This window comes from Mytilus edulis, chromosome 2, assembly GCF_963676685.1.
Source record: "Mytilus edulis chromosome 2, xbMytEdul2.2, whole genome shotgun sequence".
NCBI classification, from domain to species: Eukaryota; Metazoa; Mollusca; class Bivalvia; order Mytilida; family Mytilidae; genus Mytilus; species Mytilus edulis.
The window spans coordinates 16,763,648-16,835,736 of NC_092345.1; the positions used below are offsets into that span (position 1 = coordinate 16,763,648).

General features: G+C 33.3%; 2 protein-coding genes and 1 long non-coding RNA gene across 3 annotated transcripts in view; all 3 read left to right on the forward strand.

Moving 5' to 3' along the window:
• Positions 1-726: 726 nt before the first annotated feature.
• On the forward strand, positions 727-10,926 carry LOC139511579 (uncharacterized). The gene is made up of 3 exons (XR_011662048.1): positions 727-911; positions 2,247-2,354; positions 10,842-10,926. It is a non-coding gene; the product is annotated as an uncharacterized lncRNA (long non-coding RNA).
• Positions 10,927-31,052: 20,126 nt separating this feature from the next.
• On the forward strand, positions 31,053-45,330 carry LOC139510746 (uncharacterized). Its single transcript, XM_071297271.1, has 3 exons — positions 31,053-31,331; positions 31,663-31,833; positions 45,059-45,330. The coding sequence occupies exons 1-3, from the start codon at positions 31,070-31,072 to the stop codon at positions 45,328-45,330; spliced, it is 705 nt and encodes a 234-aa protein (XP_071153372.1). The 5' UTR covers positions 31,053-31,069.
• A 20,280-nt stretch (positions 45,331-65,610) lies between these two features.
• LOC139511580 (aspartate--tRNA ligase, cytoplasmic-like) overlaps positions 65,611-72,089 on the forward strand; it is a 24,249-nt gene continuing 17,770 nt past the window's right edge. The window contains exon 1 of the mRNA XM_071298424.1: positions 65,611-65,765. Coding sequence (XP_071154525.1) covers positions 65,740-65,765 — 26 coding nt within the window. The 5' untranslated portion in view covers positions 65,611-65,739. The remainder of the gene's footprint in view (positions 65,766-72,089) is intronic.

Here is a 72,089-nt window from a genome sequence, read left to right on the forward strand (position 1 = left end):
CGAATGGTTAACAACTATCATATTTTGAAAAAAAACAAGTCATATGCATTGGGGAAAAACGGGGCCTGTGGTGATGAAGTAAATACAAATAAAAAAAAATATGGAACCATTCAGGAAATTTCAAACTCCTAGGCATTCAATAGTGTTTGTCAAAAACAGATATATGTGTTGATAATTATTTAGAAGAAAAAAAAATCAAAAAGTAAAAAATCTCTTAAGTGATTGGTCATTTAAGAATATTACTTTATTTATGCACAAACTGTAGTTGTGAAAACTCTTGCCCTACCAATTATAATCCAATGTTTTATTGTTATACCAGATCCATTCCAAAATAAATTAAAGCAGATACAACCTATGCTATACAGATTTATGTGGGATGGTTAATTGGACCAAATTAAAAGAAAATACAGGGATTGCAGTGTAAAAATGCCGGTAGGCACTTAAAGTTAACCATCGAGAGACGTTAACCACCGAGAGTCGGTTTTTAGACCCGCCCAGTGCACCTAAGCACGCCTACTTTTGGAGCTCTTTAGTATGAAGATAAGAAAAATATACGAAATTACGGAACTATATACCCTGTTTTATCCTTGTTGTTGGTGTTTCTTGCGCATGCGCACAAAGCACGGTGATAGTTACGGTTACTGACTCAGGAACCTTGTATATTATATACCTCGAGGTAGGTTTACAGACGTTTAATAAACTGGATCCCTGTTGAGTTCACTTATCGGTACACTACGTTGGAATTACGGACCAGTTTAACATAAACATGGTAAATAGATATAGACAGCTGATAATCATAATTGATTAAGAAATAACCTGGAAGACGAAATGAGTTAACTATTGATTATAACAGAGACGAGAATGCCATCGTGTTTGTTCTGCTAAAAAAAGCAGGAACATTGGAGTTTATGGTTAGATTTTAAATATTTATTGTCTCCAAACTGAGTAAATTTGATATAGTAACAACCCCCCCCCCCTTTTTTTTTTTAAATAACTCGAGAACCACACATCGCGCTCGCTTAACAAAGTAACAATAAGAAATAATAATGGTTAGTTTCAAGAATAATTAATCGTCAAAACTTTTCCCCTCCCCGACATCAAAGGAAGTTAAATGTATTATCCCAAAATTAGACCAAATTATTATGATATAAGGACGTCTTGACAGGCTATTATTTTATTTTGTTTTGTTGGTTTTTTTTTTGCTATGACGTCTTCCTCCTGTATGTAAAAAACATAATAGACCCCCACCCCCCTTTTTCCCCATAATATAGCTTTTTAAGAAGTCATAATTATTTGGACTACCCCTGAATATATTTCAGACAGACTCTTCTCTAAAAAAATGTAAACATGATTTGAGAGAAATCTTTTGAATAGTTTTTTAAATGATTTAATTATTATGTCATGTATATAATTAACATTAACATAGTTATAATTTTTTTTTATTATTTTTTTTTTTTCAATTCAAATATTTATTGTCATATAAACTCTGAACAATAAGTTTGTGACAAATAATATAAACATACACAAAATACATTTAACAAACAAAACCATGAAAACAAAAAAAGCAAAAAAGCAAAACAATCTATCTATATGATATATAAATATATTTTATAAATAAATCAAGAGTCCCCTGTCCTCAGTTCTAAACTGAGACTACTAGTATAACACATAGTGTTATAGTAGTCTCAGCTATAAACTTTCCATTGTATTGACCAATATGACTAACTCATATGCTCTTTCCCATAAATGTCACAATATCAATATATTACAGTAAAACTGATAGTTTGATGACATTGTTTAAGACTATTGACCTCAGGTCAGCCTAGACTGAGTTTAAAACTGTAATTTATTCATTAAAACAGTTCAAGACATGTACCTTCTGAAATGTGATTGCATCATAATTAAACCTAAGGCATAACATACTTAGTGTGCAGGAAGTGCCACCAAATAAATACTGATTTGTAAAATTAGATGATGATATTTGTGAAGTCAAAGATATTATAGCTAGTTATAACTGGTTTTAGATATAAATCTGAGTAAAAGGTTGATTTATATGTGCTCTTTCATGTTTAGATTATAATTTAAATTTAATCTTTTGAAATTTTTTTTATAATATTAAGACATTAAAATCACAATTATTTATTTATACACAAAAAAATAATTTTTGTCCTTTTTTAGTTGAATGACTGTACACAAACATTATACACACATAATTTTGATAATTCTGTAATGTTTTTTTTCTATAGCCCCAGAATGTGACAAAAGACTTATTAATCCAAATTTACAAAAAATAGAAATAGTTCAGCTACCATAAGACTGCTATGACAAAAATTCTGCAGTTTCCAGAAATTGAGGTAGAGTATAGTTAGGAATAGTTTGATTATGCAGATGCTTAGTTTGCCATAAACAATTATGCCCTTGATACAAAAGCAGAGGAAACAAAAAAGTATGAAAATAGTTGAAAAAAGTAATCATTATTACCTAGTCATATACTGTAAATAGAAAAAGAGAAAAGCACTGGTTATGATTTGGTATTTTTAATAGCATTATCATTTGTCCATAACTTGGAATATATACTGGATTGAGCTTGACATTTATTTAATATCATTGACACATGGTTGCAAGAAATGGAGATGGTAATTTAAACCTAGCAATTTTATTAAGATTTAAACAAAAGTTATTGATTTGGTAGAATATGACTTTCTTTGTTTAAAGCTCGACATGTATGGATTTAGTGAGACTACTGTTAGTTTTTTTAAGTCGTACCTGAATAACAAAAGGTATACATTTGTAATGTTAACTCTGAACAACAACATGTAAAATTTGGTGTTCCCCAATGTTCTATACCTTGTCCTCTATTGTTTGTGCTATTTATAAATGACCTTCCCTTATGCATTAAAAATTGTGAAACAGACCTATATCGTTGTATATGCTGATGACACCACTATTCATAAATCAGGGGGAAACATCTAGAAAATATAAATGATGATGTTTAAGAAGATTTATACAGGGTTGAAGAGTGGTGTAAAATGAATAACATGTTCATAGATGCAAATGAAACAAAATGTTTGATTACTGGAACAAAGCAGAAACTATTCAGACTTTTCAACCAAACTTGATAATAAATTAAAGTATTACAAAATTCTTCATGTGAAAAAATATTAGTTTCAAAATTGACAGCCCACTAAGTAACTGGAGAAATCAAATTGACCAAGGTTGTGCTAATATATCATCCAGAATATACCATCTTTCTTAAATACATTTTTTTTTATATAACTGCAAGAAAACATAATACAATGGGTGTTATGCCCCTAATTGACTACTGTTGTATTATTTGGGATGAATGTAAAAATTGAGGGATAACAAGAATTTTAAAAAATCCAAAAAAGGGCAGCATGATAAATTCTAGATGCAGATCCGTTATCCCTCTTGGTATATAGGAGCACTATATTCTATGTTAACCTCCGACAGTAGGTATAAACAAATACTGTTGATAGACGGTATATAGGAGCACTATATTCCATGTTAACCACCGACGGTAGGTATAGACAAATACTGGTGATAGACAGTATATAGGAGCAATATATTCTATGTTAACCACTGACGGTAGGTATAGCCAAATACTGTTGATATACGGTATATAGGAGCACTATATCTTATGTTAACCACCGACGGTAGGTATAGACAAATACTGGTGATAGACGGTATATAAGAGCAATATATTGTATGTTAGGGACGACATCAAAAGTTCAATGAAGGATAAAAAACTTAATTCACATAGTTTTTTCACTGACCCCCCCACCCCCCTCTTAACTTAATTTGGGAAAAATTGATTGACCCATATGGATATATGTAAAAATCAATGTCGGATAACCAAATCTTGCAGCCGTTCAACCCCCCCACCCCCAAACTATTTGAATTAAGTTTTTTATCTTACATTGATCTTTTGATGTCGTCCCTTAAGCACCGACGGTAGGTATAAACAAATACTGTTGATAGACGGTATATAGGAGCATTATATTGTATGTTAACCACCGACGGTAGGTATAGAGAAATACTATTGATAGACGGTATATAGGAGCACTATATTCTATATTAACTACCCACAGTAGGTATAGATTAATACTGTTGATAGACGGTATATGGGAGCACTATATTGTATGTTAACCATCGACGGTAGGTATAGACAAATACTGTTGATAGACGGTATATAGGAGCATTATATTGTATGTTAACCACCGACGGTAAGTATAGACATATACTGTTGATAGATGGTATATAGGAGCACTATATTGTACGTTAACTACCGACGGTAGGTATAGACATATACTGTTGATAGATGGTATATAGGAGCACTATATTGTATGTAAACTACCGACAGTAGGTATAGACAAATACTGTTGATAGACGGTATATGGCAGCACTATATTGTATGTTAACTACCGACGGTAGGTATAGACAAATACTGTTGATAGACGGTATATAAGAGCACTATATCTTATGTTAACCACCGACGGTAGGTATAGACAAATACTGGTGATAGACGGTATATAAGAGCAATATATTGTATGTTAAGCACCGACGGTAGGTATAAACAAATACTGTTGATAGACGGTATATAGGAGCATTATATTGTATGTTAACCACCGACGGTAGGTATAGAGAAATACTATTGATAGACGGTATATAGGAGCACTATATTCTATATTAACTACCCACAGTAGGTATAGATTAATACTGTTGATAGACGGTATATGGGAGCACTATATTGTATGTTAACCATCGACGGTAGGTATAGACAAATACTGTTGATAGACGGTATATAGGAGCATTATATTGTATGTTAACCACCGACGGTAAGTATAGACATATACTGTTGATAGATGGTATATAGGAGCACTATATTGTACGTTAACTACCGACGGTAGGTATAGACATATACTGTTGATAGATGGTATATAGGAGCACTATATTGTATGTAAACTACCGACAGTAGGTATAGACAAATACTGTTGATAGACGGTATATGGCAGCACTATATTGTATGTTAACTACCGACGGTAGGTATAGACAAATACTGTTGATAGACGGTATATAAGAGCACTACATGTATGTTAACCACATACGGTAGGTATAGACAAATACTGTTGATAGACGGTATATAGGAGCACTATATTGTATGTTAACTACCGACGGTAGGTATAGACAAATACTGTTGATAGACGGTATATAGGAGCACTATATTCTATATTAACTACCCACAGTAGGTATAGATTAATACTGTTGATAGACGGTATATGGGAGCACTATATTGTATGTTAACCATCGACGGTAGGTATAGACAAATACTGTTGATAGACGGTATATAGGAGCATTATATTGTATGTTAACCACCGATGGTAAGTATAGACATATACTGTTGATAGATGGTATATAGGAGCACTATATTGTACGTTAACTACCGACGGTAGGTATAGACATATACTGTTGATAGATGGTATATAGGAGCACTATATTGTATGTAAACTACCGACAGTAGGTATAGACAAATACTGTTGATAGACGGTATATGGCAGCACTATATTGTATGTTAACTACCGACGGTAGGTATAGACAAATACTGTTGATAGACGGTATATAAGAGCACTACATGTATGTTAACCACATACGGTAGGTATAGACAAATACTGTTGATAGACGGTATATAGGAGCACTATATTGTATGTTAACTACCGACGGTAGGTATAGACAAATACTGTTGATAGACGGTATATAGGAGCACTATATTGTATGTTAACTACCGACAGTAGGTATAGACAAATACTGTTGATAGACGGCATATGGGAGCACTATATTGTATGTTAACCACCGACGGTAGGTATAGACAAATACTGTTGATAGACGGTATATAGGAGCACTATATTCCATGTTAACCACCGACAGTAGGTATAAACAAATACTGTTGATAGACGGTATATAGGAGCACTATATTCCATGTTAACCACCGACGGTAGGTATAGACAAATACTGGTGATAGACAGTATATAGGAGCAATATATTCTATGTTAACCACTGACGGTAGGTATAGCCAAATACTGTTGATAGACGGTATATAGGAGCACTATATCTTATGTTAACCACCGACGGTAGGTATAGACAAATACTGGTGATAGACGGTATATAAGAGCAATATATTGTATGTTAAGCACCGACGGTAGGTATAAACAAATACTGTTGATAGACGGTATATAGGAGCATTATATTGTATGTTAACCACCGACGGTAGGTATAGAGAAATACTATTGATAGACGGTATATAGGAGCACTATATTCTATATTAACTACCCACAGTAGGTATAGATTAATACTGTTGATAGACGGTATATGGGAGCACTATATTGTATGTTAACCATCGACGGTAGGTATAGACAAATACTGTTGATAGACGGTATATAGGAGCATTATATTGTATGTTAACCACCGACGGTAGGTATAGACAAATACTGTTGATAGATGGTATATAGGAGCACTATATTGTATGTTAACTACCGACGGTAGGTATAGACAAATACTGTTGATAGACAGTATATAGGAGCACTATATTGTATGTCAGCTACCGACAGTAGGTATAGACACATACTGTTGATACACGGTATATAGGAGCACTATATTGTATGTTAACTACCGACGGTAGGTATAGACAAATACTGTTGATAGACGGTATATAGAAGCACTATATTGTATGTTAACTACGGACAGTAGGTATAGACACATACTGTTGATAGACGGTATATAGGAGCACTATATTGTATGTTAACTACCGACAGTAGGTATAGACAAATACTGTTGATAGACGTTATATAGGAGCACTATATTGTATGTTAACTACCAACAGTAGGTATAGACAAATACTGTTGATAGACGGCATATGGGAGCACTATATTGTATGTTAACTACCGACGGTAGGTATAGACAAATACTGTTGATAGACAGTATATAGGAGCACTATATTGTATGTCAGCTACCGACAGTAGGTATAGACACATACTGTTGATACACGGTATATAGGAGCACTATATTGTATGTTAACCACCGACGGTAGGTATAGACAAATACTGTTGATAGACAGTATATAGGAGCACTATATTGTATGTCAGCTACCGACAGTAGGTATAGACACATACTGTTGATACACGGTATATAGGAGCACTATATTGTATGTTAACCACCGACGGTAGGTATAGACAAATACTGTTGATAGAAGGTATATAGAAGCACTATATTGTATGTTAACTACCGACAGTAGGTATAGACAAATACTGTTGATAGACGGTATATAGGAGCACTATATTGTATGTTAACTACCGACAGTAGGTATAGACAAATACTGTTGATAGACGGCATATGGGAGCACTATATTGTATGTTAACCACCGACGGTAGGTATAGACAAATACTGTTGATAGACAGTATATAAGAGCACTATATTATATATTAACCACCGACGGTAGGTATAGATAAATACTGTTGATAGACGGTATATAGAAGCACTATATTGTATGTCAACTACCGACAGTAGGTATAGACAAATACTGTTGATAGACGGTTTATGGGAGCACTATATTGTATGTTAACCACTGACAGTGGGTATAGACAAATACTGTTGATAGACGGTATATAGGAGCACTATATTGTATGTTAACCACTGACGGTAGGTATAGACAAATACTGTTGATAGACGGTATATAGGAGCACTATATTGTATGTTAACTACCGACAGTAGGTATAGACAGATACTGTTGATAGACGGTATATGGGAGCACTATATTGTATGTTAACCACCGACGGTAGGTATAGACAAATACTGTTGATAGACGGTATATACATTGTAGGAGCACTATATTGTATGTTAACCACCGACGGTAGGTATAGACAAATACTGTTGATAGAAGGTATATAGAAGCACTATATTGTATGTTAACTACCGACAGTAGGTATAGACAAATACTGTTGATAGACGGTTTATGGGAGCATTATATTGTATGTTAACCACCGACGGTAGGTATAGACATATACTGATGATAGACGGTATATAGAAGCACTATATTGTATGTTAACTACCGACAGTAGGTATAGACTAATACTGTTGATAGACGGTATATAGGAGCACTACATTGTACGTTAAGTACCAACAGTAGGTATAGACTAAAACTCTTGATAGACGGTATATAGGAGCACTATATTGCATGTTAACCACCGACAGTAGGTATTAACAAATACTGTTGATAGACGGTATATAGAAGCACTATATTGTATGTTAACTACCGACAGTAGGTATAGACACATACTGTTGATAGACGGTATATAGGAGCACTATATTGTATGTTAACTACCGACAGTGGGTATAGACAAATACTGTTGATAGACGTTATATAGGAGCACTATATTGTATGTTAACTACCGACAGTAGGTATAGACAAATACTGTTGATAGACAATATATAGGAGCACTATATTGTATGTTAACTACCGACAGTAGGTATAGACAGATACTGTTGGTAGACGGTATATAGAAGCACTATATTGTATGTTAACCACCGACGGTAGGTATAGATAAATACTGTTGATAGACGGTATATAGGAGCACTATATTGTATGTTAACGACCAACAGTAGGTATAGACTAAAACTCTTGATAGACGTTATATAGGAGCACTATATTGTATGTTAACCACCGACGGTAGGTATAGACAAATACTGTTGATATACGGTGAATAGGAGTACTGTATTGCATGTTAACCACCGACGGTAGGTATAGATAAATACTGTTGATAGACGGTATATAGGAGCACTATATTGTATATTAACTACCAACAGTAGGTATAGACTTAAACTCTTGATAGACAGTATATAGGAGGACTATATTGCATGTTAACCACCGACGGTAGGTATAGACAAATACTGTTGATAGACGGTATATAGGAGCACTATATTGTATGTTAACTACCGACAGTAGGTATAGACAAATACTGTTGATAGACGGTTTATAGGAGCACTATATTGTATGTTAACCACCGACTGTAGGTATAAACAAATACTGTTGATAGACGGTATATGGGAGCACTATATTGTATGTTAACTACCGACAGTAGGTACAGACTAATACTGTTGATAGACGGTATATAGAAGCACTATATTGTATGTTAACTTTCGACAGTAGGTATAGACTAATACTGTTGATAGACGGTATATAGGAGCACTACATTGTACGTTAACTACCAACAGTAGGTATAGACTAAAACTCTTGATAGACGGTATATAGGAGCACTACATTGTACGTTAACTACCAACAGTAGGTATAGACTAAAACTCTGGATAGACGGTATATAGGAGCACTATATTGTATGTTAACCACCGACGGTAGGTATAAACAAATACTGTTGATAGACGGTATATAGAAGCACTATATTGCATGTTAATCACCGACGGTAGGTATAGACAACTGTCAATAGAATGTGTAATGGAGCACTGTATTGTATGTTAACCACCGACGGTAGGTACAGACAAATACTGTTGATATACGGTGTATAGGAGCACTATACTGTATGTTAACTACCGACAGTAGGTATAGACAAATACTGGTGATAGACTGTATATAGGAGCACTATATTGTATGTTAACTACCGACAGTAGGTATAGAAAAGTACTGTTGATAGACTTTATATAGGAGCACTATATTGTATGTTAACTACCAACAGTAGGTATAGACAGATACTGTTGATAGACGGTATATAGAAGCACTATATTGTATAATAACCACCGACGGTAGGTATAGACAAATACTGTTGATAGATGGTATATAGGAGCACTATATTGTATGTTAACTACCGACGGTAGGTATAGACAAATACTGTTGATAGACAGTATATAGGAGCACTATATTGTATGTCAGCTACCGACAGTAGGTATAGACACATACTGTTGATACACGGTATATAGGAGCACTATATTGTATGTTAACTACCGACGGTAGGTATAGACAAATACTGTTGATAGACGGTATATAGAAGCACTATATTGTATGTTAACTACGGACAGTAGGTATAGGCACATACTGTTGATAGACGGTATATAGGAGCACTATATTGTATGTTAACTACCGACAGTAGGTATAGACAAATACTGTTGATAGACGTTATATAGGAGCACTATATTGTATGTTAACTACCAACAGTAGGTATAGACAAATACTGTTGATAGACGGCATATGGGAGCACTATATTGTATGTTAACCACCGACGGTAGGTATAGACAAATACTGTTAATAGACGGTATATAGGAGCACTTTATTGCATGTTAACCACCGACGGTAGGTATAGACAAATACTGTTGATGGACGGTGCAAAGGAGTACTATATCGTATGTTAACCACTGACGGTAGGTATAGACAAATACTGTTGATAGACGGTATATAGGAGGACTGTATTGTATGTTAACCACCGACGGTAGGTATAGACAAATACTGTTGATATACGGTATATAGGAGTATTGTATTTTATGTCAAACATCGACGATAGGTATGGACAAAATCCAACAAATACTGTATACAGACAGTGTATAAAAGTACTGTATTGTATGGTAAACACTGACGGTTGGTATGGACAATTTCTGTATCATGCATCAATTGTAAATAAAAGTATCATGTGAGTGACACAGGCTTATTGAAGCTTCTAGTTTTGATATTATTAATGTGGAGATCTGGTCTAATTTATCATTTTCTCTATTACATGCATGATGACTGCAACAATTGAATTGAAATAAAAGTGATAATATTTCTGTTGTAGGTTATCAAGATTTAGTGTTTCCATACAAGTGACAAAGATTGAACAACAAAAACATCTCAAACTTTACAGGACAGAGTAGACTTTTCACTGTGCTTAGTTTTGTCTTTATGTCTTAATTATGATACCTTTAAAAAAAAACCAATAAAATGTGGAATAACATTTATTTCTATCTTATAAAGTGGAGTGAAGAAATAAGGGGTCATTGAAAACATAAGAATATATTGCTATCATATATGCAGATCAGCAGCCCATACATTTGCTATAGCACATAAATATGGGACCAATAATTTCAAGTTGCCTTTTAAAAAAGACCTTATTAATGTTATGCGAGATACCACCAAAGACCACTAGGTGTTGATCAAATGATATTGTAAATAAGAGGGTTGTCCAAAATATTTCCAACAGCTGTTTGATATACACTACCTTAATCAAACCACAATGGTAAAAAAACAGTTTTGGTCAGTCTTAAAAGAAGCAAATATAATTTAGAAAAAGTGCAAGCTGTTGATAAAAACTACAAATAACTGCCAGTCCTAAATGTGGGTGGAGATTACCATTTAGCACAAATGAGTTTCTGGACTAAAGAAAGTAATTTCGGCACAAACCGATTATACCCTTTCAAAAACTATGTGTAGTCCCTTTTATAAAAGTGGCAGATTATCTTTCTATCTAGAGTATCTATGACAACTAACTGCTGCTCCTAGTGACGTTAGTCTTTGGTTTTTGAAAAGATTGGATATATTGTCACAATTCTTTTCTAAGGTACCGGTCTGATAAACAGGAAGTAGCTAGATTAGCTACTAAATATATGCACACTGAAATATAGTCCCTTAAAATTCCCATGGCTGTGTACATGTTCAGATACGAACTATGAAAATTTTGTTTAAATCTTTAGAGAAGTAAAATCAAGTATGTATGTCTTTAGTTTTGTCAAATTGCTGTCTTGTTTTGTCCTGTTATTAGGTAACAGTACTGACACAATACTGTAAAAATACGGAGATGTGGTATGATTGCCAATGTGACGCCTACATGTATCCACTCAAGTTCAAATAAAGTGGATGTAAGCAGTTATATGCAACCATACAGCCTTCAACAATGAAAAAAAATCATATCAAATAGACCCTTGTAAATAGGTGTTGATCAAATGATATTGTAAATAAGAGGTTTGTATATTTCATGACGGTATAATACTAAACCCCTAACAGGAGGGATTGTGCCTGATATTCATATGATGAAGACATAATCTTTCAATCAGTTTAATTAAGGTCTGGTTCTGGCATGTCAATAACTGCTAGTAGTCTGTTGTTATTTATGTATTATTGTCATTTTGTTTCATATTCTGACATCGGACTCGGACTTCTCTTAAACTGAGTTTTACTGTGCGTATTGTTTCGCGTTTTTTTTTTTCTACATTGGCTACAGGTATAGGGGAGGGTTGAGATCTCAAAAAACATGTTTAATCCCGCCGCAATTTTGCGCCTGTCCCAAATTAGGAGCCTCTGACCTTTGTAAGTCTTGTATGATTTATAATTTTAGTTCCTTGTGTATAATTCGGAGCTTAGTATGACGTCTATTATCACTGAACTAGTATACATATTTGTTTAGGGGCCAGCTGACGGACACCTCCGTGTGCGGGAGTTTCTCGCTACATTGAAGATCTATCGGTGGCCTTCGGCTGTTGTCTGCTCTATGGTCGGGTTGTTGTCTCCTTGACACATTCCCCATTTCCATACTCAATTTTATAGTATGATTTACATCTACAATAATCACGAAACAATCAGAGACAAGTTTGGGTCTAAATCTGTATGTCCCACATAATCAAATTGACCGAAGAGAGAGGCGAAAGATACTAAAGGCTTATTCAAACACATAAGTCAATAATAAACTGACAAAACCACGGAAAAAAAAGAGAAAGATTAAAAAACAAACAACAGAATGCAAAACACAACAAAGAACATCACAGACTGAACAAAACGAACCTCGCCAAAAAACTGGTGTGACCAAATGACTAATTTATCTCAGCCTTACATTATTTAGCAGACCCTTTATTATACCAAACCAAACAAAGTTCTTTATGGTACAATGTTTTTGATCCATCGGTCTGTCAGTCCTGTTCTCGTTATTGCAACTCCTCTGAAACCACATAACAGAGTTTTATAAATCTTTGTAGATAATGAGGAAATTATGAAATTATCAATTCATTGATTTTCTATATACTCCTACAACAGTTTGTCATAAAATCTGTCTAAAGACCACAACAGAGTTTCATGAATTTTTTAGATAGTTAGGACATGCTATGTAAATGTGCATATTGGCTGAAAATCATGATTAATTTTTTTATGCCCCACCTACGATAGTAAATGGGCATTAGTTTTCCGGTCTATGCGTCTGCTCCTTCGTCCGTTTTCTCGATTCAGGTTAAATGTTTTGGTCAAGGTAGTTTTTGTTGAAGGTCAGGTCCAATAAACTTGAAACTTAGTACATATGTTTCCAATAATATGTTTTTTTCTAAGCTTAATGCCAAAGAAGGTATTTCCCCCTATTTCACGGTCCACTGAACAAAGAAAATGATAGAGCAAGTGGGGAACGGTGTACGATGGACACATTCTTGTTTTTGTCGAGCCTGCGACTTTTATCGCAGAAAGCTCGACATAGGAATGGTGATCCGGCGGCGGCGGCGACAGCGTTAGTTCACTTCTTAAAAGCTTTATATTTTAGACGGCGAACGACCTGGATGCTCCATACTTTAAATACAGATGCCTTAAGTTTGGAAGTTTCCGTCTGTCACATGTCCATTGTCCTTGAACTCATTTTCATGGTTCAGTGACTACTTGAAAAAAAGTTAAGAGTTTTTGTAATTTCTCTCATATTATGGGTAACTATGTTTAGTATTTGCGTACCTTGGTCAGCATGCCCATCAGACAGTTTTCACTTGACCTCGCCATCATTTCATGGATCAGTGAAAAGGGTTAAGTTTTTGGTGGTCAAGTCTATATCTCAGATACTATATGAAATATGTCTTGTATATTTGGTGTATAGAAGGATTGTAAGGTGTACATGTCCAACTGGCAGGTGTCATCTGATCTTGACCTGATTTCCTTGGTTCAATGGTCAAAGTTAAGCTTTTGAGTTTTGTTCGTTTTTTCTAATACTATATGCAATAGGTCAACTTTATTTGGTGTCTGGAAATATCTTATGATGTCAGCCTCGCAAGTCTCATTTTACCTTGTCCTCATTTTCGAGGTTCATTGTTCAGTGTTTAGTTTTTGTGCCAAGTGTCATCTGACCTTGACCTGCTTTGCATTGAATGATTGTAAGGTGTAAATGTATTCCTCAGTTTGGTCATATGACCTTGATCTCATTTTCTTTGGTCATGTTATTAATAAGTTTATGTGATAATTGTAGTAAAACTTTATATTTAGGTCTATCAACAAAAATAAGGAGAGAAATTTCAACGTGTGTACTCTTGTTAGGAATTAGGAACTATGCCTTCTGAACTTAGAATTTCGGCCTAAATATACTTCTGCATATCTTCTGAAATTACACAACAGAATTTCATGCGTGTTTGAACTAAATAATCTGTTGAAATTTTGTTTGCTTAGTGACAATGTCGGGCTGTGAAGTATGTGAGCGTACTCACAAATGTTCTTTGATTACACACAGTCAATGCATTGTCTGTGCTTCCCAGATACAGTCTGTATGCATTTTCTTTGTTGTAAATTAAATTAAGTTTATGTATTGTACGTCGTTCTTAGTCTTTATACATTGTTTATATGCTTTGACTATGAGTCTAAGATACTTCTATTGTCGGTATATCTTAGATTTAGTCGGTTAACACTGTCTATGGATCAGAGACACAGTATGTATGCATTGTAAGTTGTTCCAAGTTGAAATAAAAGTCTGTTTGTTTTGCCTGTTACTGCAAGATAAAGTGTTTCACTGCCTGTGGCTCTTATATACAGTCTGTATGCATTTTCTGTATGCTTTATCTATGGGTCTAATTTTTAGATACAGTCTGTATACAAACTGTATCTCTGACCCATATACAGTGTCCAAAAAAACTCTGTTTTAAGATCTCTAACCCATATACAGTGTGAAAATGATCTTTGGTTCTAAGATGCATTTTGTTTGATTGGCTGAATGCTTAGTATATATTGGTTTCGATATATGGTCTGTATGTATTGTATGGATCTTATATATTTGTATTTTTTTCCATCTGATGAGTAAGCCTTTTTCAACTGATTTTTATAGTTCGTTCTTATGTTGTACTGTTACACCATAGTCCCAGATTATTTGAGGTTTGGGATCCCGCTAACATGTTTAACCCCGCCACATTCTCTATGTATGTGCCTGTCCCAAGTTAGGAGACTGTAATTCAGTGGTTGTCGTTTGTTTATATGTTACATATTTGTTTTTCGTTCATTTTTTGTATATAAATTAGGTCGTTAGTTTTTTCGTTTAAATTGTTTCACATTGTCATTTCGGGACTTGTTATAGGTGACTATGCGGTATGTGCTGTGCTCATTGTTGAAGGCCGTACGGTGACCTATAGTTGTTAATTTCTGTGCCATTTTGGTCTCTTGTGGAGAGTTGTCAGTAGTGTTTGATGGACAGAATAAACCCATAAAGGTGGACGTCGGACGCTAACGCTATATTTGGACCTGGGTGTGAACGCCGACGCCATATTTGGGCCTTAACGCGGACGCCATGGTCGACTATGAAATCGGGACGCGAATTTGAGGTTGGATCGTATGATTCGGACATCGAGACACCGACGCCATATTTGGGCTTTAAACTTGGACGCTATACCTTAATGTTGCATCAGACTACCCTTTAAAGTGACGTCATATCCTTAAAAGTGGACGGTATATTCTCGAAAATGGACGAGAATTTGTCTTTGATAAACGCTTACCCAACCCCTAGGTAATAAGTCTGTGATAATTCTGAAAAGAATCTTCTACCTCTTAAATAATTAACTGCTTATACATGTTTATAACAACTGTAAGAATTCTCCAAGATATACTATTTATATTAATCAGAAAAACTGTCACTTAATGCAGTAGGCGGAACTATTCCCGTGTAAAAAGAATTGGATTAAAATGTTTGATATCAATACATAAAATATTTGTCTTTATCTTTTTAATTTTTGGATTTCTTATCTTATTAACATGACAATCGTGAAACATTCAGTAGTATTGCTTTCTACGGAAGCCCATTTAGGACCTCCCAAAAGTATAATTTTAATTCGAAATCACGAATTTAAATTGTTATCACGAATTTTATAATTCGTTTTAACAGATTAAATTTGTGATAATGAATTGGTGGAAATCGTTATAACAGATCTTGTAATTCGTTATTAAGAATTAAATTCCTTATCACAATTTTGTGTAATTTGTGATAACGATTTTATCGTTATAACGATTTTATTTTATGATTTCAACCACATATAATTACTATCATATGATTAGGATTTCAACCCAAATGATTAACTAAAACCACGTCTGGTCATTTAAAATTGTTTCTCATATAACATAATCTTATCTATATATTTGAAAGTTCCACGGTCGTAGTTGGTTTTTATCTTCAAAAATACACGGATAATATATTTAATCAATCAATATGTATATACACGTAGTTTGGATTGGGTTTACAGAATAGAGAATAATGGACGAAAAAATAAATAAAGAATGATATGGGCGAGAAAAATAAAGAATAAAGAAATATGACCAAAATAAATATAAAGAATAATGAAATAGGGACTGGTAAAATATATCGAATAGAGAAATATACGGCTGCTTAAATATAAGGAATTAAGAATTATGGGATGTTAAACTATAAAAATTTTTATAGAGGAATACAAACAAATATGACTGTATATAATTGCAGTAGCATTTTTTGTTTGTTTGTGCACGTGCAAGAATTATGTCCGTGCATAGAAACAAGAACCGGTTTTAACCGGTATAAATGAGATGATTCTGGCTCTGTAGGTGGCCGGCTCTTAGCATACGGTCCAATCAAACAAGTTTTATGTCTATATAGTCCTCAACATAGAATTATGATGAAGATTACTAAATGCTTAAGGAAGAAAGATGATCAGGAGGATTCATTAATTATACAGAAACAAAAAAATTTGTATTGACTATAATAATTATTTCAGCCGTATAGAAGATGAAGTAGGCTACTGTACTTATATAGTTATACACAACACATTTTAGCCTATTGCAAGGCAAAATTTATGTTCCTATCCAATATATCCTTTATCCCGCGGGGTGGCCTCTTTTACAAGACCTATATATGTATTTATGGTTAACGTGTTCTAAACATTCATGAACTATTTGCCACTGGACGTTAAGCAATCAATTACTATTTCCGTTTATTTCCTTAAATACGGGTTTGAGTATAACAAAGCTATAAGAGAGATACTAAAGGTTTCACTGGAATTAACACTATGGACGAGTTCTGTTTATTTATTAATAGCGAAAACTGTCTTTCATCCATCGTTTGAAAATAACGTACGTGGCAATTTCAAGGTGCGCCTTCCAAAACGCGATACGTTGGATGGATCGTGGGAATGTGCATTCAGGGTGTCATCTTCAAATATGTCGTCTCAAAGATGACCATGTATTTCTCTTGCTATATTTTCGAAAGAAGTGAAGTAAATCTATAAGAGGAAACTACTCACTGTCATTTAGAAAATTACGAGTATGTTTAATTGCAATATTTGCCGTAAAGTATATGTGTGGCCGCACGATCTTCAAAGACATATGAGAAGTAAGCATTCTTCCTATGAGCCACTATACCACCCAGGTGTTACATAGCAGCAGCAAAAGCAGCAACAGCAGCAGCAGAAAAAGAAGCAGCAGCAGCAAAAGCAGCAGCAGAAGGCTTTCGTGTTTAGACACCATTTCACCATGATTGTGTCCGGTCCAACCTCCTACGGAAAAACTTATTTTCTTTTATTTGTTTCAACACATAAGAAGGCTGTGAAGTCCTAGTCTAGACAGGATCGTTTGGTTGTATAAAAGGTGGCAACCTCTTTACGAGGAAATACAACGAACAGTGCTTCCACGCGTTGAATTCATTCGTGGAATTCCTTTTGATCTTGAAAAGATGACCTCATGTCGACATCGGCCAAAGACTCCAGAATAAATGATTTGTTTACGGAAGGGTGTCACCATAGGAATTTATCGGTCGTCGTTTTAAATCAGAATTTATACTTTGGCAAAGACCCCACCCAGAGACGAAACTGTCATTATCTCGTTCTCTTTAATAACCCCATTGATCGACAGCCCATCGTGACTCTTGGCCGACAGATGTATCCTTCTCGAGGGGACTTCTTTCTACAGAAAATTTGAAGAGGCAACGAGGACACCTTTCGGGTACCTTCTTGTTGACCTAAAAGCTAGAACCCCAGAAGCCTCCAGATTGCACACAGAAGTCTTGCAGGTCGGTCAAGGAGAGACACCAGACGGACAGAGGGATGACGACCGTCTCTCGAATACTTTTGAAGACGATAGTTCGGTCTCATCAGACGAAGATATTGCCGACGAGACAACACATAGTTCGTCAGAGGATGCTGAAACACGAAAAGATCTCATCGCCTGTCAGGATTGCGGAGTAGTGTTTGCTCACCTACGTGGATTAGAAGCCCAACGTCAGCAAGGATGTGGGAATAAAAACGGCATTGCTCTCCCGATGACCGGAAAAGATGTAGAGGATGCTTTGAGTGGATTGCCCGTGACCGTTTGCTGTGCAGAAGACTTGCCTAGATATACGAGCGACGGGCGTAGAAGGTTTGTGGTCAATACGGACAACTGTGATCAAAAGGGGAGTCATTGGGTTGCATTTCATTTCCCCGCATCGGGTCCATCAGAATTTTTCGACTCCATAGGACGATTACCGGAAAAGTACCAACGCTATTTCAGAAATGTACTCATTGTCAATGGACCGAAATACTGTGTGGTTTGCAATCAAATCCAACCCAATGATTCAGATACATGTGGCCTGTATTGCATTTATTACGTCAAATTGAGATGTCGGGACTCGAGATGAAGGACATTATCAACAACTTTTCATCCACTGACACGATTCAGAATGACAGTAAACTCGTAGCCCTATTTGGTTAAATGAAAAATTATGATACAAAACAAAAAAGAATGAAAAAAGAAAGAAAAAAAACAGAAGAAAAGATAAAAAATCTTAAAACACCTACATGGGTGTGTAGCATGTCTGAAGTCTTGAAAAACTCTTTCTAGGGTCACTAATAGTATCCACCCTGGAGGGTAGCCTGGTCAAACATTAAGATATAGCGTCCAGGATTTAAGCCCAAATATGGCGTCGGCGTCTCGATGTCCGAGTAACTTGGTCCAACCCGAAGTTTGCGTCTTGATTTCAGGGTCGACTATGGCGTCCGCTTCAAAGCCCAAATATGGCGTCGGCGTCCGCGCCAACTTTCAAATATGGCGTCAGGGTCCGACGTCCACCTTAATGGGGGTCATTCTGTCCCACAAACACTACTGTTGTCTCATTGGCAATCATACAACATCTACTTTTTTATATTATATATATATTATCTATACGCATATATTTTCTATATACGAATTTTACATGTTTAGATGATGCAATGAAAATTCAGAAGATATGTGGTAATATTGCCAATTAGAAACTTATCCATCAAAGACAAACGAACGTGAATCACCCATGAGTTACACATATGTATTCATGTAAAATGCTATTAAAACCCATTCCTGACTAGATGTGACGAAAAACGAAAACTAACAGCCCGATTAATGCTGTAACGATAAACGTCAAAATCAATATCAAAGACAGCAACCAATAACAATACAGTGCTCCTATTTACCGGCTACAAACAGTATTAGTCTATACCTACCGTCGGTGGTTAACATGCAATTCAGTACTCCTATATACCGTATATCAGCAGTATTTGTCTATGCCTACCGTCGGTGGTTAACATACAATATAGAGCTCCTATATACCGTCTATCAACAGTATTTGTCTATACCTACTCTCGGTAGTTAACATACAGTATAGTGCTCCTATACACCGTATATCAACAGTATTTGTCTGTACCTACTGTCGGTAGTTAACATATAATGAAGAGCGCCTATATACCGTCTATCAACAGTATTTGTCTATACCTACTGTCGGTAGTTAACATACAGTATAGTGCTCCTATACACCGTATATCAACAGTATTTGTCTGTACCTACCGTCGGTGGTTAACATACAATACAGTGCTCCATTACACAGTCTATTGACAGTTGTCTATATCTACCGTCGGTGATTAACATGCAATATAGTGCTCCTATATACCGTCTATCAACATAATGTATCTATACCTACCGTCGGTGGTTAACATACAATATAGTGCTCCTATATACCGTCTATCAACAGTATTTGTCTATACCTACTGTCGGTAGTTAACATACAATATAGTGCTCCTATATACCGTCTATCAACAGTATGTGTCTATACCTACTGTCGGTAGTTAACATATAATTAAGAGCGCCTATATACCGTCTATCAACAGTATTTGTCTATACTTACTGTCGGTAGTTAACATACAGTATAGTGCTCCTATACACCGTATATCAACAGTATTTGTCTGTACCTACCGTCGGTGGTTAACATACAATACAGTCCTTCTATATACCGTCTGTCAATACTATTTTTCTCTACCTACCGTCGGTGGTTAACATATAATACAGTGCACCTATATACCGGATATGGACAGTATTTGTCTGTACTTACCGTCTGTGGTTAACTTACAATACAGTACTCCTATAGACCGTCTATCAACACTATTTTTCTATACTTACCGTCGGTGGTCAAAATGACATATAGTACTCCGATATACCGTATATCAACAGTACCTGTCTAGACCTACCATCGGTGGTTAACAAGCAAAACAGTACTCCTATATACCGTATATTAATAGTATTTGTCTGTACCTACCGTCGATGGTTAACATGCAATACAGTCCTTCTATATACCGTCCATCAACAGTATTTTTCTATACCTACCGTCGGTGGTTAACATACAATACAGTCCTCCTATATACTGTCTATCAACACTATTTTTCTCTACCTACCGTCGGTTTTTTACATACAATACAGTACTCCTATATACCGTATATCAAAAGTATTTTTCTATACCTACCGTCGGTGGTTAACATACAATACAGTACTCCTATATGCCGTATATCAACAGTATTTTTCTATACCTACCGTCGGTGGTTAACATGCAATACAGTACTTCTATATACCGTATATCAACAGTATTTGTCTATAACTACCGTCGGTGGTTAAAATATAATACAGTACTTCTATATACCGTATATCAACAGTATTTGTCTATACCTACCGTCGGTGGTTAACATATAATACAGTGCACCTATATACCGTATATCAACAGTATTTGTCTATACCTACCGTCAGTGGTTAACATACAATAAAGTCCTTCTATATACCGTCTATCAATACTATTTTTCTCTACAAGCAATACAGTACTCCTATATACCGTATATCAACAGTACCTGTCTATACCTACCATCGGTGGTTAACAAGCAGTACGGTACTCCTATATACCATATAACAACAGTATTTGTTTGTACCTACCGTCAGTGTTTAACATACAATACAGTCCTTCTATATACCGTCTATCAATACTATTTTTCTCTACCTACCGTCGGTGGTTAACATATAATACAGTGCACCTATATACCGTCTATCAACACTATTTTTCTATACCTACCGTCGGTGGTTAACATGACATATAGTACTCCTATATACCGTATATCAACAGTACCTGTCTATACCTACTATTGGTGGTTAACAAGCAATACAGTACTCCTATATACCGTATATCAACACCTACCGTCGGTGGATAATGTATAATGTAGTGCTCCTACCAAATGTATATACTGTCTATTAAAATTATGTGTCTATACAAACTGTCGGTGGTTAACATACAATAAAGTGCTCCTATAAACCGTTTATCAACAGTTTTCATTTATACCTAACGTCGATGGTTAATATAACGTATTATATGGTCCATATTATATAGTGCTCATATATACCGTCTGTCAAAAGTATCTGAATTTACCTACCGTCGGTGGTTAACATACAATATAGTGCTCCTATATACCGTCTATTTACATCATTTCTTTATAAAATTGAGAATGGAAATCGGGAATGTGCCAAAGAGACAACAACCCGACCATAGAAAAAAAAACCAACAGCAGAAGGTCACCAACAGGTCTTCAATGTAGCGAGAAATTCCCGCACCCGGAGACGTCCTTCAGTCGGTGGTTAACGTAAAATATAGTGCTCCTTTATATACAGTTTTTCAATAGTATTTCTTTATACCTACTGTCGGTGGTTAACATAGAATTTATTGCTCCTATATACCGTCTATCAACAGTTTTTTGTCTATACCTACCGTCTGTGGTTAACCTACACAATTGTGCTCCTATATACCGCCTATCAACCGTATTTGTCTATACCTACCGGCGGTTGTTATCAAAACAAACGATGTTCAATCGGCAGTCCAAAGTTTCGTATCTATACTTCACTCTGAATGACCGATGACATTTATTTGACCAGTAACATTCCCTATTGTATTCATTATTTAGTTTTCTCCCTGAACTTGTCTGAAATATTTGCGGCTGTACTGATGGCAAACAACAATCAATCAATTTCTTAAAGTACTTCTTAATGTAAAAAATATATTTTTTTTTAATCTAACCAGTAATATGTGATTGGTGAATGTACGTATGACAATTACGCCAATTTTGAAAAAGCAAATTTTTTTTCATTTGCGCACATTGACATTTTTTAATTTGCGCCAAATTGATTCGAAAGGTTAGGTCTGATAAATTTAGATGTTAAAATTAAACTTTTTTTAACCAAACGCAGCAGTTCAATGAACACAAGCTACAATATAAATAAATGTGTATATAGACACATGTTGAGCTCATGCGTATCATCATTTAATCACACTTCTGGTACCCGAAAATTTACTTTCATATATGGAACCGATGCCATAAAGAAAAAAACAGGCATTAACTTGTAAAAATGATAATCAGATCTCTCAACGTGGCAGCAAATGTACCATAACATGAAAAAAAAATTTAATAAAAAAGGGGATGCTTTATTGTAGGGAAGATATCACAAGGTTGCAGTTCAACAGAAGTGTTGCATGACAATACTCAGTTAAAAAAGATTTGTGCATATGCAAATGTGCTTTTTATGTCAAACTGTTACAATCTTATTTTATAAAGTGCTACTTCAAGTGTGATGTACACAGTTTTTGCAATAAACTTATCCTGCTTTCAATCCCCCTCCTCCTCCCCGTCACGTGTGAGCAAGTGGCAGGTGGCAAAAGGCCAGAAGGAATATTTTTGTTATTATTATAAATAAATTCTATACATCTTATATGCCTCATGACTTGTGTTTACCTGTTAATTTGTGCAAATGAAGAAAATAAATTTGGCGCAAAGAAATAAAAAAAATAGGCGCTAATTAAGTGCAGATTGGCTCAAATGGAAAAAGCCGAAGCAAAAATAATCTTTTCTCGTATCAGATCAAATTGGTGTTTTCTTTCTTTTTTTCATTCAGTTTCATCTAGTCCATTTGTTCATTTGACTCTGTCTCCATCACGACTAGGATACATTTTAATTTATGATGTAAAGTCGTTCAGGTTTTTGTTTTATTATATAAAAAAAGAAGATATGGCATGATTGCCAATGAGACAACTCTCTAAAAGAGACAAAGTGACACCAGAATTAACCATAAAAAAACCTTTAACAGATCACGGTACGCTCACGGTACAGATGTCTGTAAATTCAGAAATTAATGCGAGGTTTTTATTATTGCGACAATAATTAAGACTCGCATGTTGAAATATTGCGTTTGAATTAATCAGGATTTTTTCTTAATCGTTGTAATCAAAATCTCATTTCAGGCTATAATGACACTCACCGCATTAAATATTTAACAATTGCACGCAACAAATTTACATTCAAAGACTATGATTTAGACGTATATTTGACAAGATCAGTTTGTAAAACTTGCCAAATATTCTATAATTAGTGTATTATTCTCCCAAGTTTATTTGAAAAGGTATAATTCCTCTATACAAATGGCAAAATCTTCCATAAAATATCCAGTAAATTGAATAAACGTTTACCAAATCATCCCAATACAGTTTGATATATATATTCAATTTGCTATTCCGTTCTTGCACAGTGATATAGTTCACTTTGCGTCATCTCATATTCTAGCAAAGGGAGATTATCTCAGCATCACCGTTACATTAGTAATAGCTCTCGTACATAAAATAGTTAGCTCGAACTGTATGATCCTGTGTGAATCTGATCTTTATATTAAAAGTGCATAAATTATCCACATATAGGTCTTATTTAAACATTAAACAGTATCAAAAACAATTAGTGCATTATAATATAACCAAATAGGCATGCAAAAAAGAATCAATAGGCAAAATATGCTTGTCTACCGTCGAATTCTAATTGCTAATATTTACTGTATTGTACATAGCTAAATTCCATTCCATTCAATTTTATTTATTTTTTAATTTTCAGCAGAAAACAGTATTTCTAACAATTGAATTGAATTAATTTGATATGACGTTGACACACGGTAATCACTCTCATGTTTTTATTTACATCGCTGTCAATCATCCGGTAAAGATGAATATTCATTACTACCCTCGGTAGTTAACGACCCTCGATGGTTAACTTTAAGTGCTTACCAAAAATGCCACATACTGAATCCTTTATAGATGGATAAAGAAAAAAAATATATTTTCATAAATGATCTCATAAATGAAAATAGAGAATAAAATGTGATGGACCCAACTTTTTGGAATTTTCGATAAACAGTATCCGGAAATTCGGGTCTGTCAAATTTTACCGAGTTTAATTCATTTTCAAATATTTTCTGTGCGATCAACCTTACAATTAATAGCTTTTCAAATAGCTTGTCGTATTTGAACTGATAATATTGAGACGGTGGTTAGTGATCGGTTTGTGGATATAGGTTTTTTTTTATTGGAAATTGTGTAAGCCAACATGAAATATGTTATGGGAGAACTTTTTCACAGACAATTTCTATATAATTTGTTCCATCTCTAGGAAATAAGTTCCACACTTTACCTGGTGAAAAAAGTACCGGGTTGGTGAAATTGTTGCTTACCTAGTGAAATACGTTCCAGGTTTGTGAGATTTGTTCCTCACCTGTTGAAATATGTTCCACACAATTAACAAGTCTTAAATGTGAGCACGTGTCATCAGTGAGTTTAAAGTCATTATAAAAAAACATGTATTATATTGATAATGTACTTGTAATAAATAAAAGTGTAAACATCCAATTTGGATCCTGTGGAGTAAAGCAAAAGTTTAGTAACACTAAAAATGACACTTATAAACCAGGAAAGAGTAGAATAACAAATAATCATAAAAGTAATTCCGAAAAAAACGTATTATTGTTAAAGATAAACTGTGTACTAATTTGAAAAGGACACAGTGATCAACTATATTAAAAGACCTACAGAAACAAAAGACACGCTATTAAAACTTTGCCATGAGCTTAGCTAAGTACATGTATAATTAGTACACCCATGACAGATCAACAAGAAACAAGGAAGTCGAATACCACATGAATAATAAAACATAAATACAAATTATGATACATTATCATCGCTTTTGTTTCTTCATCTTACAGTCATGCCTTCAATTGCAAATGTACCACATGCAAGCACAGTACAGCATCCAGCTTGCATTATAATTTTTTAAGTGTAACAAGAAAATATTTCGCTGTACAATATGTTAACGTTACGTATTTTCTGAGAGGTAGGTTCGCGCAGAACCTATTCATTGATTTCTGTAAAATACCTTTGTTCAAAACTAATATCACAGGAACTTATCTAATTTTTTTTTTAATTTTAATACTGAAACAAAACTCATGGAGCTGTGATTTTTGTTCCGGAACTTATTTCACATTTGGTTAAAAAATTAGTTCCGGAACAAATTTTACAGTGCTGGAACATATTTTCTGTTATATAAGTTCCGGTGGAACATAGTTCTTATGAAATTTGTTCAAGTGGAACAAATGTCACGTCGGAACAAATTTGTTTGTTACAATTAATTGCACTCCAAGCAATATGAATATATAGTGATTTTTATCCTGGTTTTTTTATTTTAGTTGTAGAAATGGTTGATCAAGGTTTAGATAGAAGGAGTCTATTAGTCACATATGATAATATAAAACTTTAAAATATATCATATGTGATATCATCCAACTTGTATTTATATAGAGTAGCTAGAGTAGCATTTCGAGATCTTTTTGCTTTGTTTTGTTAGGTTGGGCATTTGTTGTTTTATCTAAATCTGATAACATCAGAAACAAAAACAAACACCCGCATTTTCGTGCATTACTTTACCGAAATGAATAGATACCACCTTTCCGCATTTTTGACTGTTTTTCACCTGTAAAAATGGTTATAATGATATATAAGACTGTATGTCATTATAGTATTTTTTATTTGTTTTGTAGATGATATTAAGGCAGTTACTCAACAAAACAAAAAATATATGAAGTTTCCATCGCAAATATGGGCATCACCTTGCGACACATAAGCCAAAATACCACTAATGGGCCGGAATCGTTTCATTCACATTCAAACTCTTAGTTGAATGCATGTCAACAAAGCATATTTATCATTATGGACGTTTTGCAGAAGATCCAAACAACAACTTACATCAAAATTCGGTCTTTATCACCAATAGCACCAGTTCGTAAAAATTACCGCGAACGAATTGAATTCGTAGACGAATAGTTTGTGCAGGGGCCACAGTTTTACCTGGCAAACAGAAGAGGCAAACATTAAAAATTAGATGCGGAAACGTAAATAACATTTGACAAAATCAATTTAAAAACAATGCCAAAAAGAGTACTATATTATGCGGAAACGTATGAATTTTAATGAGGAAACATAGTATAATTTTGGAAAATGAAATAGGTTGTGTTAGATGACACAACAGTGCAATGAAATGGTACAAAATGTTTCCTGATTGTGAGTAATAATGTAAATCATAGAATATTTTAGCGAGGAATTATCTTTTTTGTTTATTTCAAGTTCAAATAAATAAATTAAAAATGTTAGTTACATCTCAATTTTATATTACTCCCAATTTGTTAATCCAGTCCTTTACATTGAATTTAGAGACAAAGCACCCACTCCGTTTTTGTGGCAAAAATTGTTTGATTATTTATGGAATAACTGGAGAATGACTGGAGCAGGCGCCCTTTTTGGTAGCAACTTCACTATGTACACCCCCTTATAAAAATTTCTGAAACCGCTACTACAGGCTCGCCGTCTAAGTTTTGTCAGAGAAATAATAACATGCAATGCTTTTAAAAGAGTTAAATCTATTCAAAAGTTAAACTAAACTTCATGTCTTTTTTAGAATGTTTAACAGAATGTTGGAAATTACTTTTCTCCCTAACCACGAATCCAGTAATCTAAGATTTAGAAAAAAGAGTAGAAGCTTAAGAAAAAGATTTTATTCAATCTTAACTTTTTTCTTGCATTGCTTTGATATTGTTTATTATGTACTTTTAGTAATTTGAAGGTATCAATACTCTCATTATAACGTTAACGGAACCAATGTCACTACACCAGTATACTTATTTTTGATTTTTTATGTTTATTTAACAATTCATTTTTTTTTTTCAAGTTGATAATGTGCATCTTGGCATTTCTAACTCATTCATAGAAACTCTTTGTTTGGTTTTGAACTGTATAAGTACACCTAAACAAAAGGTTAATTCATTACTAAGAACATGATTTCATCCATTCTTCACAATTAAAAAACACCATATCCTACAATTTCATTGGTCGAGAGCACTTTGCTATATTCTAAGATTTAGATTGAACTAATACAGTAATAAGGTTTATAACTATAAAAGGTCGATTGTCACACTGACCTATGAAACCTCTATGTTATAATTCCTGAATAGCTGTATGCACAAACTTGGAATTATTTAAAGCTGATACATTGTTATGTTAAAACGTAGACGGAGAAATAGAATAAAAAGGTATCTAATAACCATCACTTAAAGTGTCAATTCTATAATAATAAGCACCAATATTTATCCAAATTTGATTATTTCTCTGCACCTACCCTTAACAATAATATAAGTACCATCTTGCTCATATTCCAAATAATCATGTGTAAGAGTTGGTTCAGACAAATTTTCTAAAGCACTTGATTCAAAATCATCTTTTACAAAACTTGTTTCTTATGTGTGATTCTGCTGTCTTGGTGTTTTGGAAGGGGTAGTTAACTCTCCTGTGCTTAGAGGATTCACAGTTGAAGCCTGGTCCCCGTTGAGATTTTCCAGTGGACTGGTCTTGTGCATTCAGCAAACTTCCATACCAAGACGAATGGCCCCTCAAAATGGCTGTTGTGGATTGAAGGAAGGTGGCAAGAATTTGCAGTTGTTTCGCTGCTGGTTTGCCCTTTGTCTTTTTTCTTTCTAACGGTTCTTTTTTCAGCTCTGATTATCTTAAATTCATCTTCTGAATCGCCAGCAATTGTGCTTGCCTCTAACTGGTGAGCGGTATTCCAGTCTTCATGAGAAGTATCCGCGATCTTTGTTACCTTGTTTCTATCTTTAAGCCTCTCAGTACATGATGCACTAATGTATCTAGAAGAGTCAATCTTGCCATTGTCAATAGCCCAAAGAGCTTGGGTTAAATCTTCCAAATGTTTGGTATTACTATTGAAAGGAATTGTGTTACCTTCAAAATGCCATTTATACTGGGAGTCCGACTTCAACTTTTTGACTTGGGACTTTATACAATGGTGTGTGCCGTGGATTTGTCGCGCAAACTATTTATCATTTCGCTGACTTTGGTGTTCACTACAACTTCACTACAAAAATGCAGCATTGGATATAAACCTATTGTATTTCTTTAATTTATAGGTTGTTTTTTTCTCATTTTGTATATACATTCGGCTGGGTTTTTTTTTTTTTTTTTGTTGTTGTTGTTTGAATTGATTTATCATATAATGCTAGTATATTTTGAACTCTTTATAGCTTACTTTTTCAGCATTGAACCTATGGTTGCTTTCTTCACTATATTGTGTCTTGGGTGGTAAGATGTCTCATTTGGAACTCATACCTCATCTTTATATTTCCATATACAAAGTAGTTTTTAGAAAACCTTAACGGGCAATATGGCACCCACTAGGATCCAGAGGACGTAATTGATTGAAGATATTTCACATAAGTATTGGACAACAGCCCAACGATAAAATACCTCCGATAAAGAAATAACGTTTATCAAAAAAGAAAAATGCCATCGAATTACGATTATCACCCGAAATTTTTTTACGACAGTTTTCTCAGCGCTTAGACAATTATAGTGCATCATTACGAATCAAATATGATAATAATGGTATAGAAAAACGTTGCAGCTGAATAACTCTTGACGACAACAGCTACATTAGAGAATAATGACTGAAAAGATTTTACCTATTTCTGCCGTCGCTTATTGAAATTGTTAATAACGATTATCAGTTTAACATAAGTGTTTATGGAGTTCAACTAATTTTTATTTTGAATTTTTGGTACTTTTGGTTTAAAGTTATTTTAATTATGCAAATATGCTTTTTTTTTTGTTTTTTTTTGCTTCTTTATTCTTGTTTTATCTTTATTATTCGCTCTCTTTAAAAATTCAGCATATAAGCAATTATGATGATAATGGTAAAGAAAACCCTTGCAGCTGAGTAACTCTTGACAACAACATGTCCATTTGAGAAAAATGACTTAAAAGATTTTACCTATGTCTGCCGTCGCCTAGTGAAATCGTTAATAACGATCATCAGTTTAACAGAAGTGTTTATGGAGATCAACTAAAATATTTATTTTAATTTTTGGTACTTTCGGTTTAAAGTTATTTGAATTATGCAAATATGTTTTTATTTTTTGCTGCTTTATTCTTGTTTTATCTTTACTTTTCGCTCTCCTTTAAAATTAAGCATATAATTAATCCATTTTTGTATTATTTTGCCTATTTTTCTCTTTACTTGTTTTTTGTCCCTTTTTCTATACTTTATTTTTGCCAACTATTCTTTATTGATATTTCTGAAACCCCATCCATAACCTCTACCATAAGAGACATCTAATAAATGTTTCATATTTATTGATGAAGGAATGTGATATGATTAAATAAAAGAGGGGCGAAAGATACTAGAGTCACAGTCAAACTCATAGATCTAAAAAAACTGACAACGCCATGACAAAAAGGGAAAAAGACAAGACACAACCTAAAAAAACTAGTTTAAGCAACAGGAACCCATCAAAAAACTGGAGGTGATCTCAGGTGCTTCGCAAGGGTAAGCAGATACTGCTTCACAGGTGGCAACCTTCGTGATGGTCGTGTTATTACAAACCCGGTAAATAGTCTTTTTCGGTAGGTCACATTCGTAAATAGGGAATGGGATTATAGTTACGACACTAGTAGGAATATATTCGATATCATCTGTGAAACGGTAATTCCATAACAGTCAACCAACTCATGATGGCGTCCGTAAAATTTACGAAGTGGTGATTTCAACTTTATTATTTGGAACTCGTGGTTTAATTGGCTCCTTGTGAGCAGCAACCCTCTATCAGGGAAATCATGATAGAAAATACAAGCCAGGGAATATCGTATCCATTGGGAGATATATATACCGTGTGCAGACTATATGATTATCTGTTTCTTGTATCACTGTAAAATCGTGTTCAGCATGCTCAAGCTATTAACTAGTTGTATACGCTATTCCTGCTTTACAAGTAGCACTAATATTACAACACATGACAAGCTAAACATATATATAGACTTAATCGATGATTTTAAATTACAAATAAACAAAAAAACAGGGGATCACGCTGGGAAAAGCGTTACATATATGTCTGCAGAATTGACTTGTAACTCGGTAAATGCGAGTAATCGCAGATATGAACATAGTGTCTGTTTTTAGTGGAAATGTAAAAGAACACTCTTTCATCTCAGATATCCAAATATTCTTATTCGACTTCTTCTTCAGCAAATAAATAGTTATAAACTAAACAATACAATATGATAAATAACACAGCGTATTGTTTTGTGCAGGTTCCTACTGATGACGAATCACGATGTCAAACGCCCAACAACAAGTCTTTACCAACAGCAGATTCAGTCCAGATACTATAACCGATTCAGACTTTGAGGAAGTGACTACAGGAACTAATGAGGCCGATGAACTTAATTCATTGCAAACAGAAGATCCTGCTGATATACTACTGATCATTACGCCAAGGCGGGCTTGTCTTATCATTATTTGTTCTATGATTGCAATTGTTCTAACAGTTGTTGCAACAGTCTTTATTACAAAGGAAACATTATCCAACACACAGTGTGAGTATAAACTTGTTAAATTAGTTAATCGCACATGAACTTCCCACATATTGTGATTTTAAACATCAAACCGATGACTTTGCGTGCAATTTTAATAAATTGTTTATGTACCATACAGAAGGAAAATACAGACTTGCATATTCAATATTGAAATTTTCTATTTTCTATTTTTCGACAAGAGCTTTATGCAAAACATTTTTGATGCTGAATTGCATTTTTTTTTAGATATACTGCTTTATGTTAATTCAACAAGTAAAAAATATAACTAGTTTGCATATTATAACTTTCACAATCTTGATAGGTTTTCATTCATGCTTATTCTCAAATCCAGATGCAGAGGTAAGAAATTGTTCCTGGTCATTCTGGAGCTCTTGGTCAAAATGCAGTATAACTTGTGGTAACGGAGTACAAGTCAGAATACGGAAACAGATGAATTATACAATGCTATGTAGTTACAATGAAACATTTGACAGTCAGACCTGTTCCAGAAACACATGTGCAGGTATATTCAATATAAAACACTTTAACACCAGCTTCTGATGCAGAAACTTGTAACAAAGAAAACATGTAATTAGTGTTAATAGAGTGATCGAATGTCTAAACAACTTATTAGTATTCAAATAATATTTTGTTCCACAAACACCTGTGCAGGTATATTAATCATAAAACGCTTCATCACTTGCTTCTGATGCAGAATTTTTTAACAAAGAACTATATGTTATTAGATTTAATAGAGTGTATGATCGAATGTCCAAGCAACTTATTAGTATTCAAATACTATTTTGTTTCAATTTTGAAAACTCTGATTATGCTTAAATATTTGCAACTGGTCTTTACGAAAACAAATGTAATTCATCTTTTATTTTAGGGAATGGTAGCAACGTTTACATGACCCACAAATTATAATCGTATTTTCACATGGTGTCAAACTTTGCGCACGATGTTGGTTGGATGTTGGTAGCATGTTGAAAGGAATTCAATTTTGCTGTTATTTATATTTATTTTAATCTATATAGTAAAAGGGAATTCGTACCAACATCGTGACAACGTGTATCAATATGTTTATAATATTTGGGTCATGTAAATGTCGCATGATTTGCATTGTATAGCTCAATTGTTACATTAAATCAAAAGCTGTTGCTTAAAAATATGATCTGAAGCGCCCTGAAAGGGAATGCAGATCATGATCAACCAGTGACGCCTTTCTTGTAACTGGTTGATATGGTTTTCGAGGTTTATATTAATGCAGATCATTGATTTGTAGAATATTTGAAGAAGTTTAGGTATCCCTTTATATGGTACACTTGGTGGTTTCAATGTATCTCGATTACTTTTTCATAAGCGTGTATCCAACATTTCCTTTTTATACGACAGCAAAAAACATTCTTGTCGTTTAAAGCTATGATGTTATCGTCGTCATCGTCATCGTCAGCGTCGGTTTCGTCCAAAGACACATTTGGTTTCTGGACAATAACTTTAGTTAGGATGAATGGATTTCTAACAAACTTTACCAGAAGGTTCAATACTATAACAGGAAGGTTTGGAATTGATTTTGGGGGTTATGGTAGAAACAGTTTCGGTGAATGGATCTCTTACAAATTATACCAGAAGGTTCAATACTATAACAGGAAGGTTTGGGATTGATTTTGGGGGTTATGGTAGCAAAAGTGTAGGAATCACTGGCGTCAACGTGATGATCGTAACTGCAATTACGATCATCCCAATATGGTCCGAGTACACAGTTATCGTCCCTTGATTTTCGTTGTCCATATAGTCCCTAGTGTGCACAGTGTGTTACTTGTCATTTTTTTTTTATACCCCTTCTAAATTTATTTCTTTATGTTTTATGCTTCAAGTAGCAAGAAGGGGTATAAAATTACATTGTAAAAAAAATTGGAATCATGAATTATAATGTAAAGTAGTGATTTGGTCCAGTTGAAAAAGGTCAAAAATTAGCATTTCGGAAGCTGTCAAACGATTTCAAGACCCCCTTTACATAAAATTGTCCATATTTTGAGTTAGAGCTGATGAAGTTTTCTATAATTTTGATATAATTTGTCCCAAAAGTAGTGCAACATACTATGAAAATATTATTGAGAAAGCGCAGGTGGGATATTTTTATTTCCATTTATTGTCTAAAAGAAATGCACTACGAAAGAACTTTGTACTCGGACCATATGGCGGACACAAATTTAGGGAAATTTTAGAAGGCCGATTTTTCGACCAGACGAACGACCAGAAGAACGAAAATCGAGATCCAAAAAAATACGATGATGATCGTAACTTCGTCTATGGAATTTAGCATATTTACCTGACGATATCAGGATATTGGTATTTAGTCAATTTTAAACCGGAATTTGTGACACAATTAGAATTTTAAAATTTATAAAATGTATTACTAAATAACATGTCGAAATATATTAAGGCTTGAAATAAATATATTTTTGGATAAGTTAATGCAAGCACACGAGGTGTATAGTGTCTTATACGATTACAGGTTTGTAATGTTTAACAACCATATTATATCAGTGTGTAAACACGTTACTTATGAGCTTTGAAAGTCAAGTAGTTCGAGCATTTTTCTGAGTAAGTGTTAAAGAATTTCAAACAAATATTCTTTACTGTGGTTAGCGTTTATTAGTCGTCAGTATCTATAGATTAACAACTTGTGGTTATATTGATAATTTAGAATCTTCCTTGAAGGTGGCGCACAAATTCGCAGCTAAATAATTCCATTGATGTGTCATTTGTATACAAGAGTTATATTCCTTTAAACTATGAGTCCATGTTCAATTTCTAAAGTCAATATGTTAATTGTCTACCTTGAACAGGGTTATTTTTTATCTTATACATGCAGTTTTTTTTATTGAATTTAAAATCGTTACAAAATCTGTAATGTACTAGATACTCGTATTTTTCATTAGTTTTTCAAAGACATTTATGGATATCTATAATTTCTTTTATTTGTTTTGAAATAGTTAAAATTAATCTATACCAATATAAAGAATTATTTTGTTATCTTATAAATATGTTTTTGTTGTCTGTTAGTAATCAACCCGTGTTTATACGTAACAAACAAGCAAGTCAAATCTGCCTTCATCTTCATCTTAGAGCGATGAGACAAACTGCTCGAAATCACAGATTACAGGCACTCGTTTCACAAAAAAAATTCTTTATTTATGAATTGGATGCTTCTTTTTGTAACTTCATTTGGGTTTAAATAAACTCATCATAGAAACCAGGACTTAATTTTATATATACGCCAGACGCGCGTTTCGTCTACAAAAGACTCATCAGTGACGCTCGTATTCCAAAAAGTTAAAAAAAAAAAAAAAAAAAAAAAAAAAAAAAAGCCAAATAAAGTACGAAGTTGAAGAGCATAGAGATCCAAAATTCCTAAAAGTGTTTCCAAATACAGCTAAGGTAATCTATGCCTGAGGTAGAAAAGCCGTAGTATTTCAAAAAAATCAAAATTTTGTAAACAGTTAATTTATAAATATAACAATATCAATGATAATTCATGTCAGCACAAAAAGTGCTGTCAACTTGGCTTGTGATACTCTCGGGGAAATAAATCTCCACCAGCAGTAGCATCGACCCAGTGGTTGTAAATGAACTCATCATAGATACCAGGACTTAATTTTATATATACGCCAGACGCGCGTTTCGTCTACAACATGTACAAAGACTCATCAGTGACGATCAAATTCAAAAAAGTTAAAAAAAAATTAAAAAAAAAAAAAAAAAAAAAAAACAAGCCAAATAAAGTACGAAGTTGAAGAGCATAGAGATCCAAAATTCCTAAAAGTGTTTCCAAATACAGCTAAGGTAATCTATGCCTGAGGTAGAAAATCCTTAGTATTTCAAAAAATTCCGAATTTTGTAAACAGTTAATTTATGAATATAACAATATCAATGATAATTCATGTCAGCACAAAAAGTGCTGACTACTGGGCTAATAATACCCTCCGGGAAATAAATCTCCTAAAGCGCTGACCGAAGTACATTTTGTATGAAGCGCGGAAGCGCTTCATTCTAAAAATGTGCACACTGTCAACGCTTTTACAACCCTATGAAGTTACAAAGTTAAGCATTCAATACTTATAATTACATTTTTTAGCTATGATCATGAAAACACGAATTTTATATTAATTTTATTTAATTTACCTGTGCACTTTATTGTGGGACCACGTGTTATCATGAATGGTAATTTTTATTGAGTAATGCAATTGCTTAAGGAATAACACGTGATGTGCAGTTAGCTAATTAGAAATAAATAATGAAACATATATATAATGTAATAATTATACCTTAATATACCATTAAGTTATATAGGGGGAAATATTCTGCAACAAGTGACTAAGTCACAGAAAAAGCATCTTCCAAGTATTTATGAAATTGCTCTTTATTAAAGCAATATCTGGAAATTATTTTAAAATAACAATTTTTCCTACTTTGAGTTTGAGGTACAATATGCCGGTGAAAAACATTAATTGTGCTGTCAAGAATACACTGTTTCAAGTTGTGGTATGCATAAAAAAATGTCCAACAGCATTCGTCGTAAAGGTATTTGTTTCTAAGATCGATATGGTGTATACCATTATGCCAGAACTTAAATGAAGCAGAAAGTAACTTATCTGCTTTACTCGATCCATTAATACAAATACATGAAAGAAGTGTAATAACGCCTAACACAAACACAAAACATTACACCATAACCACCACTTTATACCAGAAGCTTCTAGCTGATGCCGAATGCTAGGGTGTAAAATTGTAATTGTGACCTACCCAAAACAATTATAATCCAGCAGATAGGTGCAATATATGAAGGAATTGTGCACTTCGTGTTCAAAGCACCAAATTTTGCTCAAACATACTTTTATCTATACTCTTTAATTTAAGATATGGCGGCAAGCTGAAAATATAGTTAAAATCCAAAATGGCGGATGCATGTTAAAATTTCAACTTTTCTTAATTCTCTCTCAATTGTTTTAGTTTTAACTACAAGACCTGATGTTTTAATTGATCTATATCACATTAATTGGTTTTCAGTATTGTTCAAGCAGCAATTAGGTGACGTTTGGTCAACTTCCGGTCAAAATTTCATGTTAAAATTCAAGAAAAATGTCTACTTTTAATTTGCAAAAAGTGAGAAGAAGGATGTAATAGAATCATGTATTTATTCATTTATTTGGAGACCATTAAAATTCAATTCATATGGTGAACAATATTGTTTCATTATAATATTTGAATGCAGATAGACATACACTTTATAAATCAAGAGTCTAAATAACAATTCAGAGATGAGCTCTCAAAGATTTAAACATATTGAGACATCAGATGATCAAAGCCCAAGTAGTTCTTCCTCAAATGTTGTAGAGGTTTGCTGGACTTTATTTTAAGTTCATTTAATATTTTTTGGAGTTTAGTGTGACATCCATTTTCACTGAACTAGTACACAATTTTGTATAGGGACCAGCTGAGGACCACCTCCAGGTGTGGGAATTTCTCGCCTCATTGAACAACCATTGGTGCAATCAGCTGTTGTCTGCTCTTTGGTCAGTGTGTTGTCTCTTTGACATCTTCCCCATTTTATTCTCAATGTTAAATGTTTAATTTGTCAAAATATGACAGACGAATAGCTGCAATGCCCTACACCCCCAAAGTGTATAAATATTAGTGCCGGATATGTTACTTTGGCGGAAAATCTTGTTAAATACATAGAACTTCGATGTTAACCGTCTATGACCAATCTGTATACACAATATTATGGCAGTGTTCTTCCTTGTACCATGCACAAAAAAAACAATGCCACATGGCATAAGGCCTGCCATTTAACACAGAACTAAAATTAGACATCAAAAAGATATAGATGATATGTAAAAAAAAAACAGGCAATCGCAGCTGCAAACCAGCTTATCATGAAAATTAGCAATGAAAGAATGTGTATGTCACTTTTGTTGTTCGTATAAATCAGATGAAAACCTCCACGAAGAAACAACACATAATGTTGATATCCCTTTTCGTCGATGTGTACTAAAGCTTCAGTACACAACTTTATTAGAGAACATCAGTGCTTGGGACCTTATTGTACAAGAAATGAAATATCATGTCCAATGACTTGCTAATCTTTATCGGCAGGCATCAAAAGTATCTAGTGAAGATGAGACTGAATAAGGAAGAGACACACGAATAAGCCATGGAATCGCATTAGCTGAATTCATCAGCTACATTGAAGATTCCATAACCGAAAAAGATTTAGCACCATTATTCAAGATGCCTTGGCGAATAAGGAATCTAGGTGTTGACATTGAAGACAGAGTTCATAGTACAAGATGAAAGAATAGAATTCTTTCATTTTACATTTATGGGTTGTTTGCCTGTGAGAGAGCTTTCACATGCTTCCAAAGATGATATAGGACCCTCGTTTCAGAAAGGAGGTGACGATGACTTTGACTCAAACTAAATGCAGATTTATAAAGCAGTAACAATTATTCGCAGCGACATGTTTATTGTTACATTTAGGTTTGACGGTAGTTTTCCAGTGCACTGTGAGGAGAATTCTGTTCCAAGATCTCTCGTAACTCTTGTTAGTTTGTTGTTGTATGTACAAGCTATAACAACCGGGTACTTATTAGCAAGAAACACTATCGATTGCTTAGATGTTAATATTCAACAGCTACAAACGAATCTTTAACGTTTACTCTCCAAAGATCCGTCAACATGCATCTAAAGAAACCTCTGTCATATGGACCTAGGAATAATGATTGACTATCAGACAAACAACATGAAATAAACCTGTTGTTAAGTCAGATTGAGATTAACAGAAAACCCATAAAAGAGGGACGAAAGATACCAAAGGGACAGTCAAACTCATAAATCTAAAACAAACTGACAACGACATGGCTAAAAATGAAAAAGACAAACAGAAAAACAATAGTAAACATGACACAACATAGAAAACTAAAGAATAAACCCCACGAACCCCACCAAAAACTAGGGGTGATCTCAGGTGCTCCGGAAGGGTAAGCAGATCCTGCTCCACATGTGGCACCCGTCGTGTTGCTTATGTGATTACAAAATTTTAATCCGGTAAATAGTCTAATTCGGTAGGTCACATTCATGAAAGGGAAGGGAATTGTAGTTACGACGTAAGGAACATATCCGATATCATTTGTGAAACGGTTATTCCATAACGGTCAACCAACTCGTGATGGCGTCCGTAAAATTTACGAAGGGATGATTTCAACTTCACCATTTGGAACTCTTCGTTTAAAAGCTTCCTTGTGAGCAGCAACCCTCTATCAAGAAAATCATGATAGGAAATGCAAGCACGGAAATATCGTATCAATTGGGAGATATATACCCCGTATGCAGGTGCTGCGAAGATGGATGATAGCTTGACAAGAAATTGCAAGACTTGCTAAAGAGTTTGAGAAGAGAGGCGAAAGATACCAGAGGGACAGTCATACATCGATTTCTTGATGAAGAGGACACAACTGACCATGAACAGAAACTAAGTGCTCAAAACTGTTTATCCATAATGTAGCTTCTGTGATAGAAGAGTTAGGAAATCAATTTCTTGAAGACAGCAACGAACTGCTTGTTCTGTATACCAATTAAATATATAGCTCCCTCAGCAGTTGTTGATACTATTCGTCTTTCGTTGAATAGAAATAGATGGACAGTACCAGTATGAAAAGTTTATCTAAGAGTCCTTTAAACAAGAAAATCCCACCCATCCACCAGCATTTAGTCTCATTTAGTTTAATACAAAGTCTTTCGAAACATTGACAAGATGTAACTATTGTAGACAATATAACGATTGACAATACAAAGAAACGTTATCAAAGGCAAACATGCTAACCACGAAACTGATAGAGTTTCTCAGGTGTAGATAAAAACAAAACAGATATTTCTGTCAAATTATAAACTGATGGATGAACACATTTTCGGGAAGATAATTATTGCTACAGTTGATACCGATGTAGTAGTACTTGTTGTGTCCTGCTTTCATGTCACAAATGCAGCTGATATTTATGGGTTTAAGGACAAGAAAACACTTCGGATGCATTTCATTTCAAGAGCTTGCTAACTTTTTAGGACAAGATAACGCATATATGCATTGCCTCTCTTCCATGCCTTCACTGAATTCGACACTGTGGCATCGATCGCTGGTTAAGGGAAAAAACAGCATAGGATACATGGATATCATTTAATGGTGTCACAAGAGCATTCATCGTTATAAGAGACCATGATTGCGTTCAATATCGTAGCAGCTAGCCTACGTAGTGCTACGTACATGTTTGTCTACAGAACTAGTAGTGTGCTAGCTGCTTTCAATATCTATGTAGCAGCTACGATAGCTTCACGTTCAATAGTCATAATTTACGTACCCCTATTTAGCCGCTACGATATTAATCGCAGCCCTGGCGAGTACTCTGAATGTCGAAACTACTATTACACAATTTATCGAACGATTCGTTATTCTGATGTATGATCAAACAAATATATATCAGAGAAGGTCAATGATATTAAACCTTTTTTTTTTGACAACATTGCTTATTTTTATTAATAAATAAAAAAAAATCCGACCATAGAACAGACAACAGCAGAAGGTCACCAACAGGTCTTCTTAAACATATGTATTTCGTCTCTAAATTACGTTTTCGTGTGATATTTTTTACCGGAAGTGAAAAAATTCTGAATAAAACACCATGAGGGTTTCAAAGAAATGATACATTATTTCAAACCATGAATACACAATAATATTATAGTCTACACAGCAAACTTTGACTACCAGTTGTGAGAATTAAATAACCATTAATCAGTTATCAAATGCATGTCCGCCTTTTGATGATAAAACCGGAAGTGGATAAAATCAAGCTTGCCTCCATATCTAATTTTGTTTAGAACGGATCAAACTATGTTTCTACCAAATTTTATGCTTTTAACACAAAGTGCACACTTATTCACCTATCTGCTGGACTATTATAACTTTTCTGAAAAAGACTATAAATGAAAACAGAACTATATCATCTTCCCATAATGATTGAATGCTAGGACAATTGCCTAGAGTTATCTTACTTTAATCACAGAGAGGGGAAAGGAAACAATTTTTAATTTAAGCCTAATTAACATTAAAACAGTTTTCCACTAACAAATAAAGTTACTTTATTGAAATATAAGGACTGTGTTAATGTTGTTAGCCTAATCTCTTAATTTTATTAGATATAATGAATTTTTATGACAATAGAGAAACATGCTATATAATAATAATGGATGATCGTAACTTGGACTTGTTTTTATAAAAAGATGATCGTAACTGAAAATGTACGATGTGTTTTTTCTTTGAATGACCATCATATTTAGCAGTCACAATATATTAGTATTACTGGAAATAGTATGATATAAAACTAGACAAAATGAGCTTTAATGATCACCGCTATTTGACAATAAACAATGAAATAAGGGGGAATTAGCAGGCTTATATGCACATGTCCTCAATATTTGTTTCTTATGAGTAATTTAGTTAACATTCAAAATGGAATACGTTTATATAAAGTTAATATAATTATCATCCTCATGATACAGTTTTAGAATACAGGCCAACATTTTCACTGAATATTTTAGAAATAACTTAAGTAATGGTAGGCATAAAGTTGTGTTTCTATCGATTTTAACTTGTTGCCTGGTCTTGTATTTTCTTAATCAAACTATGACTATTAAACATTGATAGACTACAAAGGCGGATTTAGAGGGAGCGCTAGGGTGTCTGCATCCCCTCTTTGTTGTGAAAATTTGGTTGATTATATAGGGAGTCAATGAAGCATGACTGTAGCGGGCCTACTCTAGATCTGAAGCAGTCAGTCCCCTCCCCTTTATGGAAATCTCGACATCCGTCACTGGACTACTTTGCCTATATTTACCACAGGTTGGCTATGTATGTAAAGAAGGGAAAGCTGAAATAGATGGTATACACGTTCATATTAGATTCCATGCTTTTTTCAAGCTATTAATCCTTACACATACGGTATATCCCATGTGTTATAGACGTTAGTCGAAGTTGTTTAAGCCAAAAATATCAATAACGGAGCTACCATTTGCTTTTTAAAGGGTTGGGTGAAAATTGGAAAAAAAGACAGGACAGGAGGTTTGAGAAAAAAAAAATGCCAGAAAATCCTAAATCTGTTAATAAAAAACTATAAAGTTTGAATTCCCGAAAAATACCTGGTTCTCGAAAGGCACTATTTTCCCTACAAAGTGTGTGTGTATGTGGGGGGGGGGAGAGAAAACAAATCTCTACTTCTACCAAACTGGCCATTAATATGAAATGTCCAATACCTTATCTATATAATATATATGTAATCAATATAAAGTTGTTAACCCCAAAGGTATTTTAATATTGAACTAAATAAAAATAAACAACGAAATCTCGCAAAATCATAACCATTTGTGCAGTTACCAATAGGACGTTACCCACCCTCCAGTGATCTTTTTTCACAATATTAGCTGATAATGTACACTTTTGTGCATACCAGACAGCTTTATTTATCAATAAATGCTTCGTTAGAACAGACAGTTACTATCATCTTGAATAAAAGGTACGATCATCGTTGATAAAAATAAATAAAAGCTACGATCATCATCGTGATTTTTTGTATCTCGATTTTCATTCTTCTTGTTGCTTTTTAATCATAAACGAAAAAATATTTCAATGGCAATGCTTATAAAGATGTTTCCTGACATTTAACAAATCTGAAAATAAGCAGTCAAAGTGAGAAATCAGCCTTCTAAAATTTCCCTAAATTTGTGTCCGCCATATTGGGATGATCGTAATTGCACAATTGCACACGTTGACACAAGTGATGAATTAGGGGACAAAAAGGGAACCAAAACAAGCATTTATGGACAATTTCTTGTGTGTAAGGTGAAGGACCTCTCTGAAATTATATCACAAGGCTCCATATCACAAAGGGAAGGGTGGGATTGAGTATGGGTGTATTTGCCCAAAACGTTCATGAATTAGGGGCCGAAAACATTTTTTTATATTAATTTCCAGATAATAACTTATGTTTAAGTGCATGAATCTCTCCATAAAATTATTCTTCATGGTTCTGTACAACAAAAGTAAGGCTGGGATTAAGTGGGGGTGGGGGTGAATTACTTCAACAACAACAAAAGTTTGAGGAGATTTTTCTCCAATTTTTTCAGGGGGTTAATGTTTTCTAAAAGAAAATTGAATTTCATATAGTTGCTCCGTATTGAGTAATAGTAAGTAATATTCAATCCACAGTATTGGGCAAAAGCAAAAAAAACTTCAATTGCACAATATTGCGCAATATCGCTAACACAGTATTGGGCAATAGCAATAAATCTTACATGGCACAGTTTTGCGCATTAGAAAAAAATCTTAATTTTTAAGGACAGCGCAATAGCTTAAAAAGTTCAACTGCTCAGTAAATCGTAATTGCACAGTATTATCCAGTCTTAAATTTCACAGTATTGTACAATAGCATAAATGTCTTCATTTGCACAGTATTATGCAATAGCAAGAAATCTTAAATTGCACAGTATTACACAATAACATAGTTTTGTGCAATAGCAAAAAATCTTCAATTGCAAAGTATTGCACAAAAGCAAGAAACCTTCAATTGCACAGTATTGCACAATAGCAAGAAATCTTCAATTGCACAGCCTTGAGGAATTGCAAGAAATCTTCAATTGCACAGCCTTGAGCAATTGCAAGAAATCTTCAATTGCACTGTATTGTGCAATAACAAAAAATATTCAATTGCACAGTATTGCGCAATAGCAAGAAATCTTCAATTGCACGGTATTACGCAATAGCAAGAGATCTTTAATTGCAAAATTAAAGTATTGTGCAATAGCACAGTATTTTATGATAGCTAAAATCCTCAATTGCACAGTATTGCGCAATAGCAAGAAATCTCTACTTGAAAATAAATACAAATGTTTTAACAAATTTCAATGTAATAAATTCAACGTGTTCAATTTTTGGGGTGTTCTAGCCTTAAACACGGAGCACCAACCTGACTTAACCGAGTTTCATCCTACATAAAAGAGGTAACTTAATCATGTTAATCAAGGTTAAAGAGTCAAAAATGATTAGCATCTGTAGAAAAGAGCGAAAAACTTAGTATTTATAAGAATATAAAATTAGAATTTAGGTTTGAACATTATTTCGATTGTTGTTATAATTCACACTAAATTGCTTAGTGGAACATAGAAAAAGGAAGATATTCTGACATGGCTATAGAGTTACGTCAAACACTTTATGCAAATGGTGTAATATGCAGTGTGTTGAAAACGAATACCACTTTTCATTAGAATGCCCTGCCTTTTGATCAATTAGGCCTAAATCTTTTCCAAAATGCTATTGTTCGTGGTGGTTCGTGTTGTTTATTCTTTAGTTTTCTATGTTGTGTCATGTTTACTATTGTTTTTCTGTTTGTCTTTTTCATTTTTAACCATGGCGTTGTCAGTTTGTTTTAGATTGATGAGTTTGACTGTCCCTTTGGTATCTTTCGTCCCTCTTTTGTTCTTTGTCAAATATTACTAAATTACAGTATTAATTTAAGTTAATGTCTGTTTCACACATTAAAAATTGGGTAAATACATAAAATATGCCCGGTTAATCAAATCACATATTGTTACTTAATGTAATTTGTTTTCTTTTAATGATTTATATGGATTGATCTCAGCTGTTTATCATTTGTCATGTTGTAAATATGTTTTCGTTGCTATAGCATGTATATGCTTTTTGCAATAAAATTTTCTTTCATTCATGCATTCAGTTTTTCTAGAGGCATATAATCTTGGATTTACGATGAGTTATGAACCACTGTTATCTTCTTCTTGAAAAAGTTAAGGAAGGATTATAAAATAATTTTCATTTTGTTACTTTGTCCACGTCCATAATTACATTAATTAAATCTTGAATGTTATCGAAAACGAGTGTAAACAAATACAGTTCAGTTCTACTTTTCAGCAACTAAAAGTAGTATAGTAAACTACATTCGTATAGACAAACATAGTTTAAACAATATAATTAGTTATCAAAGATACCAGGATTATAATTTAGTTCGCCAGACGCGCGTTTCGTCTACATAAGACTGATCAGTGACGCTCATATCAAAATATTTATAAAGCCAAACAATTACAAAGTTGAAGAGCATTGAGGATCCAAAATTCCAAAAAATTGTGCCAAATACGGCTAAGGAAATCTATGCCTGGAATAAGAAAATCCTTAGTTTTTAGAAAAATTTAAACTTTTGTTAACAGGAAATTTATATAAAAAAAAATGACCACATTATTGATATTCATGTCAACACCGAAGTGTTGACTACTGGGCTGGTGATACCCTCGGGGACGAAACGTCCACCAGCAGTGTATAAAGTATTCGAAGTCAATGAAAAATCTAGGATTCTTTGTATTGTAGAGTTTGAGAGAATAAACACATGCTATTCAGTGTTCCAGCTATCCATTTACATCGCCTTGTTATATGGAAACAAAATGTGAAATCAAGTCCGGTTTCCATATTTATACTGAGTTTTAATAAAAATTAAATTATATACAATATATATATATCATCAAAATGTATGGAAATTTGATATGACATCAAAAATTTCAAATTATTTCAAAAGATTCTTAATTTATGTACTTATGGTAGTTATTTCATAATGTGACATTTTATTTCATTCCAGTGTCAAATGGTCAGCAGTATCAGGTAACTCTAATTAAACAAGAGGAATTTGTTATGGTTGGTGCTTCACCTGAGTATAAATGCACTGTAAATCAGAATGCTAACTTTCTGATAAACAATCCTTTGAATTGGGAGAAAAGAGGACGAGATGGTTCTAACGTTGTTATATCAGTGCTAGCCAATGTAGAGACAGGACTTGAAGACGAATATAATGTACAACTAGATGTTACAGATTTTTCCCATTCTTTTACTTTAAGCTTTCGGCAAGGTTAGTAGTAGTCCAAATAATTATGACGTCTGGCAAGACGTAGGAAGGCGTCCCAGAAAAAAAAATTAAAATAGCCTTGCCAGCCGTCATAACTATTTGGACAAGGTTAGTAGTAGAAATGATTTTTTATATTGTATATATGCATGCGCAAGTTACAAATCATTTATCAACATTAAGTTTTCATGGTTAGGATGTTGTTTCTCATATACTATAAGCAATAGATCAACTATTTTAGTGGATGGTATCATTGTAAGGTGTATATGTTCATTTGGCAGTTTATTTGACCTTATCTTCAAGGTTCATTGATCAGCATTATGTTTTCTTGGTAAGGTTCAAGTGTCTCAGATAATTTTAGTTAAAAGCATTATGATTTCTAATCAGTTTTCGTCTTTCCATTTATTTGTCCTGTATCATCTCATTGGATTAAATTGTTTTAAATTTCATTATTTTCATATATTATTGCAATTGGCTTTAATTGTTTTAAATTTTTATCATAATCCCTATTTACAGGAATAAAAGACGAGTATGATGGGCATTTTGCATGTGTTCTGTATAACAAGAGTAATACAGTATTAGCAGAGAAGGCCGTAAATATCCATGTCATACGTAAGTTAACAGTTAGTTTGTACCAATAAAAGAGGACAAAATATCTGGGAAAAAGATATATATTATACAGCTTTACATGAGATATTCTCAAATGGTAAAAAAAGAGATATTTTTATAGGAAAATGCCTTCCTAATGCCAAATGAAATACCATATATGTGATTGCAAACATACAAAGCCTGCGGTGGCTTGGTGGAAGAGAATGGTCTTCAGTTATATTATTTTGTGATAATTTTCTTACATGATTTGTCCAGAAAGCAAAATTGACAAAATTGTTCTATGTTGTGATATTTTACTATTGTCTCAGTAAAAGGGAAAAGGTTTGGTACCATTAAAACATTTAATCCCGCTGCAAATGTTTGCACCTGTCCTAAGTTGGTAATCTGATGTACAGTAGTTGTTTGTTTATGTAGTTTATACATGCTTCTCGTGTCTCGTTTTTTTTTATATAGATTGGACCGTTGGTTTTCCCGTTTGAATGGTTTTACACTTGTAATTTTGGGGCCCTTTCTATCTTGTTGTTCGATGTGAGCCAAGGCTCCGTGTTGAAGGCCGTACCTTGACCTATAATTGTTTACTTTTATAAATTGTTATTTGGATGGAGAGGAGCTCATTAGCACTCAAACTACATCTTCCTATACCTACTTGGGGAAACAAATAAATATGTAATACCTTTAGTAATCTTAAATATCCAACGAATGCACTAGCTTGATTTTTTTTATCATTTTCATTTGCTATGTTCCTGTTAAAAATGTGGTATTTAGAAGAAATGCTAATGAATGGTTGGCTCTAATTGTTATCTTGTGTAATAGCAATTAAAAAATTCAGCTCAGTATGTTAGTCTAGTACATAGTCATAAACATATGTCATTAACATTTTATTGTCCTAATACACATCTAATATTTCCCACTGATTTACAACACCAACACATCCAAACTTCCAGTACTTGCCATATTCCTTTATTGATTTCTTTTTCAGAAGTCTTCATGTATCAAAACCATTGTAAAGTAGTTTTAAATGACTGCATTGTTTTAAAGGAACAAATTTTGAAATAAAGTAGCGTTATCAAAATACATTGATGTATATTTGTTACAGGAACAATTCAAAAAACAGAATTTGAAATAGACACAAAACAGACAGTATCAGGTGAACCAGCCTTGTACATCATATTAGAGGAAGGAGTTCATAAACCTATATGTCGAACAGAAGGTTCTAACCCAGCAGCCGTTGTACAGATTTACCTTGATGATACACTACTGGTTGGCGATCCTCAGGTAGAGGTACCAGATACAAGCAGGACCAAACCACCAACAGTGTATAATGTAGAGAAAACAGTAATCATCAATCTCAAACTAAATGATTCCAATAAAATACTTAAATGTGTTGCCAAGGTTCACGATGATGATACTATGAAAACAGAAATCTCATATAAACTTGAAGTTTTAAGAAGTAAGTATCAGAATTGTAGCTAGAGTAGACCTCTGCTGGTTTTAATTGCAAATTAATTAAACTGAAAATCTCACTTATATTAATCCTGGTATCCTTGCAATACTTAGTCATGGTAATATTAAAAAAAAACATCTTTAATATTAAACTAGAATGCAAAATACAAAACAGTGCAGTTTAAAATTATGATTATTGAAATATACTTTTGACTTGAAGTTTCCAGAACAACCGTTTAATCAAGGAATATACTTAAACCCTTCTCTCTGAAGCAAATACATGTATTATTCCTAGTGCCACATAAAATATTTGAAGTCACAGATTAAATGTGATTGGTTTTTTTTCAAATATCATAAGGTCAATGTTACAACAATTAGGTCAGTTGAAGTAAAATAAAGAAAGTCTAAATTAGTAGTTAAAAGATACATAAACAATGTCCTCTTTTAATAGCCACCAATAGCCGTACCCCTTTTAATAATTTTCATCGTTTTTAACATAAGGATAAAACCATCTTAAAAATAAACATGATACATAACTATCTACACAACTGTACACATTAGTCTAAACATCGCGCACCTGCTGAGGGAAATCCCCTTTAGGCAACATATATATTTTCTCCTCTATTTGTAGTACCACTTAGTAATTAAGCAAATGTACTTGTCCAATAAGTCTTTAAAAAAAATGACAAATAATTGTTTTCTTCTTCAAAATTGTTTATATCATTTTTAAATCTCAGGATTCAAGCATAAGAACTCCATAATGAAATCCTTGCCGCTGATCACACGTGTCGAATACACCCTTCGACACGACGGAATATTGAACTGTCATAAAATTCTTAATTCCTCTTTAAATTTCTTGTATAAATAGAAAAAAAAAACATAATATCAACCAGTTTGGTAATACAATATAAAATACAAATATTTACTCTTATTTACTCATTTTCACACGACCTCGTGTCGGGCTTTACCTATCTAATAATTTATTATATCTTCTTGGCCCTGGTCATTTTCTATTTTTCAAATTATACATCATGCCCCTTGCTATAATTCTTCAATTATATCTTAAAAATTCTTGATTCTCAAATAAGATATACTATTTCCAAATAGATGTAATCTCCTTGGCCCTCGCCATGTTCAAAAATCCTCATGGTCTCTTGCCCATTTCCACATAATATTGTCCTAGCCATTCACAAGTTATATGACCTCTTGTCATTCTAATATCATATGGCCTCTTGCTATTCATTAACATTACCTTGTAAAATGGAAGCACAATGGGAAATGTAGTTTTAATCAAATTATATTGTATACAATATACCAACAAAATATATAGAAATTGATATGTTGTCAGACATTAGAACTATTTCTAAATATTCTTATGTTATGTACTTATGTTAGGTATTTCATATTGCATCATATTATTTCATTCCAGTGTCAAATGGTCAGCAGTATCGGTTAATTTTAACTAAACAAGAGGATTTTGTTTTGGTTGGTGCTTCACCTAAGTATAAATGTACTGTGAATCAGAATGCCAACTTTCTGATTGTACATCCCTTGATGTGGGAGAAAAGAGGAAGAGATGGTTCAACAGTTGTTATATCAGTGCTAGCCAATGTAGTGAGAGAACTTGGAGACGAATATAATGTACACCTAGAAGTTACAGATATTACCCAGTCTTTTACTTTAAGCTTCAAGCAAGGTTAGTAGTAAAAATGATTTTTTATATTGCAAATATGCATGCGCAAGCTACAAACCATTTATCAAAATCAAATGTTCAGGGTAAGGACGCAGTTCCTCAGATACTATAAGCAAGAGATCAACTATTGTAATGTGTATATGTTCATTTGGGAGAGTTTCTCTAACCTTATTTTCAAGGTTCATTGATCAGCATTATGTTTTCTTGGTAAGGTTCAAGTGTCTCAGATAGTTATTGTTTTAAGCATTATGATTTCTGATCTGTTTTCGTATTTCCATTGATTTCTCCTGTATCTCATTGGCTTAATTTTTTTTATAATTTTATTATTTTCATAGGTCATTGCAATTGGCTTCGATTGTTTTAAATTTTATTATTTTCCCCATTAACAGGAATAAAAGAAGATTATGATGGGCACTTTGCATGTGTTCTGTATAACAACTTCAAGCGTAAAATAGTCTTAACAGAGAAGACAGTAGATGTTCATGTCATATGTTAGTTAACAGTTAATTTGAACCAATATAAGAGGACAACACATCGGAAAAGAAGATATTTATTATACAGATTTACACGAGACATTCTCAAATGATAAAAATAAGATAGTTATTCATATATAAAAATGTCTTCTCAATGTTAAATGAAATACCATTGATGTGATTGCAAACATACTAAGCCTGGTGGTGGCTTGATGGCCTTAGTTATGTCTTTAGTTATATTTTATTTTGATAATTTTCTTACTTGACTTGTTCAAAAAGCAAGATTGACAACATGACGTGTTTAGTTACATGTATGGTACTTTTTGAAAATAAATATTAATCCATTATTATTCTAATCTATTAATGCACTTACAGTTACAGTTTTAAGTACATTTTGTCAGGTTTTTTAATCCAGTTTTGATGCAGTCAACTAGTCGTAAATTTGTCTGAAGTTTCTGTATATATAGGTAGATCTTTTATATTTTAACATGGCTTACTGGCTACTATCTTTTAAGTATAAAATGTAAATGAGTTTAAAACTGCATTTCCTATGAATATATCAAAGTAATCTACCTTGTAAAAATGACAGTAAAATAAATTATTTCTTGTGATATCCATACCTCGAGAAACAAATAAATATGTATTATCTTTAGTTATCTTAAATATCCAAGGAATGCACTCTTGGGATTTTTTTTATCATTTTCTTTTGCTATGTTTCTGTTTAAAATGTAGTATTTACAAGAAAGCCCAAATAATGGTTGTGAAATAGCAATTAAAAAATTCAGCTCCGTGCATTGGTCTATATTTACTAAAAAAAATCATCGATACAAGGACATCATTGGTTATTATAATTCAATATGCAGATATCTTTTACGTTCAGGTATTTCACATCCAATTTTTTATGGTAACAAGTCTTGTGTGGACGAGGCGCGTTTCTGGCGTATTGAATTTTAAACCTGATGCCTTTTTTTAGCTATTCGGTCCGAGACCACAATTATTTCGTAGTGCATTTCTTTAAGAACATAAATGAAAATGAAAAAAAAATCCCACCTCCGCTTTCTCAATGAAATTTTTACAGTGTGTTGTACTACTTTTGGGACAAATTATATCAAATTTAAAGGAAAAAAAAAATCGGTTCTAACTCAAAATATGAACAATTTTATGTTTAGGGCGTCTTGAAATCTTTTGACAGCTTCCGAAGTGCTAATTTTTAACCTTTTTCAGCTGGACCAAATAACTACTTTCCTTAAAAATTTGGAACCCAAATTTTTTTACAGTGTAATTTCACCCCCTTGTTGCAATTTGAGGCATTAAACATGGAGAAATAAATTTGGAAAGGGTAAAAAAATTAATGGCAAGTAACCCACTGTAAACACTAGGGACTATATTCGTGAATAACGAAATTTCTTTGTCTAATATGTTTTCCTATTTATTTGTATTGTAGTCCTGTAATGTTATGTTGTCTTTTTAATGTTATATTTAACATTGCTATTAAAGTGCGAGGTTTGGCATGCCACAAAACCAGGTTCAACCCACCATTTTTGTCTTTAAAAATGTCCTGTACCAAGTCCGGAATATGGCCATTGTTATATTATAGTTCGTTTCTCTGTGTGTTAAATTTAACGTTGTGTTTCCGCGGTGTCGTTTGTTTTCTCTGATATTTGAGTGTGAATTCACATTACTATAAGACGTGTTACGGTACTTTTCTATCCCAAATTCATGAACTTGGTTTCGATGTTATATTTGTTATTTTCATCGGATTTTGTCTAATGCTTAGTCCGTTTCTGTGAGTGTTCTATTTTAATGTTGTGTCGTTGTTCTTCTCTTATATTTAATGCGTTTCCCTCAGTTTTAGTTGGTTTCCCCGATTTTGTTTTTTGTCCATCGATTTACGAGTTTTGAACAGCGGTATACTGCTGTTGCCTTTATTTACAGAGAACAAAAATGACGGCATTCACCTCAAAAGCTAACCAAACCTTTTTAGCTTTAATATTGATTCACGAATAAGGTCTTTGTATCGGAAATAATGACATTTATTTCAAAACCAGTTGTTGACATTAGACCGATTATGTTCTTCTCATATATATCATTATGGTATTATACTAAACCCGTTACGGGAAGGATTGTGCTTGATATTCATATGATGCAGGCATAATCTTTCTATAAGTTTAATTGAGGTCTGGAGCTGGCATGTCATGATCAGTAATTGCTAGTAAACCTTTGTTCATTTATGTATGTATCATTGTCAATTTGTTTAGTTTCTTTTGTTATATATTCTGACATCGGACTCGGACTTTTTTTAATGATAGATCATAGACTTGTATAATCATGGTGTTATGACGATTTGATTATTCCCAGATGTTAAATGGTGCTGATGAATTTTCTTAACGCGTTGATGCATAACCCATTACTCGATATTAAATATCGGTTAAGAGGTCACAACACATATAGGATAGATAACATTGCGTGATTGCAGTATAATAATAAATATAACTTATTCTCAAAACACTGTTTACAAAGATATAATTTATGCCTCCTAGTAAAAAACGGAATCCGACGGAACAAAAATCCAGTTTCCAGCCATATAGTTGTGGCGTGGTCAACTTCATCAATTTTTTTATGGTCAATAATCAGTTTAATGATATTTCATCTTGATAAATGTGACAGTTTATACGGTACACGGCCGGATTTTTTGTTGTTGATTAAAATATTCAATTTTCTATATGTATAAATACCTGAAATACATATCTAGCACTTCTGTGCATGTCTCTAATTTCGAGTGATTTAAACGACTCAGAGAAAATACCCAATTTTTCTTAGTATTGATTGTAAAATTGGGTAATTTCTCTGAGTCGTTAAAAAATCACTCGAAACTAGGTGAGATATGCACAGAAGTGATGGGTATGGTTATAAATATAGAAAATTGAAGATCTTAAAATCAACAAAAAAATTTAAAAAAATGAAATGTCTTTATCATATACCCAGGCGCCTGTGGATAAAACAAGATAGCTGACATGGTTTAAATCAAAGTAAGACCACCAATTTCCCGGTATTTAATCATTTGTTGACATAGCTTTTACATTAAAGGGTTAAATTTGCATTAAGCCGTGTTCAGACCCATTAACAGAAGGTAAAGGAATATGAAGTACACGTACACGGCAGCTAATCGCACACAATTACAAATGATCAATGGTCAAAGTTTTTATTCCTGTTCTTCTTCTTGATATTTGCTGGAGGGTCTTCAATAATGAAAGAATCATAAATACCGTAAAAAAAGGTCAATATGGTCCATAGTGTCGACTTAATCAGTATTAGTTCTTTAAGTATATTAATACACTGTCACTATATTTAAATCTAGTCATAAAATATAAAGCTCAGAATGCACGATTTTGCGTTAATTTTATGTTTTCTTGAAAATTAATAGAATATAAAGCGGTTTAAAAAAGGTATCCCTAAATAATTAAACAATGACTAGCTTAAAGGTCAATTTTCATACATTGCAGTTTCGGAATCTACAGTACTATATAGGTAGACTAATGTATTATGAGTCACTAATGAGTCTTATGTAGACGAAGCAAGTGTCTGGCGTATTAAATTATAAGCCTGGTACCTTTAATAACTATTAGCTTGTCGTAATGTTCTATTGTATTGTTTACTTGTGTGTTTCTCTGCCCTGTATGTTCTTCCTTTTATTTGTATTGTATTCCTGTCATGTAAAGTTGTCATTTTAGTGTTATATTTATCATTGCCATTAAAGCAGGAGGTTTGGCTAGCCACAAAACCATGTTCAACCAACCATTTTTTCTTAAAATTTCCAATAGAAAGTCAGGAAAGTGACTATGTTATCTATATATTATCTTATAGTTCGTTTCTGTGTGTTGCATTTTAATGTTTCCGTTTTGTCTTATATTTGATGTGTTTTCCTCAGTTTTAGATTGTAATCTGGATTTGTTTTTTTTGCAATTGATTTATAAATTTCGAACAGCGGTATACTACTGTTCCTTTCATTATAGGGTTTAGTTACGTCCTGGAATTGGGAAAATATCTATGTCGTTATAACCAGTCAGCTGAGTCAATTTAACGAGTCAGTTGAGTTGTTTAATCGAAATAGATAAGTTGTTTAAACGATTTAGCTTAATTGTTTAAACGAGTTAGCTAAGTTGTTTAAACTAGTAAGCTTAGTTGTTTAAACGAGTTAGCTAAGTTGTTTAAACGAGTTAGCTAAGTTGTTTAAACGAGTTAGCAAAGTCTTTATGATACCGTGTGTTACATATAATGTTACATGTTTAACAAGTTAGATCAGCTAAGTCGTTATAGCGAATTAATAAAATTAACGGTACCAATTTTCCTGCACCAGATGCGCATGTCGACAATACATGTCTCTTCAGTGATGCTCGTGGCCAAAATATTTGAAACCCAAAGCTTATATAAAAGATGAAGAGCTACAATTCAAAAGGTCCAAAAAGTATAGCCAAATCCGTAAAAGGAATCAGAGCTTTGCATGAGGGAGATACATTCCTACATTTATAATTATTTCAGCAAATTTTAATAACACAAAAAAATCCGTATTTTCTTGCCAGTACCGAAGTACTGGCTACTGGACTGGTGATACCCTCGTTAATTTCACAACTTTATATCTTCGACAATCTGTATAGTGGATGCATATATTAAAGTAGCTTAGTTGCACCAATACATATACTTGAGAAAATTTACCCTTTTTTTATTGGACTTGGGAACTTTTCTAAAACGGTATGAGTTTTCTTTTTATTTTACTACTAGTGATCTGTTCATATTCATAAAACTTCAATGAACGTCTTAACTGTTAAAGAAGTTGAAATTCCTATTGTTGACATTTTAAATAGATTTTCCCATTTTTACATTAAATTTTCCCTATTTTCAGATGTTAAGGTGTTCATTTGACATAGAGACAAATATCCATCAGAAATCAAATGACGAATACAGATATGAGTAACTACAGGTCAATGAGCGTTTTTCAACCACGATCAAAACACTATCTGCATTCCAATCTACATAACTACAACAACCTGACAAATTGTAAATCCAAAATTTCCGGGGAACTAACTGCATGATTCATGCACAAAACAATAAACAAAAAATATGTACAGCAACAAACGACAACCAGTTTATAACAGCCTGGTGACTTTTGACAGACACGTAAATAAATTTATACGGCAGACTTAAACATGTCAATCACCTAGTATTAAGAAACGGACGTCATCAGGAAAACACATTTCCGAACGTTCGATCGTTTTTGTTTATATCAAGTGGGCACACTTGACAAAATTGATTCCTGGTATAAACGGGTTTTCATTAATAACTAAAGTATAGTAAAAACGTTAACTTTTAGTCAAATTAACTTTACATAGGAAAATGATATAATGCGATATCCCATAGGTTTTTGTCTAAATTACATGCACAATAGCAGCATGAAATGGTATGAGATTATCTACAATATCTATATTACAGAGATGCAGTCATTCAATCAAACTATGTGAACATGTGAACAAACTGAATATTTTTTCAAACGTAATAAATTTATATGCCTAATGTGGCAGAATGAGGCGACGCAAGAAATATTGTTTAACAGCATATTATCTTGGTGGAACAGCATACTATCTTATGGGAACAACATTTTATCTTGTGGGAACAAGAACACTTTCTTGTGGGCACAAGATAAAACATATTTCTTGCATGGCCCCATTCTTCCACCGTAAATTAGTTATCAAAAGGTACCAGAATTATAATTTAATACGCCAGACGCGCGTTTCGTCTACATAAGACTCATTGGTGACGCTCAGATCAAAATAGTTATAAAGCCAAACAAATTCAAATTTGAAAAACATTTAGGACCCAAAATTCCAAATAGTTGTGCCAAATACGGCTAAGGTAATCTATTCCTGGGATAAGAAAATCCTAGGGTTTTTTTTAAATTCAAAGTTTTGTAAATTTATAAAAATGACCATATACACTGTAATTGATATTCATGTCAACAACGAAGTGCTGACTACTTGGCCGGTGATACCATTTGATTATGGATCAAAACACATTTTGAAGTAATATAAAATGGATTAAAATTATATTAAATTTAGCATAACCATCGACAAATGTATAAGATTTTAAAGTAGTGTCAGAAAAGAGGGACGAAAGATACCAAAGGGACAGTCAAACTCATAAATCTAAAACAAACTGACAACGCCATGGCTAAAAATGAAAAGGACAAACAAACAAGAGCACACACGACACAACATGGAAAACTAAAGAATAAACAACACGAACCCCACCAAAAAACTAGGGGTGATCTCAGGTGCTCCGGAAGGGTAAGCAGATCCAGAAGTGTGTTTTCATTTATCTTAATACGAACAATGTTACGAATACTTGTTCTGAAAATCCGTTTAAACTGAAACACATAGTTCAAATATAAGACTATTCTACTCTTTTATGAATGACAACGAAGATCCAATGAGAGCAGTAAATCGGTTTCACGTATCTTTAATGATCCTGTCGTGTGTTTTATAAATTAGTGTCAGCATTAGTCTTCTCCCTAAAGTTAAATAAAAAAATAGAAACCATCCGCTTTATATATGAATAATGATCCACTTGAGAAATGGAGTAGGTACAAATCAAATTTACTATTTAAAGTGTTCAGTCAGTTCATGTTTCAAAATGAAAGGCATAGTAAGCACTTGGTATACATTTGGTTGTTCTTTTAGGCACTACGGATTCTTTAACCAACAATAAAATAGCAGTCGCAAATCGTCAATGTGCTGAAAGTGGCGAAAACACTGCAAATGAATCAAAATAATTCAATATAAATATCAAATTAGGATTTATTAACAACTCTTTTTCATATCTTCATTAAGTTTGAGTACAAAAATTGTTTAACAATACAATTTATACAATTTATGGCCACTATAACTTTTTTCGTCAAAGCGTCGCTGGTAAGTCTTGTGTGGACGAGGTGCGCGTCTGGTTTGTTAAATGTTAAACCTGATACCTTTTGTAAGCTATTATTCGTGTGTTTTTCTGTCCTATATTTACTCCCATTTATATTTATTGTAATCCTGTCATGTAATATGTTGTCATTTTATTGTTATATTTAAATAAAGGCAACAGTAGTATACCGCTGTTCAAAACTCATAAATCCATGGACAAAAAACAAAATCGGGATAACAAACTAAAACCGAGGGAAACGCATTAAATATAAGAGGAGAAAAACGACATAACACTAAAATGTAACACACATAGACAAAATCCCACGAGAATAACAAATATAACATATATATATAACATCAAAACCAAATACATAAATTTGGGATAGACAAGTACCGTGACACGTCTTATCTCAATGTGAATTTACACTCAAAAATAAGAGAAAACAAACGACACAACGTTATAATGTAATACACACAGAAACGAACTATAATATAACAATGACCATATTCCTGACTTGGTACAGGGCATTTTTAAAGGACATTGCCATTAAAGCGGGAGGTTTGTCATGCCACAAAACCAGGTTTAACCCACAATTGTTTTTCTTAAAATGTCCTGTACCAAGTCAGGAAAATGCCATTGTTATATTAAAGTTCGTTTCTGTCTGCGTTACATTTTAATGTTGTGTTTCTGTTGTGTCGTAATTTTACTCTTATATTTGATGCGTTTCCCTCAGTTTTATTTTGTAACCCGGATTTGGTTTTTTTTTCTCAATCGATTGATGAATTTCGAACAGCGGTATACTACTGTTGCCCTTATTTACAAAATATCACTGAATTGAGTTCTCTGTGTAAGTGTTATATTAAATTATTTTTGTTTGTTTGTGATGTGTTGTACTTCAGTGTTCTGTTGCTTTGTTTTTATTTTCTCTTATTGTTGATGTGTTTGCGTCGGCTATAGTTTGTAACCCGTATTTGTTTTCTCTCAATCGAAATATGACTTCTGAACAGCAGTATACTATATATATATATATACGGTTGCTTTTATTTTGCTAATTAATCTCTATTATGTAAACCCCGTGCAGACCCTCAACGAATTCGAAAAGGGGCATCTATTTAAGGTTTCAGATTCTGCCTCAGTTTATATTCATTGATGAAAGGATATGATATGATTAAATATATAATTGTCAATCCTGCTTTGAACTGTTAACTTTTTTATACTCTATGACAACGTACGATAGATAATACTAAGAAAGTGATAATAAAAAAGGGAGAAAGAAATTATTCAGAACAAGAAAAACTAACAAAAAGACGACAAGCAGTCTTCAAAAAGTAAAATAACAAAAATACCGAACCCTAAGGAAAACTCATCAAGGAAAGTCCCTAATCAAATGGCATAATAAAAACCTCAAACACATCAAACTATGGACAAAAACTGTCAAATTCCTGTGTGGTTGCTAGCATTTTCTTATATAGAAAAGTGTGGACACTCAAAGTACTTAAATAAAACTGAGAATATTACCGTAGCTGAACAAAAGTATATTAGTTGTTTAAAGAATGACAAGAAGATCATATTAATAGACATATTTGATGATTTAATAATCAAGCACGGTATCATTTTTTTAACGATTTCTGTTTTGAGGTATCATTTTTTCTAATGTCCTTTTGTCTCAATACAATTCTGAAATTGTAACAGAATAATTTTGTTATCCTTTTATTTGAAAATGTTTTGTTGGTAACACAATCAAATGTATTCAAATGGAAAGAGACATGATTTTATTCTAACTGTAATAAGAAGTGACATCGGATCCTTTGTTAGGTTTCATATTCCTCGTATCCTCTATCTCAACAGATGTTGGTCAATCATAAAGGTTTTACAGTTGGGGTAAGTTGTATTATGTTGTAATTTCTCTCTTATTGCTTAGCTGTATACTGTGCTCTGTTTCTTAAAATAATGTCGCTTCCATCATTTAAAGTCAGGTTTGATCTGCCTTAAGTTTCTTATACTCATGTCGGTTCCATAATTTAAAAAAAGGTTTGATTTGCGCTAAGTTTCTTATGATTTCTATGAACAAGTCATCAACATTTAAACGATATTCCTTTCACAAATTTGGCTATACTTTTTGGACCTTTTGAATTATAGCTCTTCATCTTTTATATAAGCTTTGGATTTCAAATGTTTAGGCCACGAGCATCACTGAAGAGACATGTATTGTCGAAATGCGCATCTGGTGCAAGAAAATTAGTACCGTTAATTTTATTATAACAAGCAATTAAAACTATATGCGATATACTTCAACGAGTCAGCGAAGGTGTTTAAATATGTCATATAAAAAAGAAGATGTGGTATGATTGCCAATTAGACGACTCTCCACAAAAGACTAAAATGACAATAGAACATTAATCATGATAATGGAACACGTAGACGGCTCTCTCATCAGCAAAAAACTGTAAAAATATAAGGGCATACACTTCAGACACGGGGACACATTCTACTGCATCCACACAGCAGGAATCACAAACTCTGCAGTAAATATATAAAAAATAAGATATGGTATGATTGACAATGAGACAACTTTCCACAAATGACCAAATGCACGTTTGTATTACAAACAAAATAATCTGGGCTGGGAAAATTGCACAAAACAAGACTGCAGAATAGACTTTCGGAACAGATCATGGCATCTCACTACAAAGGGCCATTGTTTTTATCTTTCCAATTCTAATATGAATCTATAATGTTACTTGTCAATTATTATCTATATCATGATACACGGATTCAACATGTTAAACCCGTTTTACTTCTAACAACAAACATTATAGCCCAATTTCTCGTATCAAACACAAGCTAAATGAACTCGACAAGGAATTTGATTTTGTCCTGGTTGATAAGGCGGCTAACAATATCATTATTGTTTAACGTAAATTTTACATTGATGTTCTACAAAAGGAAATCACCAAATCACCAACATTCTAACTGACTCCATTTTCGGAAAAATGACATTCTAGAAAAAAAACTTTTAGCTACCTCTTTACAAGCAGAGCCAACTACAATGAACATTCCAACTATGTTCTGGCTTCCGAAGCTACACAAAAAACCTTACAAAAATATATTTATTTCGTCTTCAAGCCATTGTTCTACTACTAAACTATCCACTATACTTACTAGTACACTTGGTACAATCAAAATTCTAGTAATACACCTGATTAAATGGGCATTTTAAAGTCCATGAAGTCGGCATGCGCATAAATATATGTTCAATATCTTTAAAGTCATTTTTTTAGTAACAACAAACAAATAAAAGAACTATTTCAATTGAAATTGCTTCGATACTATTACTGCTCTTGAATGTTTACAAGATATTTTTTTGTTCGCTATGGAGATTCCGTATATCGTAAGGTTATCAGTATTTCCATGGGGTCTAACTGTGCATGCACCACTTATTGCGGGCCTGTTTCTGTATTGTTGAGTCACAATTTATGACTAAAATCAGCAAAGACCCATCGAAACTACATCGGATTCAAAAATTTAATAACACTTTTAGCTATTTAGATGATATATTAGCTCTCAATAATGAGGACTTCAGTATGTACACTAAAGAAATTTATCCTGACGAACTGACTTATAAAAATAAAGCTAATACTAATAATGAACACTGCTCGATCATATCTATATCTTGCAAAAGTCAAGTGTATTTTTATTCAGATAATACACGTAATTCTTTGTATATCTATGAGAATTGTGATAATTGTCTGTCTCTGACTAGCACATCAATATTTGCGACCCATCCTGGACTATCAACCTGTAAATAAATAATTTTAATAATTATTTATTTGGAAAAAAACCTCTAGAACACTTGACTGCAATGACTGTAAACTTTGATAAATATAAATCTTAATATCAAAATTTATGATAAAAGAGATGATTTTTCATTTCCTATTGTTAATTATTCATTACCTTGTCACCATCTCGTGATGTTTATTTATCTCAACTTATTCGATTCTCTTCCGTTTATATTCATCTCACGTATATATGATAATGTCCCTTTATTGTAGCGATAAATAAACAAAACTTCACATAATTTGTTTCGAAAGTCACAAAGTCAAAATACGCGTCGATGACGATTTTTGTATTTCAGTCTAATATACGGAGGAAAAGATTGTTTCTTCCTTAAATCTATTAAAGATAGAACATTGAAAGAAAAAAACAATTGCCAACAACAAACTATCAAACGAATGAAGTAAATTACAGTTTGCATTTTATGAATTGGAGTATATTTCATTGAAACACGGTATCGTCCGGGTTGATATTTTGAAAGAATGATCTATCGATCGTTCTCATGAATGAAAACAACATATATTAAATATATATATATATATATACATGAGAAAAAAAATTTGGCACCAAAGCCGCGGGTGGTATCAAACAAGAGAGATGTATTGGTCTATCATTTGTTTCAAATATTCCTACAACAATTGTTAACATCCAACCAAATTCCTATTTTATGTCACAGGGACTCGGTTAGCGGTTTTAAATTTTCTTAATCAATGTTTTTCATGCACATTTTTTTTCACAATTCCTGGCTAGTTGTGTTACATAATTTAAACCGTTAATAACGTTATAATCAATATTTGTTTTTATCATATACTTAGCATTAATATGATAGCTTTTGCATATGTGTAATGGGCGGAAGTGCACAAGCCATATCTTCCCACCCGGGCTGATAACCCATATCAAGTGCCTCTCGTGCAAAAAACCCATATCAGTGCCTCTCGTGCAAGTTACTTCCGGTGTTTCCGGTATCGGTTGTTTACTTTTCCATTGTGACGTCAGATGTTTTTTATGACGACGTCAAAATTTACGGGAACTTTTGTGGGGATAGTTTAATACTTGCTAACAAATGCCATTGACAATTATGAATCATTTTATAGTACAACAAACATGGAGTAGTAATGATCGTAAAACTCTTCCAAATTTTCAATGTTTCAAAATGCCTCTATAGGAAATGTTACCATAAATATATAAGGAGTATAATGCTGTTGTTGGACAACTATAGTATATTTGATTCATAATTTTAATTTTCTTTATAAAATGTTTTTGACTGTTTTAGTTATTGCATTAGTTTATTTGCCTTACATAAAACTATAGTCGAAAGTATATGATAAAGCGATTAATACATGGCCTTTTCCATATCAGCCTGGGTATCATCCCTCGACCCATATCAGCACCTCGACTCCGTCTCGGGCTGATATGGGGGTCTCGGGATGATACCCAGGCTGATATGGAAAAGGCCATGTATTAATCTCTATGTTTTCTAGCAATGTGCAGTTTACTAACCACTGTATGTATCCGTATAGTAAAAAATTCCTGGCTAGTTGTGTTACATAATTTAAAACGTTTAAAATAACGTTGTCATTAATATTTGTTTATTTTCTAGCAATGTGCATTTTACTAACCACTATAATATACGTATCCGTATATATAGTAAACGGATATGGATCGTAAAAGAAAAGAGGGACGAAAGACACCAAAGGGACAGCCAAACTCGCAAATCTAAAACAAACCGACAACGCCATGGCTAAAAATGAAAAAGACAAACAGAAAAACAATAGCACACATGACACAACATAGAAAACTAAAGAATAAACAACACGAACCCCACCAAAAACCAGGGGTGATCTCAGGTGCTCCGGAAGGGTAAGCAGATCCTGCTCCACATGCGGCACCCGTCGTGTTGCTTATGTGATTACAAAATTTAATCCGGTAAATAGTCTAATTCGGTAGGTCAAATTCATGAAAGGGAAGGGGATTGTAGTTACGACGTAAGGAACATATCCGATATCATTTGTGAAACGGTTATTCCATAACGGTCAACCAACTCGTGATGGCGTCCGTAAAATTTACGAAGGGATGATTTCAACTTCACCATTTGGAACTCTTGGTTTAATAGCTTCCTTGTGAGCAGTAACCCTCTATCAAGAAAATCATGATAGGAAATGCAAGCACGGGAATATCGTATCAATTGGGAGATATATACCCCGTATGCAGGTGCTGCTGGAATGTTGCTACTTAGAAATGGAAAGTTCACAATTGGAAAGCTGAAATCATCTCTTTTGTCGTAAAGTTTTGTCTTCAACCGACCCTCATTGTCAATTTCTATAACTGTGCATTGCTCCTGTATTCATGGCGAGACTCCTTAAAACGACAAAATAATTGGAGTTTTGTATTCAAACTGTGTGTGTTTTTGTGTCGAAAACACGATGATCTGATATGTCATCGTTTGTTAATTTAGTTTTAGAATCTTTTCCATTCAGCATTCAGGATTTGGATACTGATAACCGGACTCGAGACTGCACGATCTGCTTTGTCATCACTTATTTGCCTCACTGGATCAAAATGGAAAATCGATTGAGTTAAGCGATTATTGATAGGAATATTCCAATTACCTGATACCAAGATACAATTTTCGTGATTTTACATTGAGCGAAAAAGACAAAAACATTCTTAAAAATAATTTTGAAAATTGAAAAAATAGTATTTAAAATATGAGTAAATGACCATTTCTCGAATAATGAGAGTGGTAGATATAAAAGAGAAAATAGAATATGTAAATATGGTAATATTATTGAGGATGAAGATGAAACCCATTTTTTTTTTCTTAATATGTAAAATTAATTAATCTACACGAAAACAGCTTGAAGAGAGAAAAATAATATGTATCCAGAATTTTAGAAATTTTACTGAAAAAAGATTACAACTATTTCTATCTTCATTTGATATTATGCACTGTAGCTTACACTGTTCCGTTAGTAACAAAGTCATTTGCAATGAGGAAAGTGAACATAAGTCCTTCCAATAAATCTTATAAATCGTTTTAACCACAAATTAACAACATAGCAATCGTTTAAAATAAGTACATGTTGTTCTGTAGTGGTTATTCAGAACAATATATAAAATCTAAAAATATAATGTTTGCTATAATTATAGATTATCGCTATTTTGTGCATTTTTCCTTTGATCTTTTTTTGTGATAATTTTCATATCATGCTACTCGCTTGAGATGGAAAATTATCGCTAGAAACTAAGCATGCACGTGGCGTTGCTAACGAAATTGACATGAAATTGACATGAAATTGACAACGTCGTCATAGGTAAAATAGCGATAAAAAGATTATCATTGTTCATCTCAACTCGATAGCCTTTCTCGCTTTCGCCGTCCCGGCTCAAGCGAGAAAATCAATCTCGTTGAGATGATCACCGATAATCTATAATTATCGGTGATCATCTCAATGAGATTGATTGTCTCGCTTAAGCCGGGACGGCGAAAGCGAGAAAGGCAATCGAGTTGAGATGAAGAATGATAATCTTTTTATTGCTATTTTACCTATGCATGACGACGTTGTCAATTTCATGTCAATTTCCTTAGCAACGCCACGTGCATGCTTAGTTTCCAGCGATAATTTTCCATCTCAAGCGAGTAGCATGATATGAAAATTATCACAAAAAAAGATCAAAGGAAAAATGCACAAAATAGCGATAATTGCATTATCTCTGACTTCATCATTTGTGATAGTGTTATAATTAAAATTAGAAAATAAATATAGAAAAAAACTTGAAAATATAAAATGGAAAATGGAATTAAATGGGGAATGTGTCAAAGATACAACAACCCGACCAAAGAGCAGACAACATAAGAGACTTTTTTTTTTATCTTAAGCAGAGCCGTGCACTTTTGAAAGGTATGAGGCACTATATATATTCAGAAAGATCAGAGACCTCGAGTCAGAGACATCTATACACATATATACATGTTATAATTTTTATATGAATGAATATAGAGGCCCCTCATGGGGGGGTCCTAGTAATCACATAATCACCATTTTTTTGCCAATATAATCACATAATCATTAAATATTTGCTTATCTTTAGTAATCAAATAATCATAAACTAAAAATACAGTCCTAGGTAATCAAATAATCATGAAATATTTGGCTTAATAATCAAATAATCATTAAAAAAAACGGCCAAGTAATCACATAATCAAAAACCCCATGAGGGCCCTCAATATATAAGCAACATGAACTGGTATACGGACTGACATGATTAACCAAGTGGCGAGATCAGAGTATGTTTCTAAAACTTGTAGCATATTTAGACAATATACGTATAGTGTCTTGAAATATGAAATTTATTTGTATGAGGCTTAGAAACGGGAAAATGCGAGGTTCTACCGAGCATTTTCCCGTTTCGTGCCGAATACAAATAAATTTCATATTTCAAGACACTATACGTATATTGTTTTTATACTGAAATCGATAAAATAATTAAAAAAATACTAAAAATATGAAACAAATATTATTAAAAAAAAAGTGTTTGGAATTTCCCCCTTGGGGTACAATTTTGGGGTATTTCCCTATGAGCGTAGTCTAGGCGGTAAGCATTGACAATTTAAGGAATTAGAAAGGGAAAATGAATTTAATTAATAGCATTTGATAAACATGGTATATAAATTACCAATTTGAAGACATAACAGGTTTAAATTCATAAAAGTTTGACCATTGTTACTACACGTTGTCATGGTTGTGACGTGACGTTGTAAGTAGGCGGGGCTTATAGGTGAGTTGAGGTCATTGACGTATAAAGCTAACGTTTATACGTATAGCTTTATCTGTATAGTAAAATAGCTGATTGCAGTATAAATATATATATCAGTGATATATATGCCATTGAAGTATTATATTGCCGACTCTATCATTGACAGGACTGACCGACTCTGGCTAAAATAAAAGTTTCAATAATACATCATTATAATTATTCCCGTCCCCACTGATATCTTAAGAAAATAAAAGGTTCCTACTCATTTTGTAAAGTTTCATTTAAATAGGCATAAGAAAAAATCTCTACTTCTCAGTTGACTATTTTAAATTTTGTATTTCCAAAAACATACCGTACGTAAATGTTGAATAACAATTGATGAAATTGATAAGATTCGAATAACTGTTTCATGATGAAATCAATGGTAATATATTAATTCTTTGATGAGATGCATGATGCAATAATTAAAGGGGATGGAGAAAGTACTCTTATAATTACAGTATGTATGTATGGTAAAAGTCTGTAGCACATCGAATGACTGATAGGTTATCTCCCCTTCTGTACCTCGGTTGTTTTCCCTGAAATAATCCACGTGTAGTAAATCTGATCAGATCTACACTAATTTTGCTTATATTACTCAATGCGTAGGGAACAAAATGGAAAACAAAGAAAACTCGAGCGGGTAGGTAAACGAATCGGTATTTTTGAGAAATGAAGGCACCTTATAGAGCCCCTTTACAAGGTGTAAAAAAATTTACAGCCACCGGTTCAAAAAAATTATGATATATATATAGATCTGTTCACACTAATACTAAGTACAAGTTTGCACTAGGTCAGTATGTCCAAAGATGATATTACATCTATGGTTTTTCACTCTAGGTCTGTGTGAATACGTTATTGATACCAACACTGGGTTTTCAAAATACAGTCAGAGATATAACTGAGGGGGGATAGGACCTTTATCGGGACTCTGGGAACGGGTGTTTTAAAGTTCGGGATTTCAGGATTGACCCTTTCGGGATCCGGGAATTCTTTTTTTCTAATTTCGGGATGTCGGGATTAAGTTTATTTAATTTCTGGACCTCAGGATTTCGTGTTTTTAAGCCCGGGATTTTGGGATCAGGACCCCTCCTACCCTCCCTCATAACTGACTATAGGGTAATTCCAGAAAATAACATTAACTTGTGTGTGTTATTACAGATACTTTCATGAGTTATTCTTAAATTTTCTAAATCTGTAATAACATATGCTTGTTATTTGTAAAATTATTTCATTAAAAGTGTGCTCTAGGGAACTCTTGAGACTTTGCACAGAAACTTAATGCATAGCCTTGATAACTAATTTTTTTAATTAAATTAATACATTTTTGATTGACCATGTTGACCATGGTAAATCAATGAGTCGAGGCTATTAAGGGATAAACTTACCTGTGATAACAAGGCTCAGTTATTAAAGGAATGTAACTTATTATATTTATAAGACACTTGGGAATTACTGAGAAACTTCTTACAATAAATTAAACTACATTGTAAATAAGCATGATGTATGTATGAGCAAATAAACTATAAAAAGAAATTAAAAATAAAATGTTTTTGTTGTGAAAATGTTTGTTAAAATTATTCTGCCAACATGTGTTTGTCCTCTTGCATCGTGGAAAGAATAATACAATTAGTTGTCAGGCTGTGTATAGACTGTATAGGTTGTGTGGTCTGAATGTTCTGTTAAATTTCTTCCCCAAAATAGACGACATTTTATCAGCAATTCCGTACCATTTCGACTGGCTTCCCTTGGCCAGAGGTACTGCTTCCAATCGCGTCAGGAATGCTGTAAAATGTTTCGGTCGCCGAAAGTAAAGGACAAAGTATAAATATCACTAGTCTATGTTGAATTTTAACTATGTTTTCCAGGGCCGTAACCAGGGGTTGAATTCAGGGGAGGCATTGGTTTGGGGCCGCCGATTGAGGCCCTTAGATAGGGGGTTGGGGGCACAGCCCCGGCGGATTTTTTTCCACAATAAAATTGCTAAAAATTAACTGTTTTCCTTAAGACTCCTCAGTATCGCTTGAACCTGGGAGCAATTTTTATGCAAAAACAAACTGAGATTGCTGTTAGGGGTTAGCCAAGGCTGTGTCTTGAAAGCCGTACTTTGAACTATAATCATTAACATTAAATATATTGTGACCGCCGATTTTCTCACTCTCTCTCAATAAAATGGCTTAAAATTACCCGTTTTCCTTCGATTTCCTTACTTTCAGACTCATCAGGAAGACTTGAACATGGAAACAATTTGTTTTGCAAACGATTATTATCTGTTTTTAAAGATATTTTTGTAAAAAAATCAAACTGGTAAGTTAAAAAAAATTATATAGGCCTAAAGCAAGATAATCAGTAGAACGCAAGATATTTTTTTTTTATCGAGGACCTTGAATTTCAATATCGTAGAAAGCTGAACAGACATGTATAGAACTACAACGAATGTGAGTGTTTTACTACTAATTAAGGCATTTACCATAATGTTCTCGTACGATCGGGAGACGTAAGTTGTATAACTAGACACGCTACAAAAATATCCAACAGCTGATTCAGCCGGTAACGAATTTCCGATATCATAAAAGATTCACAATACAAAGGGAACTGCCTCTGCTTAATTGAGCCTCTAAATAAATGTGATTAGTTTTTTTTTAAATTGTGGAAAGCCAAGTTTCTTATGCGTTCTCGTACAACATAGGAAATATTGAATAACAGATGGAAGGCCACATAACACAAAATACTGAAACAAATACTAAAATGGTTTACCGTTTCGATCAAAAATCCGGAAAATGACTGATACATCACATATCATGATATCACTGTTAACACTGTAAACATGTGTATTCAAGTTCTTCGTGTAGGACTACATATTGTTAATATTTCATTTAATAAAATTTTTGGTGTAGAAAATTCAGGGGAGGCAGTTGCCTCGCCTGCCTCATAGGTAGTTACGGCCCTGTTTTCGTTCATCAAACTATCGGGAATGGCCAGTAATCTGTAAAAGTGGTTGTATCTCGAGGGTTGTATGTTTGATTAACGATTTTTTACTTCAACATGATTTTATGTATTGTTTTTATCCTGATGACGGTGCCCTAGGCACCGAAACATGTCGATCAATAAATTTTCTGCAGCAGTCCCTAAAGTGTTGTTGTTATAAGACTCTCTACATTTTAAATAGTTAAGTATACATATATAGAAAAAAGTAATAAAAATAGAACTTTTATACATTTTAACTAAACTAATGATGTATGTTGTCCCTTTGAAACATGTAACATACATATGTTATCACAGTTCTTTGATTTTTTAGTCCACAATAACAAATGTGTGTTATCTTCCTGTAATAACCCTATAGAGTTATATCCCTGACTGAAATTTTTGCTGTCACAAATTATATATGTCATGATAGTCCAAATAATTATGACGTCTTGAAAGCTATGATATTTTTTTTCTTTGACGCCTTACATCAAAGCAGGAAAGCGTCAAAGCAAAAATTAAAATAGCCTTTCAAGACCTCATAATTATTTGGACTAGACTAGTGTCATGACACAATTTTCCTGAGGCCAAATAAAAATATATGTGTGGTTCCAGTAACCCTACTGATGTACTGTCCCAACTTTTTCGGCTTAATAATAGCCTACCCTAAAGATTTTATTGTCATTTTTCATTAAGCACTGTTAAAGTCAGAATGTTGCTCCCATAGACTCAATGTAAAAAAAAAACATAAAATAAATCCCTACCTACCTACCCTAACTTTTTTTCAGATGTAACTGGAACCACAAATACTTTTTTATTTGGCCTGAAGACACCGTCGATCTTGTCCAAATAATTATGAGGTGGAAAAAAATGCAAGACGTCATTATTATTTGGACTATATCAGATTATGACTTAAATGTCATCAGATATTACTTTAATGGATAATTGAAACATGAGTGCAAGAGTAGGCGCTAATTTTGATGATAACTCTTTTAGGAGGCGAAACAATATCAGGTCTGGTCCTGTTGCCAGTTAGCTGTGAAACCATGACTCTAATCATGCTAACGGTCCTCGTTATATTCTTTGATTTTTGCAGGCTATACATTGTAGACGCAAATTGTAAAAAAAATCAAAAGACTTAAAAGTGATAAGATCTACAGATCCCCAGCTACAAATGTTTCTAAAAATACAAGTATCTTTAGCTGAATTTAAGTCAATAAAGATAATAGTTCAAATGAGACCTTATGCTGAATGTTAAGTTAAAAACATTTGGTAATCCGAACCACTTGTTTGAACAAAACGTTCATATATTAATGTTGTTTTGTAATTTATTGTTAATCGGAGCAGACATCAAAAGAATGGTTTACTTGTGTCCAATCCATTTTACTTTGAATAAATAAAATGTTTAAACTAAACTGAATCAAAATAGTGAATAGTACATGTAGCCAAAATTTATGACATGTTTGGTAATGAAAAAAATGTACCTTAATACTTATTTTGGCATGTTTGAGGTCATGGAGGTATCCCTTTCCAAAATCGTGGATTTGCATTTTCTGATTAACATGATTTGTAATAGTATATGGGCCATTTTCAAAATAATATCATGAATATTCTAGATTTTATACATTCTTCAATCTTTACATGAACATGGTGAATATTCACTAAAATCTTAAATATATAAAAATATATCTAAATGAAAATTAAAAAAATATATCATCAGATAATGTGAAATTAGATAATCAAGAAAATTTTATTTCAACTTTTGGCTACAACACAATACAAATGCAATTAAAAACAAATTGTTCAGAAAACCATTCTTTCCACCAGTTAAGACCTTTTTTATATGCAAATATTAAAATTTGGTTTTAAATGTCAATTTTAGCTTCAAATGACAGCTTATTAAACGCTTATTCCGAAAATATATGGTTGCTATACAAAAAGATATAAATAAGGGAGATCATTTTTTACTTCCGGTTTAAAATATGTTACTTCCGGTAATTTTTTATTGTTTACTTGACACAAAATATATGGTTCTATATACTTTTTCATTAATTAAGTACAAAATAAAGCTACTTCCGGTTTACAAAAGGTCACTTCCGGTTGTCTTTTTCTAGATCACATTGCTTGCAACCTAATTTAAAAAGTCCCATGTCTTGATCATGTATACATATGGGTAAAAGCAAAGGTCAAAATCTAGAACGTTACATTTACCTATGACCTTGAGCTCAATTTCGAGGTCATCAACCAAGGACCTCAAATCAAAAGACTCTGGGCCTCTACTATATATTGCTAATGAGTTGTTTTACCTTACAACTAATATTAGATATAAAAGGGGGCAAAACTGGCATCAAATGTCTACATACTCTTTCGACTAAAATTTACATGTTACGACATGTCGCAACTAACAATTTAGTAAAAATAATTTGTCGATAAGTTATACGGCTTTTGAAAATAAGTGAAAATAAGCCAAAATCAAAATTTATAATATGACCTTGACCTTATTTTCATTTTTTTGGACCAAGGATCTCAAATCAAAAGACCGTAGGTCTCTATCACTTATGGTTTACCAGTTAGAAATGCATATTCTTATATCAAACATAAAAGGGGGGATAACTCTCATATGGAATCTATATACGGCTTCGGTCAAAATAAAACAGAACATCTTGAGGATATAACGAGCAATTTGGAAAAATAAATTTGTCGGTTTCTTATACGGTTGCCAAGCCTTAGAGATAACTAGAAAAACAGTGTTTGGGGAGATAACTCTTATTTGGGAAAGTATTCGGTTAAGCAGAGTTGGTTTCAAAAGCGTATAAACTGTTCGACATCATATTCCAAAAATCTAAGTGACATCTTGCGAAACAAAAAAACAGTGAAGGAAAAAAATTAGGCGAAAGAAAAAAAAATTAATAATATCGGAACTAAACGCATTTATTATTAATAAACCAGTTGTTGGCATGACACGGGTTATGTTCTTCTCATATACATGTATGTTATGATGGTATGATACTAAACCCCTCACAGGGAGGATTGTGCCTTATATTCATATGATGAAGACATAATTTTTCAATCAGTTTAATTTAAGTCTAACGCTGGCATGTCAGTTAACTGCTAGTAGTCTGATGTTATTATGTATAATTGTCATTTTGTTTATTTTCTTTGGTTACATCTTCTGACATCAGACTCGGACTTCTCTTGAACTGAATTTTAATGTGCATATTGTAATGCTTTACTTTCCTGCATTGGCTAGAGGTATAGGGGGAGGGTTGAGATCTCACAAACATGTTTAACCTCGCCACATTTTTGCGCCTGTCCCAAGTCAGGAGCCTCTGGCCTTTGTTAGTCTTGTATTTTTTTAACTTTTAGTTTCTTGTGTACAATTTGGAGTTTAGTATGGCGTTCATTATCACTGAACTAGTATATATTTGTTTAGAGGCCAGCTGAAGGACGCCTCCGGGTGCTTGAATTTCTTGTTGCATTTAAGACCTGTTGGTGACCTCCTGCTGTTGTCAGCTATATTGTCGGGTTGTTGTCTCTTTGGCACATTCCCCATTTCCATTCTCAATTTTATGATAGCTTTTAATTACTATTATTTATTGTCCATGGTTGCTTCTGTTGTTAGCCGTGTTATTTAGCTTATTTAAATTTCAAATAGAGTTACTTTTTTGGGGCTATGAAAAAAAAGCTGTACAATTTTCCCACAAAACATTAATGGTCAATTACCAATTACATACCTAATGTACCTATATCATGTATATAGCAATTGTTTAGAAGTTGATCATTATGTCATGCAAATGTATGTAGAGGACACAATCAAACATTAATGTGTTTCACCAAAATCAAACACGTATTGATCATATGATAGCTATATATATAGATAACTCAAAGTGGAGCCGTGTAAATTAAGTATGGAAAACCTCTTTTTATGTCTTCATAATAAAAATTCCAGGTACATATGTACCAAATCATGCAAATGGACGACTAAAAAAATATTGGGCCACAT

Bases quoted from the DNA above. Each gene is read 5' to 3' on its own strand.
- LOC139510746 (XM_071297271.1), top strand. From the start codon at position 31,070: ATGTCAAACGCCCAACAACAAGTCTTTACCAACAGCAGATTCAGTCCA. The intron at 31,332-31,662 runs GTGAGTATAAAC...TCTCAAATCCAG, and splicing joins AACATTATCCAACACACAGT to ATGCAGAGGTAAGAAATTGT. The intron at 31,834-45,058 runs GTATATTCAATA...ATTTCATTCCAG, and splicing joins TTCCAGAAACACATGTGCAG to TGTCAAATGGTCAGCAGTAT.